At 43.0% G+C, this 72,089-nt stretch overlaps 2 protein-coding genes across 11 annotated transcripts in view; both read left to right on the top strand.

Moving 5' to 3' along the window:
• Positions 1-33,007, top strand: part of IL18R1 (interleukin 18 receptor 1) — a 37,813-nt gene extending 4,806 nt beyond the window's left edge. For 7 of the 10 annotated variants that reach the window (XM_084752112.1, XM_084752110.1, XM_084752111.1 and 4 more), the window contains 10 exons: positions 2,998-3,083; positions 5,709-5,955; positions 12,597-12,762; positions 15,310-15,454; positions 19,408-19,470; positions 22,342-22,462; positions 23,909-24,048; positions 25,678-25,836; positions 29,584-29,742; positions 30,665-33,007. In XM_084752112.1, the coding sequence (XP_084608238.1) occupies positions 3,026-3,083; positions 5,709-5,955; positions 12,597-12,762; positions 15,310-15,454; positions 19,408-19,470; positions 22,342-22,462; positions 23,909-24,048; positions 25,678-25,836; positions 29,584-29,742; positions 30,665-31,020 (1,614 nt within the window). In that variant the 5' untranslated portion in view covers positions 2,998-3,025 and the 3' untranslated portion in view covers positions 31,021-33,007. The remainder of the gene's footprint in view (positions 1-2,997; positions 3,084-5,708; positions 5,956-12,596; positions 12,763-15,309; positions 15,455-19,407; positions 19,471-22,341; positions 22,463-23,908; positions 24,049-25,677; positions 25,837-29,583; positions 29,743-30,664) is intronic. The other 3 variants (XM_084752115.1, XM_084752114.1, XM_084752107.1) reach the window with 2 other exon arrangements.
• A 6,141-nt stretch (positions 33,008-39,148) lies between these two features.
• On the top strand, positions 39,149-69,822 carry IL18RAP (interleukin 18 receptor accessory protein). Its single transcript, XM_084753626.1, has 13 exons — positions 39,149-39,186; positions 39,803-39,908; positions 40,870-40,948; positions 46,691-46,849; positions 47,285-47,600; positions 47,689-47,872; positions 55,484-55,631; positions 58,681-58,746; positions 60,783-60,906; positions 63,595-63,746; positions 64,725-64,862; positions 68,138-68,311; positions 69,220-69,822. Exons 4-13 carry the CDS (start codon positions 46,780-46,782, stop codon positions 69,669-69,671), a joined length of 1,824 nt encoding a protein of 607 aa, XP_084609752.1. The 5' UTR covers positions 39,149-39,186; positions 39,803-39,908; positions 40,870-40,948; positions 46,691-46,779; the 3' UTR covers positions 69,672-69,822.
• The last annotated feature ends 2,267 nt before the right edge of the window (positions 69,823-72,089 follow it).

The raw sequence follows: 72,089 nt of genomic DNA, 5'->3' as shown, positions 1-72,089 counted from the left end.
CTTTCCAAGAACAAATATCTTTTCTGTTCTTAGACTTCAGTATCATCTTTTGCCAGCTGCTGGGGGGTGTGGGTAGCTTTATTATAAGAACCTCTCCTGCGGTTGAGGAGTTGGATGGGAGGTGAGAGGCAGCTGAATATTGTTCTAGGTGACAAGGCTGCCATGCACCCGGAAGTCTTCATTTATTAACGTTGACACTGTGGTCCCTCCTCTATTCTGGAGGCAGCCGCCTCACGGCCTGTGTTTTGGCACTGTACTAACAGTTCTTGAGATATTTTATTTGTCCAAAGTCCTCAGTTCCCTGAGCTTTATCAAACTGAGATCCTAGTCAGCTTTATGTACCTCTGAAAGAAACCAGCCTCTCATGTCCTTCTGTGTTCTGTGGGACAGTGTTCTTTTGAGGCCATTGCACGGAAGCAGTAGGCTGGTCAGGAAACAGGAGATATAGGATCATTTGTTGAGTATGTAGGCTTAAAGCATGACTCCACCAGGGAAGAGCCTTCCTCCATTCTGCTCTTGCTGCTCATAAATAGAAAAGTAAACGGTGGGCTGTTCTAAAAGCCAAGTTGAGTGTATAAAGATTAATGACCTGGGTCACAGTCAGTGTAAAGATGACTGTAACTACAGAGACCTGCTGCTTACTTTCTCCATTTATATAACGTGAGTGCTCTGCAGCAGCCAGTGCTGACTCACTGCCCAGGTGTATACATATCCCAGGTGCACACATCTCCCAGGTGCACACATGTCCCAGGTGCACACATCATCTCCCAGGTGCACACATCATCTCCCAGGTGCACACATGTCCCAGGTGCACACATCATCTCCCAGGTGCACACATCATCTCCCAGGTGCACACATCTCCCAGGCACACACTTCTCCCAGGTGCACACATCATCTCCCAGGTGCACACATGTCCCAGGTGCACACATCATCTCCCAGGCGCACACATCATCTCCCAGGTGCACACATCTCCCAGGTGCACACATGTCCCAGGTGCACACATGTCCCAGGTGCACACATCATCTCCCAGGTGCACACATCATCTCCCAGGTGCACACATCATCTCCCAGGTGCACACATCATCTCCCAGGTGCACACATGTCCCAGGTGCACACATCATCTCCCAGGTGCACACATGTCCCAGGTGCACACATCATCTCCCAGGTGCACACATCATCTCCCAGGTGCACACATCATCTCCCAGGTGCACACATCATTTCCCAGGTGCACACATCTCCCAGGTGCACACATCATCTCCCAGGTGCACACATCATCTCCCAGGTGCACACATCTCCCAGGCACACACTTCTCCCAGGTGCACACATCATCTCCCAGGTGCACATATCATCTCCCAGGTGCACACATCATCTCCCAGGTGCACACATCATCTCCCAGGTGTACACATCTCCCAGGCGCACACATGTCCCAGGTGCACACATCATCTCCCAGGTGTACACATCTCCCAGGCACACACATGTCCCAGGCGCACACATCATCTCCCAGGTGTACACATCTCCCAGGTGCACACATCATCTCCCAGGCGCACACATGTCCCAGGTGCACACATGTCCCAGGCGCACACATCTTCCAGGCACACACATCTCCCAGGTGCACACATCATCTCCCAGGTGCACACATCTCCCAGGCACACACTTCTCCCAGGTGCACACATCATCTCCCAGGTGCACACATCTCCCAGGCGCACACATGTCCCAGGTGCACACATCATCTCCCAGGTGCACACATCATCTCCCAGGTGCACACATCATTTCCCAGGTGCACACATCATCTCCCAGGTGCACACATCATCTCCCAGGTGCACACATCATCTCCCAGGTGTACACATCATCTCCCAGGTGTACACATCATCTCCCAGGTGCACACATCATCTCCCAGGTGCACACATCATCTCCCAGGTGTACACATCATCTCCCAGGTGCACACATGTCCCAGGTGCACACATCATCTCCCAGGTGTACACATCATCTCCCAGGTGCACACATCTCCCAGGTGCACACATCATCTCCCAGGTGTACACATCATCTCCCAGGTGCACACATGTCCCAGGTGCACACATCATCTCCCAGGTGCACACATGTCCCAGGTGCACACATGTCACAGGTGCACACATCATCTCCCAGGTGCACACATCATCTCCCAGGCGCACACATCTCCCAGGCACACACTTCTCCCAGGTGTACACATCATCTCCCAGGTGCACACATCCCCCAGGTGCACACATCTCACTTAGTGGCAGTGGCTGCTGTGCTCCAGGCACTGTGAAAGCTCTGCTGATGAGCAGAACAATATAATTCTGAGAATTTTAAAGTTTCCTGAAGTCTCTGAAACTGTGAAATTGTGAGTCAAGTAAGCTTTTTCCCCCTCAACTCCCACCCTCTAACACACACAGACTTCCATGTGTGAGTGAACGCACACACTCACTTCTGTGCACACACCACACCTCTACATGCACACACATACACACACACACACACATACACACATAGTTCTGCATGAACATACACTTTTGTGCACACATACACTTCCACAAGTATACAAACTTCTGGGCACACACACACTTGTGCCTGCACACACACACACACACACACACACACACACACACACACACACAGACTTCTGCACAGGTGCGACTGCTGTTTATACCTCAATATGACATGATTATTTAACCTATAAAATCATAGATTTTTATATTTGACCCTGCAGGCAAGATTTAGTACATTAAGATGAAAGACATCAGGCTCTATTGTATTAAAAACTGTTAAGTAATTAGTGTTTTGTGGAAGCTAAAAATCTTTGCCTTGAGATTTCTTAATTCTCTGTGGCTAATAGTTTAGTGAATTCTTAATTATTTTATGAGATAGGAACCATTGCCGGACTGCTTTGTTTATGTGACATGAGTATTTTAAAATTTCCTTTGTAAGGTGGAATTGGTTTGTTTGAGGGTGTAAGCTTAACCTGATGTTATTCTTTGCCTAGAGAGACCATTTGAAGCAGAAGCCAAAACATGCATCATGAGGAATTGTTCTTGATACTCTGCATTCTTATTGTTAAAAGTGCCTCAAGTAAGTGTCTCACGATCAGACACAAACAGACTTTATTTTAGAAAGCCAGAGGGAAAGCATGGCGTTCTTTCTCTTTATAGCTGATGATGTCTAATCTATTTAACATTTAGTGACTTCAATGTTTGTGTTAGAAGGTTGAGAAACACTTGCTGTTCCCAGGATAGAGAATGGAAACGTGGCAGGAATGTTCCAGACAAGCATGTATGGAGCACTGCGTGGAGGGGTGGGGGCCTATACATTACACTTTTTATACTGGGTTTTAGACAATTATACAGCTTCTCTTTCCTGCGAGGAGAGCAAGAATGCATCCATTTAAAAATGGATATTCAAAGAGAATAAACAGAAAATCCTTTCCGAATCTTACAAATTACCAAGTGCTAGCAAATGTAAGGACGGGAAAGGCTGGACTAGACCTAAGGCAAGTGTGGGAGCAGGTCAGGTGTCTGCTGTAGTCCATTTGCTGTGGTAGTTTGGTGGCCTCCTGCCCAGGGAAAAGGATCTGAAATCCCTATTCTTTGGAGATAAGGTCCATTTGCGCAGCACCTGGAGGAGAAAGGGAGTGAGCCAGAGAACTTATGTCAGAATTCATACCCAAAAAACAGCACTTGGGCCCAAGTGCTTTACTTTGAGAATTGCTGTGAAAGGAGAGCAGAGGTCTGCTGTTACTGCTTTCATAGCACACACATCCAGCCAGGAGCTGTGACTGTGAGCAGGCCATGCTTTGCTGGGATGCTACCCACCTTACAGTGCAGTGACCCCCGAATCCTGAGTGCTAACTTCCCTTCTCGGTATGAGATGATCTGTCAGGAAGTGCTGGGCAAAACAGCAAAGTACAAGAAGATGTGGGCCATGTATCCTGTGTTCCACAGACAAACGTCAACCACCTGTTCCGGATGGCCAAGGAACACAGTCTTGGAACAAAAACAGCTCTATAGCCTGTTGGGTCTGGCACTGAGAGTCTAGCTCCCTGTTCCTGTAGGGGCTAAGAGAATGTCTTTCATGAGCAGGAATTGTAGCCATGTGTAGCAATATTCTGTATGTGGACTCGATGTAACTTGTTGGTACTGGCCTCTCATAGTTGTCTGCTTAGAACAATTGAAGCCACTGGCTTTATCCATGGAAGCCCTGGACTGACTGCTCACACACTCTGTGCACCTTGACCTCTGTTCATTTATATACCCAAGAGCATCATATTAATCAACAAATAAAAGTGTAAAAGTGTAAGAAAACGTATCTTAAAATATGAGGCTTCTCATAATTATGCATTCCCAGCTCCCTACTGCACGTTATTTTGTTTTAAATTGAGGCCATCTCCAAAAAGGAATTGATGCATCTATCAATCAAAGCAGAAGTACTTAACTCAAAAGCAGGTTTGTTTCATAAATGAACCAACACTTGGAAGTCTAGAATAACTTCAAATGTTCAGTAGATTCTTTTACAATAGTCCTAGTGCCCAGCATATATATATAATGAATTCTCAGAGCACAGCACAGCTGAGCACTACACAATAGTGGGGATAGAGCACACTGCTGCTGCATGTAGGAAAATGAAGGGCCGTCATAGACTTGATGCACAGAGGGACCGAGACACAGCAGCACACACGTCGTGTGTGAGCTGCAGCCCTGACTCTCTCAGGCCAGGAGAGTTATTGATGGGCTAAGCCTCGTGTCTTCCCTGTCAAGGAACAAGTGTGTTGGCTCCTGAAATGTAAGGTAGAGATTATGTTGCAACCCCCAGCGAGAAGCTGATGCTCAGGGTCGTTCTTGCACTTTGAGGTAGATTTGACATTTGAGCCACTTCCTCCTTCTGCTGTGGTTAGCGTCAAGTTAAAGCCAGAACTTTGCTCTGAGAAAAGGACCCTAACAACAGAGACAACATGTTGTATATGGTCTTAAGGAAATGTTGCATTTACTTAGGAGGTTGTAATCTTCTCAATGAGGACTAAGGACATTCTAGATCCAGAGGATATGAGGTTGAGAACCGTTCAACAATCCCAATTTAGTCCACTCTTTGTATATAAAACAAAACAAAACAAAACAATAAATTTACAAAACTAAAGAGTCTGGGCTGAGAAATGTGGAGACAGAAAGAGAAACAGAGCCTGTTTGGAGTGGTCTGTGTTAGTTACACGGGAGCAAGCCACAGGGCCTTAGCTACCCAAGAAGTTTGTTATCTCTTCCAAGCCTTCCCAGAGCTCAGCGGACAGACTGGTTGGGCACTAGGGACACGAGACTTGACATGATATAGGTGAAGAATGCACACACAGGTTTCCTTTCATTCCCAGGGAGAGTCCACGGTGGTGACATTTTGAGGCAACATGCTGACACTGTGATTTCTGTGTCTTAACAGTAAGTCATATATCATCATACTTTGAGCACAAGGCCAGGATGTCTTTGAGTGAGGGCTGGTTAAGTCCTTCAAGTTTCTGTCTAGGGAAAGCCATTGAATTTTATTTCCATCTTTGTTCATCTTCGGTATGTCTTCCCTTCAGACAGAAGCCAGCACAGGAATGCGATGATGTGATTTCTTGTAGCGTTCTCACTGACATTACTTTTTAAACAGGAGGGATGAAAAAAATCACCTTTGTCCTGTTGTGTCTCCCTTTTCTTTATTAATCTGCTGTAGAATATTGCACTAACCGCCCGCAAATTTACGTGTTAGAGGGGGAGCCTTTTTATCTGAAGCACTGTGACATGTCCTCATCCGTGCGCAAGAATGAGACAGCTGCTGTCAGATGGTTCAAAGGCCACGGCTCCCGTGAAGATGTGGAGCTGAACAATGCAAGTTTTCCCAGAATTACTCTTCATAGTAACGTTTTGGAATTCTGGCCAGTTGAGTTGGAGGATGAGGGAACATATTTTTCCCAAGTCAGGTGAGTAAAACATTTTGCTTTAAACATATTTCCTAGGACTCTTGGCCTTAGCTTAGCAACTCAAATATACATTTGTATGCTCAGATAATCCATGCGTCAGCCCATCTCTCCGTCATGAAAAAAGCATGTAGAGAAATTAAGCCAATCATTCTGTATTTCTTCTTCTTCTTCTTCTTCTTCTTCTTCTTCTTCTTCTTCTTCTTCTTCTTCTTCTTCTTCTTCTTCTTTCTGTGATTTTAAGGAAAGACTAATGAGATTTACTTTTAGGGTTCCCTTGTTAATGATAAGCTGAGATGAGGTTTAGGTGAGTTTTAAAGTTTTAAAGCTTAGTAGTGAGGATTTCAGAATGATCTGGCAGTGGAGGAAAGAGCAGGAAGGGCAGCCCACATGGTCTGTTCGGGCTTCAGAGAAAGGGGAGGACGGATGGGAACACATTGTAGTCTAGTTTTCAGAGGTTCCTGAAGCAAGAGGCAGGGTTATAGGGGAAAAGGCATAGTTGCTACCCAGCCCACACCCTAATAGCCAATGTCCATGAGAGAGGGGGCATGCACATGTTTATGCACACACAGGCACCCACACACAGGCATAGGTAAGCATTCTTTATAAAGATAGGACATTGACCTGTAGACAGTCTCTCAGGGCTAGCTGGCTGGTGTCACTGTGCTGGGAGATGTAGCAGCTTTCTTTTAGAAATCTCTCTTTATTCAAGAGTGAGTCCTGATCATTATCAGTGTGCCTTAGAGAGAGAAGTGAGATTTCACAAAGCTGCTTTTTTGCTCTTGTGGTTTTTTGCAAAATGAGGTCATACTTGTTTATTAGACACAGAAACTTCTGAGTATCAGAAATCAGCTGTAGAACTGTTTTTTAAACCACATAGTATATGTGACATTTTAAGAGAGAAAATTATAATAAATAGGATGAAACTGGATCTTTCTAGAACAAGTTAAAGATCAATGGAGAGCAGAAGCAACCCGAGTCTGCACTGTCCTAATCGCATAGACATGACATAAAGACCTGGGTATTGTGGCCAAGGTGGGAAGAGGCCTCTTTGGTCACCTTGAAGAGAAGATGGAGACAGAAGGGTTTGCTGACTATTTTTCTGATGTGGATGGCAGGTACCACAGCTGCATTAGGGAGCAAGAGGATGGCCATCAGCATGAGGGAGGCTGAGATAACAGCATGGAGACATAGGGAGGCAGGAACATAACAGGCCTCAAGAGAGCTCAGGGACAACCCCGAAGTATGTGGGAAGGTTATAGGTCATATAAGCCTGGGCTGAGGATAAGGAAGACACTTTGACAATGTCTTTGAATGGAAGCGAGCTTCCATATGGAAGCAGGTGTTTTGAACATCCTCAGAAAGAATTCAGATAGAAGAACCTCATGTCTACATATTATATTTATAAATTTATTTGTTTTTTCATTGTACACCCTGGTTGTAGCTTCTTCCATCCTCTCTTCTCAGTCTCACCCTCCCTCCTCTTTTCTCCTTCTCGTATTTCTCAGAGAAAGGGATGCTTCCCTGTCCCATTCATGCCAGCTCATCAGGTTGCATCAGGACTGAGCATGTCCCCTTCCCTTGAGGTCTGGCAAGGCAGTCCCACCAGAGGGAAGTAATTTTAAAAAAACTGGCAAGAGAGCCCATGTCCAAGACAACCCTCACTTCTCTTCCTAGAGGACCCACAAGAATCCTGAACTTCCCATGAGCTACATCTTTCTAGGGGACCTAGGTCCACTCTGTGCATGGTCTCTTATTGGGGCCTCAGTCTCAGCAGGCCTCTCTGGGCCCTGGTTAGTTGGCTCTGTTGGTCTTCTTGTGGAGATCTTGTCACCTCCAGGTCCCTTTCTCCTTCCTACACTTTTCCACAAGATTCTTTACTTATCACCCAATGTTTGACTATGAGTCTCAGCATTTGTTTGGAGGCATTGCTGGGTGCAGCCTCTCAGGACAGTTCTGCTAGGCTCTTGTCTCCAAAAATAGCAGAGTATCATTAATAGTGTCCAAGGTTGATGTAGGCTTTGACTTTTCCAAAATCTACTGTATATAGGGCTCTTAAACACTTCAACCTTATTTCTAACACACTGACCAGAGGAAGAGGAGAAAGAATATTAATAGGAAAAAGGGTTTGGGGACCTCTTTAGTATAGATCCTTGGGCCAGTTCTACTCTGCATTCTCAGGATACCATCAGTCCAGTACAATAACCAACACCAAACAGCAACAGTAATCCATAGCGGTGGCATGCTCCAGCAGAAACAGCAAGGCTACGCCCAATTGGCACAAGTTAATGGAAGTGACCAGAATCAGCTGGAGTATCAGAAGAAATCATCTGGAATGTTTCTCTTTGCCAAATGAAGACCAGCAAAGGGTTACACGGCTATCAGTGTGCAATGAAAATGTGTTTATAGTATTCTGTTTATACCTTCCAAACATCACACGCCCTCTCATGTGTCTGCTCCCAGCAAAACATCATGTGTCCTTTCACAAGACATCCTGCAGTAAAACATCATATGACACAACTGAGTCTTCAAAGAAACCTGAAACTTCCACTTTATGGGGTGGGTCTCAGGTTGGACCACATACTGGTTGGACATTCCCTCGATCTCTGCTCTGTCTGCTCTATCTTTATCCCTGCACATCTTATAGGCAAGGTGAATTTTGGCTCGGAATTTTTGTGGTTGAGTTGTTGTTCCTTTCCCTCTATTAGGAGATTTGTCTACTACAAGGTGTAGGAATCACTGCTAGAGTCCCTCTCATATCCTCCCAAAAGCCTATGTTGACTTAGGTCTCCAGTTTGTCACAGAGATGCCCCACCCAAAGTTTCTCTTTATAGGCCTTCTGTCCTCCCACCCCTGCTGTCTCCACCATCAAATCTCTCTGTACTGCCTTATGCTTTATCTTATGCTTTCTCTCCACCACTACCTCTGTCTATTCTATTTCCCCATTCTGGGTGAGATTTAAGCATCCTCCCTTGGATCTTCCTTGAGTCTGTGAATTATAGTATGTTTATCCTGTGCTATATGACTAAATTCCATTTACAAGTGAGTACACACCATGTGTTTCTTTTGGGTCTTGGTCACCTTATTGGGATGATCTTTTCTAGGTCCATCCATTTGCCTGCAAATTTCATGATTTCTTTGTTTTTAATAGCTGAGTAGTATTCCATAGTGTAAATGTATGACAGTTTCCTTATCCATTTTTCAGTTGAGGGACATCTAGGTTGTTTTCAGATATGGCCTATTATGAATAAAGCCGCTATGGCCATAGTTGAGCAAGTGTCCTTGTTGTATGGTGGAGCATCTTTCAGGCATATGTCCAGTAGTGGTATAGCTGAGGTAGAGCTATTCTCTGCAGCTCTGGAAACAGCGAAGAGGAGAGAAGAGAGGTGGATTTGTGATAGGGAGAATTGAGCAGTCAATGAACAGCTGGTTAAGGGAAACTAACCATTGGTTGAACAACTAGCTAGAGGAACGAGTTGTTGAGGAGAAGTTGAATAACGGAGGGAAAAGAAATACATAGAGACTCAGGCATATGTGGTAAAAGATGAAGTTCTTAAAGCCCAGAACTTTATTTTCTGGCTCTCTGTCTCTGTCTCTGTCTTGCTTGCTGTCTGACTCCTTGCTGTTCTCATTGGGAAAATCCCGGTATTTTATTAAAATGAAGTTCAATTTTTTTCATTAAAAATTAAATCATGATTTTTTTTATCTTTTAAAATCAAATGGGGCATTCAAAAATCAACAAAGTAAGAGAACAGGTTAACAAGAAAATACAAAAAGTTCTGTATAACCTACAATAAAGTATACAGCAAAAATCAATTACCAAGCAGTGGTCAACATAATTTGATTATTATTTCTTAAGCAATACTCAGGAAAGTTTGATCATAAATTTCCCTGGGCTAAAGCCATTTCATTTATAAGGTTGTCATAGCAACATAGCTTGAGCTAAATGTTCTCTAATAAGGAAAAATGTGACTTAATCCCAGTCCCAAACCAAGAGGTGTGCTAGGCTAACTATCAAGGGGTCCTTTATTGTAAAGTGTCTGTAAAGCATGATGTTCCAAGCCACCTTCTATTTTTCTCAAAGCAAATTCTATAGAAACATTTCTCCGCCTAACAATATCTAGCCAGGTACTTTTATGTTAAGGTTAACTTTCTTTCATGCAGTTTCTGTTGGGTGTTCACAGTCAGAGCAAAGAACTCTATCATCGTCCCAACCCTTAGGCCAGATGCCCTCTTTCAGCATTCTCTGTGGGAAAAAGTTTTTCCTGTATGAATTTCCTTGGGGCTGAGAAATAAAGAGAGAAAGACAGTTTTAGGAGAAAAAGCAGATTTCTAGACAAAATGACACCTGGACCATACATAATATTTAAGGCAGAGGCGATCAGCTGGAGATCTTTGGAACTTTGTCAAGCAAAGCCTCAACAGCTGTTCTGCATGTCTGGAGATCATGCTGGATAGTTGGAGGTCTCTGGAACTTATCCTCATGTCCGTGACAATTCTCAATATTGTCTGCATCATATTTTAAGAAGGAATTAAGTGCTAAAAAGATGGCCAGCTGCTTTTGAGGGCATTGGAGGCAGAAGATAGTTTAGTGGTAAGAAAATTCCCTGCTCTTGCAGAAGACATAAGTTCAGTCCAGCCCTTAAAACCACCTGTAGCTCCAGCTTTAGGCACGAGTGTCCTCCTCTGGGCTGCGCAGGCACCTGTACTTGCATTCATACTCACACATGTTTGCATGCACACAGAACTTTAAAAACTGAAATCTTTTAAAAAGTGAAGGAAACCAGCTAAGAAGGAAAGGCATAGGGAAGAGAGGCTTTTCTGTGGTGGAGACAGAGTGCAGAGGGCAGAAGCCTGAGGCTGGTGGACGGGAAGCTCAGCTAGCAGCCAGGGAGAAGAGACCAGCAGTCTTCACATCTTTACTTTCTCCATCCTCCTCTCCCTCCACTCCTCCATTTTTCTTTCTATTTCCTTTCTTATTAATTTCTCATTCTTTCTCCTTCCTTTTTCTTTTCTTCTTTCATCTTGTTTTATGTTGCTGCTGGTGGAACCCAAGATTATGTTCACACTAGGCAATAACACTACAACTGAGCAATCAGCTTTTAAGCTGGTTTTTTAAAAACAGTTTTAAACAGTTTTAAGAAGTAAAAACATTTTCAATTGTATGTTTACTTCCACGTGACAGCAAATGCTCAGTGTTGCTTGGTTTGGCATTCCTAAGGGATTCCCACACATGACAGGCACTCTGTCAAGATTTGCTGACTGTTAGGAACTGAGAACTGCAGATGTAGAAAATAATGTGATCTGAGAAGAGGAATCCTAAGAAGGAGGTGCTGCCAATGGGAATCAGAGGCCAAGTAACTCTGCTCTGCTCCGTGGCCACTTACTCCCTCCTGTTTATCATGTGACAGTCAGTTACTGTCTCCACTCCTAGCTGCTTTTCTCTACATTGAACTACAAGATAAAGAACATGGCTTCGTGGAGTGTAAAAATGTAGCATATGCCAGCCACTCCTGTCCCTTAGGGTCAAACCAATGTGCATTTACATCCTGGTCACATCCATTACACACGCATGCACGCATGCACGCGCGTGCACACACACACGTGGCCATGGCAGGTTGTTTGGTTACTCTAAGGCTTGGTTTTTTCACCTGAGCATGAGGGAAGTGGTCAAGCTCCCTTGCATACACACATTGGGAAATATCTGAGAGTCTGTGAACAATAGGGCACTTCACTCCTCTGTCTGTCTCATTGTACATGTAGAAAGGACCTGGGAAAACGCAGCTATACACACATTTTTCCTGGTCACAGGACAATTTAACAACATGTCTGCTACCTTTAGGATGTGGAATGATATGCTACATGTTAGGTGAAAGCAAACATGCAATTAAATATGTTTTTACTTTTTAAATTTTTTGATGTTTTTACCTTTTAAAACACTGTTGTTTAAAAACATGCCATTAAGCACCATCTTCAAGATGGCTGACTCCTAAGAACAGGAATCACAACCATAAGAGCTACTGAACTTCACCTTTGGCCAGTTGTGCAAGGGCTGTGCCAAACTCCACTTTATTCAACAGTAGGAAAAAGACCACAGAATTAAATACCTTGGGAAATAGAGCACACACTGCATATGCACACATATTCAGGAGACAGTGTCATCATCAGTTGTTTATAGATCTCTTGAAACTAAGTCTATCATTCCACCCTGGTCTGTGAATCTCTGAATTTATCCAGCACCAAAGATAACAATAAAAATAAAAATAAAAACATTTGCTGCTCTGCTGTCCATGCCATATGGCTGACTGTGTGCAGTGTATTTGGTATGTATGTGTGGTGTATGTATGTGGTATGTAAATGGTTTTGTGGATGTTGTGATGGTGTGATGGTGTATGTATATGTGTGTGTGTGTGTGTGTGTGTGTGTGTGTGTGTGTGTGTGTGTTAATGCAGACTGTTCTAGAGTGTAATCTCTTACCCCATAACAGTTGTTAACTTTCTGTTCCCAACTAAGAGGTGGCAGAGAAAGCTTATACATTATTGAATAACTTTCTTCATATAGAAATTAGGGTAAATTGGAAAATTGGAAGTAGTTGTAAAATCCCTTTAGTAATTATAAAATCCCTGTATACCTTTGTTTTTTAGAAATGATAGTCGAAAATGGACCTTAAATGTCACCAAAAGAGATGAGCACAGCTGTTTTTCTAAAAAAGTCATGAACAGTAAATTTATAGAAGTTGAGAAATTTTTGCACATAAAATGTGAAAATCCTAACTATAGTGAGCAGATCTACGACACATTACTGTATAAGGTAAGTGGAAAACATTTCACCTAAGACTTGATAGGAAAGATAACATTCCACATGAAGAAAAAGGCATAAAAAACAATAGATGTGGCTCCCCATGGCTTATGTGGCCTGTGTGAGGAAATGTTCCATTTGACTATGTAAAATATGCAATGTGTGTAGCATGGGAGCCACCTTCCACTGTCAGATGTGTTCCATACACAATCTTGGTGTCTTCTCTTCTGCTCTCCCTTTATTTTTCTTCTATTTCAATTAAACCAGTTTTGGGAATGCAAGTTTAGAATTTTTTTTCATTTTCTTTTTCTACATCCGTTTAAATGTTGAAACACAATTGCATCTGTTTTCTGAATGTTTTATAAAGCTGGAAGACAGAAAATGAAAAGTTACTTCTAATCCCACAGGTGTGTTTGTTTCACTTAGGTAAGCATCTGTCCTTAAAAATGACTTATTCTACTGCCTGTCTTTTTTTCCTAATTAAGAAAATGTGATTATTCATCCCTGTCTCTCTCTGAACATCTCTCTTTCAAACACAGGACTGCATTTGGTAGGGACTTAATTTAAACTAACTGATCTCCTTGTTATTAGACATGTGTGAGTTTCCTCCATCATACTGTCATTTACAGACTGTAATGGATGAGGCTTATATCAATATTTGTGTGCTTACATGATTAGTCACTCAAGACAATCCCTACATGTAAGGTGACCAGACCAGAGACAGGTTAATTGATTGGCTCTTGGTGCACATTAGACAACGCCTCACCCCTCTCCTTTACACGTCCCCAGCATGGGAAGCCATGCTTTCTGAAAGGTGAAAACATGACAGCAGACATTTCAGAAACTCAGTAAGACTGACAGTTGTTCTCTTAAAAAGTGTGAGTTCAGGGGGTTGGAGAGATGGCTCAGAGGTTAAGAGCACTGACTGTTCTTCCAGAGGTCCTGAGTTCAATTCCTAGCAACCATATGGTGGCTCACAACCATCTATAACATGATCTGATGCCCTCTTCTGGCCTGCAGGTGTACATGCAGGCAGAGCACTGTATACATAATAATAAATAAATTTTTTTTTTAAAAGTGCGAGTTCAATATGTGAGCTACATCCTAACAGAACTTCTGTGTATACCCAGTGTGGTTTCTATTTGCTTCATTGGTGAACCTTTTTCTCACTGGGTTATAAGAACTCTTTTAAAAGATGCTATGGATGAGCTGATCATGCTTGTGTCTCCTACTTAGCATGTGTAAAATAGTGTCCACATTCACATTCATGCACACGTGCATCATGGCCCATGTCGAACCTGTGGAAGAGCATCCCTGAGCTGCTGACCCCATGAAAAAGCTGAGCAGGGGTGCTAGGGGAAGAAGTTGAACCACAAGTGATTTCCTTGAAGGGTGTTTGTCATTCTTGCTCTAACAGTGTTTATGTGTGAGTGTCCAAGGGAGCGTCTTATCTGAAATGCTTTCTAAATATATGACTCAGACTTGAAATGGCCTGTCTTGTTTTTCTGTTAAATATAAACATTTTGCAGCACATGTAAATTAGGGAGTCTTGGTTGCTGGGTTTTAGGAAACCCCAGTAGACAGACACCTAAATTTAGAAAATGTATGTTCTTGGTCTGTTTATGCCTGAACAGCAGGCCAAAAGGCAAGAATGCTGAGACTGTGGGATGTCCATGATCTTCCTGAGGGGAGTGGTACCAGGCCACTGAATCAGAAAAGACCTTCTGGCATTTTGTGTATATTGGAAAGAATCCGCTTGGATTTACAAAATCCTACATTTACTCACAAACATTTTGCTACCATTAGGTATACACCGGCACCCTCCAGGGCATTTGGGTAACTGGACCTACCTCCAGAGACCTCAGCAGTGGCCAGCGTGAGGCAGTCTTCAGGCATTAGGGTCTCCTTGTTAGGAACGTCTGGAGTCTCATGGTCAGACTTAGTCATTCAGATATCCTTTCCTCATAGTCCATGCACCCCCAGGATCTATCAGTGGGTGACTGAGAGCAGGTTTGTGGACAGCGGCTTTGTTGTTGTTATTATTGATAAGTAGGGCCTTGGTGGAGAGAAAGATTGAAGCATGCCCATGGATTTAGCCATCCATGTGATTTGCTGCATCAGGAATCTGGGATGGGCAACTTCTGCTCAGTCCTCTGCACTGTCTTATCCGTATCCTCCCCCCCCCCCCCAAAGCGCCATTCAATAAAGCTGGGGCTCATCACAGTCTTCACATAAGCAGGGAGCTTTGTTATTTAAGTTTGCTGTCTCTGTTTGTATTTGTCTGTCTGCGTCTTTGCATGTGTGTGAAGGACAGGTTAAGATGAAGTGATAACGGTGGTGGGAAGGCCCCCTGTGGACACTCACGGCAATGGGGGCAACAGGACACTTTGCTGCTCTAGTAGAAGCGATGGAGACCAGCAGGGGCAAAAATGTGGGGATTGCTGGTCTCCTCTCCAGCTTCCCTTTACCTCTAAAGAGCTTTCGAAATGTGTATGACAGCAACAACACAGCTTTTACTGGCTTAAAGTATTTGAATTCTCTTTAAAAAAAAAAAAACAGAACTGTAAGGAGAAATGCAAAACACGAGAGGTCAAGAAGGACGCCAAGTTTGGAGATGAGGGTTATTACACCTGCGTGTTCTTTCTCAGCCGTTTCGGGCAACAGTTCAACATCACCAAGACCACCAAGGTAACAGTTGTTAAAGGTAAGACAAAGTTCTGGGAGGAAGCGTACGAGAAGCAGATACTTTTTTGTTTTTATTTTTTTAATAATTGTTTAATAATTAAGTTTCACGGGGATGGAAAGGGTACCTCTTTGCATTTTAGAATACACCCCTTCAAATCTTAGGATTAAAAGCTTTAGCTTAGGCGCCCATAAAACTGACCAAAACCCCATTTTTCTTAGCCGCAAATGAAAGTTTACATGGGTGAACCTCTCATAAACCAGCGTGTTCTTGTTTAGAATTTTAGTAAACTGTAGAAGCTTGTTATGCTTCCATTTTCACTTTGCAAATATTTATCGTGGTCACAGGTGTTTATTGGTGACCATATTCAATAAGCTGTATTTAGTATTGGGAGGCAAAGGACTCAAGTGCGTCCACTGAAGCGAGGAAGACACTGCACTCAAGGAAGTTTATACTGGTCTGGAGAGACATGGGGCCCCCAAGCTGTGACTATGAGGGAGGTTGGGAGAGCGGCTGAAGGATGTGATGGTCAGTTGAAACAAAGACAAGTGCTAAAGACGGTGCCGCATCTGCGTCTTGGGGGAACAGCACCATGAAGGGGAGAGCACACAGACAGAAAAGCTGGCAGAGTGAAAAAGCAAGGGCACAGCGTGCTACCCAGAGGGCAGCTTTGCAAGTAGCCTAATTCTTCCTGAGCCCAGAGGACAAATACATAGGGCTGTATTGTGGCAGACACCTGAGAGGCAATTTAACTGAACTGCACTGCACAGATATACTTCTGGTGGCAAAACCAAGACCTCGCCATCCAGTGCTTTCCTGGGAGCTTACAGGGAAATTGTCAAATCAATCACCAGACAGCAGAGTACAGATTTACCTCTCTGAGTGTGGATAACCTTGATGTTTTCCCTAGGTCCATTTTGCCTTCTTCAGCTTTTCCTGACTGCTTCTCATTGCTTCCATCAAGTTCACTGGTTGTCTGTTCTGTCCCACGTGCAAGCCCCTCTAGTTGTTCACAGATCCGTGGTGTGACTCTCACAATTATTATGAGCCTCTCAAGCATCATTCTAGTAAGCAAGAAAACCCGTGTGGACGCCACATCTAACCAAGTCCACAAACCCACAATCCTAGTGACATCTCCCTTTAGCACCTCACTGTATGCTTACATAACTGCCCTGTGTGCAGTCACAGCAAAGCACCCCAAGACTTAGTGTCCTGAACAACATACACACCTTGACTCAGAGTTCTGGAGGTCACATTCTGAGTAAGTTCACTGGGCTGAGGTTGGGGTTTCAGCAGCCTTGTTCAGTTTTGGAGAGTGTGGGGAAATAAACTTCTCTTCCATTTCTCACTATCCATAGGCTGTCTCTATTCTTTATCTCCACAGCCAACAGCACACTACACGGCAGTTTTCCCTGTTCTCCTTCCTCTCCTTTTCTCCTCCTTCCTCTCTTTCCCACCTTTTCCCCTGACACACATGCACACATATCCATCATAGATGTATTTCCCTGAGTCTGACCTTTCTGACTTTCTTATGAAGACACATTTATAGCCACTTGGATGATGTAGGATAACTTCCCTTTCCCCAGGTCCTTAATCAGTCACACCTACAAAATTCTTGGGGCTGTATTCTTCTGCTAGAACACAGTGCCAAGGATGGAGCCAATTATAAAGCAATGAAGTTTACTTGCCTAGAAGTGCTGGAAAAGTCCTTATCAAGGGACTACCCGTGAGTGTGTATCTATGGTGGGCTGTGTGGCTTGGGACATTGGATGTCTTTATCACTCTGCAGACTGCCAAGAGACAGGTCTCTTGCTAAGCCAGGAGCTTACTCATATGACTAGACTCACTGGCCAGGGAGCTTCCATGCTCTGTCTGTCTCTTCCCCTGCTGGGGTTTCAGGCCCATGCATTCCTGCTGAGCTTGTTCCATAGGTTTTGGGGATTCGAACTCCGGTCCCATCTTAGCACATCAGCTATTCCTGCCCACTGAGTCACCTCCCTAGCCCCAAGAATAAGGCCACCAGGCTGCATCATCGCTTGACTGCAGGGTAAATGGCTCTGTGTGAGACAGAAGAACTGGGATGTGCTCATCCTTTTAACCAGGAACCCACTCCCATAACACTTAACCATTTTGGCAATAATGACATTAATTGATTCTTGAATGAGGAACCTTCATGACTTAGCCACCCCTAAGTCGCTGTTCTCTTAACAGTGCTACCAGGACAACTATGCTTCCATAGGAATGTTAGAAGAAATAGGGCTACAATAACATCTGACAACACCATGCTTTCACAGGACTTGGGGATTAGGATGCCTTAAGGGTCTGTAGTGATGGCCATGCCCATAACTACAACCCAGAATCCCATACCTGAATTGCTCAGCTCAAAAACTCTGCAATCTACAATCACCTGTGCCAATTTATTCATCCTCAGTTTGCATAAATATACATACACATACATATACATGTACACATACATCATTTACATATATACATGTACACTATATATGTATATATATTTGTGTACATATCTTCTGGTTCTTTGGTACCCTCACACCTCTAGCCACCTTTGGCACTCTTCCCCTTCTTCCTTGAAAAAGTGATAAACATCTTTATCATTACCTTGCACGTTCTCCAGGGAAGACTCCTTCGGCTCCAGTTGGAGCACTTCACAGCTCCTCCTCATAGTTCCCCTGATGCTGTGACCTTGGTCAAATGACCCAATAGCTTGTTTCTGCCTTGGGCTCCCTCAGACCATGGGCCAATGGTGGCTCTTGGGGCTCTATGTTTATCAGCTGCCATAGGCTGTGCGCATTAACATAGTGTGGAGGCTTCTGGGAAAAGCTTTCCTTCCTAAGGAAGGCAGCCAAGGAGAAGCTTATGCGCTTTTGGTTAGGACCAGGAAACACTAGGAACAGCGATGGTGCTGGGTCTACAGGTTTGTACAGCAGGGATGGGCAGAGTCAGGTAAGACATCCAGGACATGGATAGGGCTGGAGACTATACATTCTCATGGAAAGGGCTGGTATCTGGCAGAGGTGTTCCACATGGCTCATCCTAGTCTTGGTCTATTCTGTTAAGTCCATCAGTGAGAGAACGAGGACAGATGGAGGAAAGTGGTGTAGACCAGGAAGGTTCTTCCCAGTGACTGTCCGTCTTCTCTGTCCTAAACCTGTGGTCCTCTCAGTACCAGGGAAGTCTTCCTAGATGAGCCATCTCTCTGACTTCAGGTTCATTGGGCAGAAGCCAATCTTTGACTTCAAAGGGCACTAGATGGAAGATGCGTTCAGCTCTGTGAGCATAGAACTAATGGAAAATGAAGCTTCAATCATATGAGCTGGATCAATAAAAAGTTAATAAAATCATGACAAAAGCAAACATGGAGCAATGATGGCACTCACCCTCAGAGAAATCTCAAGACCTAGTGGGTGCCCGGAACCATGGGTGGAACTGAATATTATATAAATATGTTTCTGTGTACATGCATGTCCGTAGTAATATTTAGTTTAGAAATTAGGCACAACCACATATTAACAATGAAAAATTAATAATAAAATGTAACAATATGCAAAAACAAAAGTGTGAAGTCACTGCTTTGTGGCCACGATTAAATAGAAAATCTTTATCTGAACTCCAGCAGCTGACACCATGATAACTGGACTGACAGAACACAAGTGCATGGATACAAGGGGACACTTCATCTTCTAGTTTGGGTGGAATGGAGGGAAAACTCAGGATGGCACACAATTTAAATTTTCCAAGTTGATTATTTTAAGGTTTTTTCTACTTAATGTTTTTGGGTCACAGCTGACCTACAGTAACCTAAACTGCAGAATATATAGTCATGGGTCATGCAGAGCTGCTATGTTGGAGCCTTTGTCACACAGAATGACGATGTCACAACAGGTGTGTGTCCAAGATAAGTGCAAGGCAATTCTACTGTTTTCACGCGTTTGTTTGCTTTGCTTTGTTTTTAGGGAACAATAAAATAACTCCAGCTATTTTGGGACCAAAGTTGGACACTATTGGAGTAGAAGTAGGTATGTTCTACAGTGTGTGTTTTCTGAATTTATAAATGGAGCCATCATTGAGTTTTCAAAGACTGAATCTGGCTCTCTGTTAATTGATATAGTTTATTTTGTATTTGTTGAAGAATATTACAAAATGAGTAAAAGCATGGTATTGTTTAACTATTGCACTTTTAGACAGCTAAATGACATTTCTTTTCAAAAGTTAATGGGGCTGTGTACAGTTTGTAGACCAGGCTCTCTGCCATTTTTTTCTCCTAATATTCTCCACTGACATTCAAAACATGAAAGTTTGGTGATAACACTCTGGAGGTATGATTCAGAGTTATCCTGTAGTCTGAATACTTGGCCATTGATGGAATTGCAGAGCTTTCAGGACCTGTCTAGCGGTTCTCAAGCTTCCTAATTCTGTGACTCCTTTAATACAGTTCCTCACCTGGTGGTGACCCCCAGCCATAGAATTATTTTGTTGCTACTTTATAACTGTGATTTTACTACTATTTCGAATCATAATGTAAACTATGATTTGTAGGATATCTGATATGTGACCACTGTGAAAGGGTCATTCAACATCCAAAGGGGTTGCAACTCACAAGCTGAGAACTGTTGCTCTGTGCAGATCTTAAGAATCAATGTGCACAACTGAGTAATTTCTCTAAAGAATAAAAGAAAGAAATAATGGAATAAATTTGCATATGCTAGACCAGTGAGCTCAGTGATTTGAGAATATTAAGATTCATTTTTCAACCTGGGTAGAGGAATATTGTCTCTAAGGTACAGACTGAAAAGCGGATACATAGGCCAAGCAACTCATAACTATTCAGTCTGCTCAGAACTCAGCTGGGGTGGGAGCAGATGTGCTGTATGCGGTCTGTCTTGCATTTAAGCAGCTGGGGCTTGAGAGCACACCACACTCATGGTGGTTGCAGACCTTTGCTGCCAGGACATAGCTTCTTAAGGTGTGAGTTTAGACCACAATGGGACTGTATAAGTGAATGTGGGAGCCATAAAAATTTTGGCAAAAGTAAAAGATTTCTGAATACACAATGACAGATGATTCCAAATCAAAACCACAAAGAAACTTTCAAAGAAACAAAGATGGTTCCAGGAGCAATCACAGGAGTTGTCTGGTACAAACTTCAATGCAGCCTCGGTTCCAAACACACATGCTTTGCACTGTGCATGTTTTCCTCCCATGTACTCCACAGAAGAGGACTGTGCATGCCTTCCTCCCATGGATGCCATGGAGGAAGAGGATTGTGCATCCTTCCTCCCATGAGCACCATGGAGGAAGAGGACTGTGCATGCCTTCCTCCCACAGAGGCCATGGAAGAGGCCTGAAACATGACTGAAACACCTTATCCAGGTTCAAGACTCATGTGTGTTTGGAGGTTCAGTTTTTTTTTACTGAGCATATCAAAGTTTCTGGCCTTATGGGCACAAAATGGTTTCTTTACAGAAAATAAAAGCCTTTAGTATTTCCCTCCTGTCATTCCTCAGCTTGTACCAAATTAGTGAAACCTTGGACAGTATTGTCTTAGAGTGTTTCATTTTGAAATTGGCTGTTTGAGTTGCAAACCTGAATTTTACTTAAAAACTGTTGGAGGACTTTTGGTTTGGGATCAGGATAGAATTTCTGCAATGACCCTAAATATTCGTCTACCATTTTGTACTATATATTTGTATAAAGTGGTCTCAACTTCCATCATTATACAACCAAAATTCGAACATTTCTAAATAACTTTTAAGATGCTCTGTGTCATGAATTGCCAATTACTCAGCCAATGTTTAATTCTTTACACAAAGAATACAAACAAGCATACCAGCACATTAGCATGCAGGTGTGCATTAGTCTTTAATAAAAATGGTACACTCAGAGGAAGGACAGTAGATTACCAAGAAGAGACTTGATACCCTATGAGCATATACAGGGGGAGGTAATTCCCCTCAGGAAACAGTCATAGGGGAGGGGAATAAGGGGAAAATGGGAGGGAGGGAAGAATGGGAGGATACAAGGGATGGGATAACCATTGAGATGTAACAAGAATAAATTAATAAAAAAAGGAAAAAAAACAAAAAAAAATGGTAAAATTGTGGGTATACCAAAGAATTCCTTTCAAATACATTTTCCTCATGTCTTATTTTCAGGCAGTGCTTAATTTGTTGACCCATTTAAAAGACTTACATACTCAAGTACATGACAGTTCTCTGTCTGGAAGGGAGTTGTGCATGGGATGTTTAGGACATCCTGCAGAGCAGCCCTTGCTCTCCTATGAGCCCACTGGATACATCTCCACGTCTCTGTAGCCTCATGCTGTCAAAACTCTGACTGATACTAACTGTGATCTGTGCAGCTGTCCCCAAACTCTGCAGAACTGGACTCTCTGCTTTATGAGACTCTTGCTTATTTCAGCTCTAAGATATTCCTTATAAATAAAATGGCTGCTCCTGTTTATTTACCTGGGAGAGGTCTTTACTAACCCCACTTTAATCTTACCATTTCTTGCTCTTTCCCTTTGTGCTATAATGCCTTGCTTGCTTTTTAAGTAATTGGTTTGTATGATATACCGATTTTGTTTTTCTAGTGGTTTAAGAGAGACATTGGCTTGTCACTGTCCACTAAATTGAAGATCAAAAAGTCCACTGACCATTGAATTTTAATAATTTATTTAAAATTGAACATTTAAATAGAAGTCAATTTATTCCTTGGTGATGACTAGTCATTGCTACATAAGTTTTGTCCTTTATTGTAATATTTAAAATGTAAAATGAAGCATCTCTTCCATTTTTTCTGGTGATGCTATTTTATATTCAGTTATCACACACTGATTGTATTCTACTAAGTTTCTAAATTCAAAAGTGAGATTGTCAATTTCTACATAGGAAAATATGCAGAACTGAACTGCACCGCTTTACTGAATGAAAAAGATCAGTTTCATTGGAACATAAGGAAAGAAGACAGATCTGACCCTAATGTGCAAGAAGACGCTAATGCGACAACTTGGTATGCATACGTGCTCTAAAGACTCACATGTGCATACAGGAGGAGAGGCTGGGCTCTTGGGGGTGGGGCTGGTAGATGTTTAAGTTAGCTTTAACTGTAATTTTAACTTACTTATCATTATCGTTACTGTGTTCCAAGGTGTTAGATCATACAGAAATTGACTATATATGTCTAAGCTTGAAAAAAGAAGGTTCCTGAGAAGGTTAATGAGGATTTTCAGCACCGTTTTATACAGGTACCAGTTAGCCAGGTTCTAGGGAGATGTCACCAAGCTCTTTATAAAAGAGCAATCAAATGGTGCCATTGTTTCTTGGATTTTGAAAACTGTGTCAAATGCTTCATTTTTATTAATGTGCCAAAAAAAAAAAAAGCAAAAGTAGCATAATAGTAAAACTCAGGTCATCCGCATAAGCCATCCATCCTCTTACCCACTGAGCGATATATGGCTGACATAGTTTTGATGTCATTTGCCATTTCCTGCACTCCAACAGCACTGTGACTCCCCATGTCTTTTGACTGTCTTGAGAATGAAAAAATAAACCGGGGGCCTTCAAAATGTGGTTTGACTGAATTGCATCGTTGTCTTGGTCATAGCTCTATTGCTGTGAAGAGACACCATGACCACAGGAACTCACTGGAAAAAATAGCATTAAATTGAGACTTTCTTACAGTTTCAAAGGTTTAGTCCACTCTCCTCTTGGCAGGGAGCATGGGGACACACTGGATTCATGGTGCCAGAGAAAGAACTGAGATTTCCACATCTGGATGGGCAGGCAACAGGAAGAGAGGGATTCTTGGCTTGGGAAGGGTTCTTGGAAATGTAAAAGCCCACCCCCCCAATGGCAGACTCCTCCCACAAGGCCACACCTTCTAATCCTTTCAAATAGTGCCACTCCCTGGTATCCAGTTATTCAAATCTATGAGCTTGTTGGGGCAATTTTTTCTCAAACCACCTCAACAGTGAGGTCTTTGCTGTGGTAGAACTCTGAGGCTTCATAGCATGGAAGAGAAAGACCATCCTTAAGGACAGAGATGCTGCCTCCATGATGTGTAGCTTGGGGCCCTGATAGAGCCCATGCCATGCCTTTTGACTGTCAGCTAAACAACCTCTTTTCTTCAAATACTCTAGCTGCTCAAGATTCACTTATAGCAGTAAAAGATGAAGACTACAAAACTGTCTGGCCATAGTTAGTAGGGGTGACAGTGTGGGATGGATTCCAAGTAATTAGGAGGGAAAAATAGAAAAAAAGAGAGAGAGAGAGGTGTGCCTTCCTGTGAGTTCTCCTGCTCCTTGAAGGGATCAGGAGGCTAATATTAATTTATACCAGAAACAGAGGACATAGCTGGTACTTCCTCTCAAATTTTAGGCATATAAATTCCCATCTCCTGAGTAGACTTGCTGGTCATGAACAAAGCCTATTGCTAAATTATCTTCTTACATTGCAGGATTTCTGAAGGCAAGTTGCATGCTTCAAAAACCCTGAGAATTTGGAAAGTTACTGAAAAAAATCTCAATGTTTCATATAATTGCACTGTATTCAATGAGGAAAGCATAGACACCAAAAGCTTTATCTTGGAGAGAAAAGGTACATGATATGTTGCTCTTCTTAGCATACTCCATGCTGGCTCTGTCTGTTGCTTCAGCCATCCCCACAAAAAGCTTTCAAAGGTGAAGAAACCCATTCATGGCCACAGAACAGATGGCAAAACTCCCAGTTAGGTCTAGATCCACACACTTCTTCCACCATCCTCTCACACCTCGTGAGCATCATCTGTGTGTTCTGTGTGTTTGTGAATCAGAGGCATTGCAACACACTGTTTTGGTTATTTGATGCTATATTTGTATTTCCTGGGCACTGTTCGATACTAGCCCAATACCTCTTGTATCGTCAGAGTTTCTACCTCTCAATGCTTCTCTCAATTCACATGTGCCACCTGGGTAGTAGGACCTTTCTGTCTCTTGGGCACCAGGAATTCATAGATATCTCTCAAAGATGTGGGGGTGCCAGAGTATGACTTTTAAGAGTTTGCTTATTAGAGATACATAGTGCTCACTTAATGGAATGACTGATTTTACTGGAAAGATTATCTCTTAAAAGTGGGCTACAGAGGAGGGCAAAAGCTTCGGGCAGGCTTACATTGTCTGGTGTGGAAATCCCCATACCATTATTATCTTTTCTTGGAAAACAAAAGAAAAGAAAAATGTAATGTATATATAGTCACTGCAGCATTGTGCAAACTTATAAGAATTAGAGTCATTATAGAGACAGGTGTATTGTAAAATGTTGCTGGTCTAATGAGGAAATAAAATGTGGTTAACATATAGCCCCAGTTAAATAAAAATTTCTTGGTCAAAAAAGATTTATTTATTTTTATGTATATGAGTGGTAAACATGTGTACTTTATGTGAGCCTGGTACCCTCAGAAGCCAAAAGAAGGAGTCAGACTGATGCCGCTGGAACTGGAGTTAGAGATGATTGAACCCAACCCAGTTCCTCTGCAAGAATACCAAGTAATCTTAACCACTGAGTCATCCTCTAGCCTTCCCAGAAGGTTTGGCACCATATGACCATCACCACTTCCTTGCTGAATACAAACTGAGTCAGCCTGGGGGATACAACTCCTTTTAAAGAGTATATTGTCTAAAACTTAGCTAAAGCCCAGAGTGCTGTGCTCCAGGCACTGTTAAAGTGCTCTGTGAAGTGTCTCGCTCATCAGCAACTGTAAATGAATCAGGAGGCTCACTTATTATTTTTACTTTGCATATGAAGAAACTAGGAACTAGGAGCCTCAAGGATTTTCCCTAAAATATAAACTAATTGATGGAGACAGGTTGGAAACCCAGGTTTTCTCAGTCCAGTGCGCCCCCTCTGCAGAGAGCAGTGGGTGTCAGTCCACTAACTGCAATTGTCGCTGGAGTCCCATCCTAGCATATTATTGCTTCAGAAATCTAAATTCCACAGACACAGACTTCCCGAGTGGCCATCCCACTCATGTCTGTGGATACCCTTGCGCACGTTCACAAGTTGAAGTAGAAAGATCCCCCACTGCAGACTCCAGCCCGAGTGTGGGGAGCCAGGGGAGTCGGGGAGACAGATACCCGAATCAGAGAGAAGGGCAAAAGCTGGCATCCACACTACGATGTGATTGATGTGGGGCTGTGGCCACATTTCTTTGAGTCTCATGATTTCCCCTTTCTCTATGTTTTTCTGCAGAAATGACTGATATCCCTGGCCATGTTTTCATGAGGGGAATAATCATGGCAGTTTTCATCTCCATGGCAGCAGTGTGTGTGGTGATTCTGTGTGTCATTTATAAAGTTGATTTGGTTCTATTCTATAGACGCTTAGTGGACAGAGATGAGACATTAACAGGTAACATTCTGTGATGGGGAGCATCCTAGCTTATGGTTTTGTGCCTACACCCAATAAAGGAAACACTGGTCTTCATCTTATTTCGATGCTGCTGCTAACAGCCTGTGAGATGGGATCCCAGGCCGAAGTCGGGGTTACTCTGAATGAGTTGTACTGTGACAGGTGCTCTGCAATCTCATACTTGTTTGTGACTTTCCAAATGTGTTTCTCTCAACGTTTCTTGTCTCTGCACTGTGTCCTCCTAAGCGCTCTATGTTATACACACCACTGCATACTTTATTCACCACATACACCCAATAAATTGTTTTCATTGAATTTTCTGTCTTTCTCGTTCATTATTTTAACTGGAAAAAAGAGGCCATATAATGTGCTTAGAAGAACTCTGTGCTAGAAAGAAAATAATCTCAGTTTTAAGCTCCTTGGCCATCAGCCATTTGCTAGCTGCTGCTGTGTGTGTATTGGCCTATGATAAAGTGACTAAAAATTCTTCATATTTCAAGAGTATTATGTTCTTAAAAAGTTAACCAATATCTGATGCTTGTGTGTGTCTGTGTTTGTATGTGCTGAGTTCTTATAGGAAAAAATACTTCAAAGAGATCAAATTCAAAATTTATAAATACACTCTAGGAGACCATCGCTGTCTTGCCCATGACCCTGATTCCCACATTTACCCCACTCCCCCTACCCCCACAAACACATCCAATAAGCTGTTGACTGGATTCTCTATGTTGCCCTTAAAAAGCAAATCTTGGCTTAGGTACTTTATTTTACTATTTTCAGTTTTGCTTTGTGATTTCTTATGTATCTGATCATGTTATTGAGGAAATCCCTCATCTTTCAAGGTTGCTCAGGTCCTTCCTGCCTATCTGTCTGCCTACTTTGAGATTAAGTCTTATGTTGCCCAGGCTAGCCTCTCTAGAACTATGGAGTTAGCCTAGTATCTGTATTGTGAAAGGTAATTACACCCATGCTGTTATTTGTCTTTGCTTGCTGTGGTGTGGCTCTGTGGAATTCCTAAATATATCTTTGCCTTTTTGGTATCCAATTTGGAGGTTATAAGTACCCCTTAACCTCATGATATGAAGTGATCCTCATATCCACTCTTCTAAGATTTTTAAAACTTATTTATTTTAGATTGTAATAGAACTACATCATCATTTTTATGTTTACAAGTTTAAATATCACAGCTAGCAGGCTCAGAGAATATGACTCTCAGCCTGCACATGTGTGATCTTGCTTTGAAAAGACATGAGACAGCAAAATGAGAAGTCTGTACATGGTATTTTCTCCATGGTCTCTGCTCAGAGAAACTAATATGTACATTTAAATGGGCATCCAATAACCTTTCTCCTTCTGGTTTTCCATATTTTCCCTTTGTCAATTTTTTTTATCCTATTCCATTTTGTTTGTTTTTTTTTTAATTGTTTAAAATCATTGATTTTATTTTAGATGTTTGTGTCTGGGTGTGTACATATGTACCACATGTGTGCAAGAGCTTGAGTGTGTGCATATGAACCACATGTGTGCAAGAGCCTGAGTGTGTACATATGTACCACATGTCGGCAAGAGCCTGGATGTGTGTATATGAATCACATGTGTGCAAGAGCCTGAGTGTGTACATATGTACCACATGTGGGCAAGAGCCTGCAGAAGTCAGAAGTGGGCATCAGGTTGGGAACTAAAGCTATAGACGGATAGATATGACCATGTGAGTGCATATAAACTATCATTTACATAATCATAGTGTTATTAATTAGGGATCAAAAATACTGTTTAATCATCAGTGTATTCCAGGCACAACAGGATTTATCCATATATGAACCCACAGAGACTGTGACAGCACACATAGACCAGACAGGTTCACACCAAGGGAAATCCCAGCACTGAGAAGAAGTGGACACAAAGCCCCGCCCCCAACCAGGAAGCTACTTCCAATTGATACCTGCTACGTAAGGGGAAATCAGTTTTTTCCACTGAGCCTCTCCCTATCCACATTTAAAAATAAATTGTAGGTATAAACTAGCTGATTTGTATCATAAAAGAGAATTATTTGAAGTAGGACATTTGAAATCAATAGTTGGGAACTAGTTTCTCACGAGTAAGAACAAAGGCATGTCACATGTCGCATGTATAGATACACATGTATAGATACCTTGCTTGTTTCTTATGATCCGTTAGATCTTGACTATGAGAAGAGTGTGATCCCTTACTTGATTTACCTCTTGGTGACTTGATGAAAACATTTACGAAAGCACTATGACATAGACATAGAACCTAGACAGTAGTTATGGGTCACGTCAGTCTAAAGAACCATCCAGAGGCAGTATGGCTGACTGAATTACCAACTCATTTTATTGTCACCTGCCTTTCCTACCTGTGATGGCCATACGATTCTGTAATCTTTATCAAAATTTTCTCATGCATGTTAAAACAATCGTTTTATATCAGCGATAGCCCCTAACAACTTGGTGGAGCAGAACACTGTGAGGAGAAAACTGAGCAAGCGTTGGTCAGGTAGCGACTGTTTTGCAAACCTGAAGGAGAGGAGATAGGGTTAGGCCATTGGGCATAACTGGCACGGCATACTTTATAAAAGGGACCCAGAGTTGTTCCACCCCATCTTATGTAATAAAAGACCCAGATATGTTTGCTTTCAATTTAGTACGTGAGGTTTAATGCATTGGCCATCTACTAAATGTTTGTGTGATAAAGATAATCTACTCTACTGCCACCATCCTTTTCCCCCATCTACACCAACTGCATTATTGAGGCCACTGAGGTGAGGACTTCCTTGTTTAGGTCCCTCCTCTTTCGCTGGCCAAACTATTTTGTTCATCTTTGTCTGTGTCACACACAGGATTTTTCATCTGCTAGTGTGTTTCTTTGAACTCAACTCAAGATGCACATGTCTCATCGACAGGTTACATGAAACTAAAAGGAGAATCACCCAGTGGGGAGAATGAATTGTCTTTGTTAGTTGGACAACATGTTTTCTTCTTTGCTGTTTTCTCTCACACATCTAAATACTGATTCATTGTCAAGAATTCGATGGGAGCACACTTGAGCATCATGGCCAAGATTTCAATGGATCACAGGTTTTCCTTGTGACATTTGATGCTCTAGGGTGTGGCGTGTGTCTCGTGTGTGTGTGTGTGTGTGTGTGTGTGTGTGTGTGTGTGTGTGTGTATGTGTGTGTGTGTGTGTATGTGTGTGTGTGTGTTAGATTATAATTACAGCTTCAACCCATATACTTCTCAGTGTTGCCCTTTAAATTCATGACTCCTCTTCTCGTTGTTGCTAGCATCTTGTTCTAAGCACCCTTATTATTTCTTCCGCTCTCTGGGGATATAGGCTCAGTTTTATGTGTGTTTCTTACTTTCTTTTGCTTTGCTTTGATCTTACTTTTTAAAGGCAGTTAGAGGATAAAACTTGGGGAGTGGCAGGGTAGAGTTGATTGAAATGGATGAGCTAAGGTGTGATTTCCTTCCCGATCCTGGAATGAGGGTCTTCTGGGCTCCCACTTTACTATCTTTATATGACTCAATGTCTTGATTATCATCCCCCATCCCTTGTCTCTCTCTCTGTTCATGGCGAGAGTATTAACAGTGTTTAGTTAATCAGTTGCTTGGTATGCATCTGAGATTTGACAACCAAGAATTCTATTCTCTTTATATATTACTTTCACACAAACTTTTACTTCAAAAATTTCCACAATCACAAATTAAATGAGTCCGTCTTATCTCCTAGATGGTAAAACATATGATGCATTTGTGTCTTACCTGAAAGAGTGTCACCCTGAAAATGGAGAAGAATACACTTTTGCTGTGGAGACATTACCCAGAGTCCTGGAGGACCAGTTTGGGTACAAGTTGTGCATATTTGAAAGAGATGTGGTACCTGGTAAAGGTAAGAAAGGACACCTTGGACAGACAGTTAATGAGATACATTTTAGTGAGATGATTGACCATGTTTTTTTTACCTTAAAACTATGCAGATGCCAAAGTCCTTTAAGCCAATAGAAACCAGGTCAGACAGTGGCTAGTAATTAGTTAGGCAGGTGAGTCTGATTAACCAATTTGTCATTATCACACAGTAATAAATATTGAGAAAATGACCCCAGCCTTTCCCCATGACTCTTTTCATTCTGCATCACAAGTCTGACATGAAGAAAAGGCACAAGTGGAAGGCAGCTGGGGAAGGCACTCAGTGTCAGGCTCTGACTTCCATGTGCACACACACACACACACACACACACACACACACACACACACACGTGCTCTCATGGCACATACGCATGCTAAAAAATTAACTAATGAGAAAAAGGAGGGGAAGGAGGAAGGAAAAAGGAGGAGAAAGAAGAAAAGGTTTACCCACCTGTGGTCTAAAATAACAGGTGGTTTTGCTTAGCTTGGGTCATTGTTTCTGCTTTGTTTTACATCTTTAGCCTTTCCACATGAATGAAGAACAAATTAGTATAGTGATTATAAAAATGTACTTCATCTGAGGTAAGTCGGCCTGTCACTCACCAGATGGATGAACGCAGGCAAGCTCCGCCTTGCTCTAGGCTTTGGCAAAATGGGGGCGGGGGGCGTGACAATACCTTTCCATAAGGTTGCGGTAATGGTAAAACAAATCAGTGTATACAAAACTTGAAAGAAGGCACAAGTGCTTTGTGGGTGCTCATGGTGGTGGCTATTTACATGATTATTTCGCTAGGCCAAAAGTTAAATACTGTAGAACAGGAGGATGAGGCATGAGAGGATGCGCTACTAACTCTCCTGCGCCCACCCTTTGGTTCTCTGAACTGACACACTCCTCGCCCTTCCAGCTGTCGTGGATGAGATCCATTCCCTGATAGAGAAAAGCCGGAGGCTAATCATCATCCTGAGCAGACGTTACCTGATGAAGGAGAGCAGGCTGGAGCTGGAGAGCGGCCTCCATGAAGCCTTGGTGGAGAGGAAGATAAAAGTCATCTTAATCGAGTTCACTCCAGCCAGCAACATCACCTTTCTGCCCCCATCGCTGAAACTCCTGAAACCCTACAGAGTTCTGAAATGGAAGGCTGACAAGTCACTCTCGCATAACTCACGGTTCTGGAAGAATCTTCTCTACCTGATGCCTGCAAAAGCCATCAAGCCATGGAGAGAAGGATCTGAGGTGATGCCTGTTCTTTCAGCACCGTGAGCTCCAGCAAAGCACAATGTCAAAAGAGACTGAAGCCTTTCTAGATGCCAGGTGTGTACATAGTCACAACAGGGGCTGCCGGTCAAAAGACTGAGTTCTGTGAACAGCGCTCCGGCTCCCAGTTAGAAGATGAAATTTGTTGTTAACTTGTCATCAATGAAACGGAAACTTGATCCATGATCCTAGCTCTGGGAAGACATTGGGATTCACAGGAAATCAGGAAGCCTGTGGGATTCCACCCCTTTGGAAAAGCTCTGTCTCCAAAAATACTTACATTATGATTCATAAGAGTAGCAAAATTACAGTTATAAAATAGCAATGAAAATAATTTTATGGTTGGGGGTCACCACTTCGTGGGGAAGTGTATTAAAGGGTGCAGCATTAGGAAGGTTGAGAACCAGTGGTAGCTATCTGCACACCAATCCATTCGGCAAGGGTGGAGCTAGGCAAAGAAACTGTCTTATGCCCCAGAACAAGGCGTCTCTTTGGGAGATTTCAACTAATAGTGCATTCCAACTGGAGGGTTTTATGGATTCAAAGAAGCATCTTCTATGAGCCCATCCTTGTTACATCTCAAGGGCGCATGGCTCTCTCCAAGGCTTGGGAGGGAAGGAGACAGTGGAAGAGCTGTCTGAAGAGCAGGGAAATGAAGTGAGAAAGGCCCAGGGACTTGGCTTCCGGATGAGCTTAGCGTTGCGAGACAGCTCTTGGCAACTCAGTCAGACATGAGGTAGGATCCGCTGACTTCTCAGACCTTCTCATGAGACTTTGTAAAGGGGACCCCCAAACACCTTTGTATCACTCACGACTAACAAAAGTGTAAATTCAGAGGACTCAGTGGCCCTTTCAACTTCAGCGGCCACAGCTTCCGTTGACTTTGTGTGCAGAACTACATGTAGGGTCATATTAGCTACTAAACTGCAACGAACAAACAATAATAATTTCTTGCTGATTTTGTCAGCCATTTCAAATGCCCTTGGTGTGGAGGCACTTCAGCACGGAGGCTGAGGGTACCGTCTGTGCAGCCAAATTTGAGTGACAGTCTTGGGTTTTCTGCTTCTTTTGTAAGCTCTGGAATTTTATCTTTTTTATACCTCAGTTGCCTCATGTTTAAAGCAAAGGTTTAAAGTAAGTATATCTACTTCACATGGGGACTACAGACTGCTCTGTAGATGCAGCTTTTACTGTGGTAACTGCTCTCACTCAGGCTTGCCTCAGGGATTTAACAGTGGAGCAAACGGGAGCCAGAGATCAGGCAGGAAAAACAGGTCTGGGAAGGAAAGCAGCTTTGAGTTGAGCAGCAAATTGTGAGGACACATGAGAAACAGCAAAAGAGGGGGAAACACACACACACACAGACAGACAGACAACACACACACACACACACACACACACACACACACACACACATCTGTTGTACTATAGACAACTCTGGGCTCTGGAAGACACTTTTGTCTCTCTAAAGGAAGTCTTCACCCTGCTGTCTTCTCCAGGGTTCAAAACAGTGGCTGTTGTGGGACTTGCTAGTGTGTGTGTGTGTGTGTGTGTGTGTGTGTGTGTGTGTGTGTGTGTCTGTGTGTCTGTGTGTCTGTGTGAATGCTGCATAGGAAAGAAGATTGGGGAAACCCAAAGCTGTCTGCAACCTTGCCTAGGTGCAGCAGGAATCTTCTAGGAACATCTAGAGCAGAGACTGTCTGCAACAGACATAGTGGATTTAGAAAGAAAGGAAGAAACAAGAAGAATTGACATTCTCAAGTGATTTTTTTTTAGCTCATGACTTCCTGTGATAGTTGACTGGCTTAAAAAAAGGTAAATTCAACAAGTGTTTTATGTCCTATGTGCAAAAATACAGAATCTGAAGAACTTGCGTTGCTTTGGGAGTTTCTAGTGGATACAATTACCTTGCTTAATTATTTTATTATGCTCTGACACATGAAGTTTATTTCATATGAAATATATTTTACATTAAATCTGCCAAATACATACATTAGGTTTGAAATGTCTCTTGATGTCATTTTCATTTATTTTAAGACTGTATTTCCTTATTCTCAGCATAGATCCCCATGTGTTCTAAAGGGATAAGGGAAAATAAGCATGGCCTCCTGCAGCTATCATTTTTTTATTTTTATTTTATTAATTTATTCAGATTACAACTCAACTGTTAGCCCATCACTTGTATCCTCTCATTCCTCCCTCCCTCCCACTTTCACCCTATTTCCCTTCCCTATGACTGTGACTGAGGGGGATCTCCTTCCCCACTTTTTGGTCATGGGCTATCAAGTCTCATCTTGGTAGCCTGCTTATTCCTTCTTTGAGTGCCACCAGGGCTCCCCACCAAGAGGAAGTCATCAAATATGGGGCACCAGAGTTCATGTCATAGTTAGTCCCCACTCTCTACATAACTGTGGAGAATATTCTTTCCATTGGCTAGATCAGAGTAGGGGTTCAATGTTTATTACTTTAAAGCCAGTATCCTGCATGTATCTTTTCGAAATTTTTATTCTTTGAGAATTTTTATATATGTATACAATGAAGTATATCCACATTCATTTTCTCTCTCCACCTCCTCCTATTCCCCACCACATTTCCATACAATTATTGTCCTCATATTAAAAGTAATCTACAAGTCCAATGCTGCCCATATTGTGCTGCCCACTAGGATGTGCACGTGATTATGCTGGCTAGTGGCCCACATGACTAAAGAAGACTAATTCTCTTCCCTCAGCAGCTATCAACTGCCAATAGCTAGAGCTGGATTCGCATGCCATGCTGGAATTTTGACATACAGCAAAGTAGCAATAGCTGACTCCATGGGCTTTTGACATGTTTATAATACCAGGTATGAACTCCCTCCTGTGAGCGATCCTTAAGTATAACCTGGAGGTGCGTGATTACTGCATACACACATGCCACTAATGCATCATTGGGTAGACTTTGCCTGGCATGTCAGTATTTTAGCATGCAGGTTCCAGTGCTGGGTAAGGCTATTTGTATCTTTTCTCCAGCAACAGCCTGCATAGCATCAGTCAGTAAGAAAGCTGGCCAGTAGGAAGAATAAGGCGATTCAAGCCTAGAAAGATAAATGTTCTATGTTTTTTCGCCTACATGGATCTTGGCTTCAAATCTTATAGCAGACTTTCACATGCCGGTTACTGATGCTTATATTAAAAAATTGGTTTTAAATGATGCTACCAACCACTATCAATAGTCTAGGTTTAGATATTAGAGTGTCTTTCTCTTATATGATTTCTGAATGTCCCTAGTCTGGGAAGTAAATTTCAGACTATCAGAATGACCTTCTCTGAAGGACACAGGAAACTCTGTTAAAAGTGTTTATTAAATCATAATTACAGTCACTCAAAAATCCTGAAGTACAGTGACCTACACAGTTCATGGGTTCCTCTATGAGAGCAGGACAGAAAAGGGTGTTTCCTCCTCAGCAGTGCCTGTTGGAAAGTGAGACTGTAGGTAAGTACTTTGAAGGCTTAGGACCCTTCTCTGGGAAGGCAGCGTATACCACAAATGCACAAATCAGGATTTACAAATAGAAAACTGTCTGCTTAGGAATGGCTCAGATGAGGGGGAGAGGAAGAGGGTGTTCAGGGCGCCTTCTGAGCCTTGCAGATTGGGGCAAAACAAAGCCAGATGAGAGCATACCCTAGGCGAGGCATGACCATCTATGGCATCTCCAAAATACAAGGAGGGAAAACTAGAGAGGTGCTGCCCTGGTGCAGCGAAGGTGCTCAGGAAAGTGTGAGAAGGGCGGGAACTGGCATGGTGGCAGAATGGGACAAAGACAGAGTCTCTGCCTCCTGAAGTATGGCTCTGAAGATGGGGAAGATGGGGAACGTCATATTTTCAAGAGGAAACTACCCTTCGTGTGAGATCTCTATTGCAGCAGGCCAGGGTTGGGGGAGGGGGATCTTCAGAGTGACCAAGCCACAGAGCTAACAGGAAATGGTATGTGTGTGCTCTGTGGGAAAGACAGGGGCCCATTCTGCTACATCTGCATGCCACAAAGATAACAATCAGAGCCCAGGGGAGGAGCAAACCTGGACGACCACCTGTTGGGTACCAGGGGCCTGGACAGGGAGCTAGCCTGAGATGACCACCAGTATGGCACCCCACAGGCCTGTTGGGGGCAGGCCATGCCCGAGATGAGCCCTGCTCAGTGCCATAATGTATGGGTAGGGTATAGCACTCCTGAGACTACTCCTGAGGTGACCTCAGATACTCAGAGATGCCAGGCACCACCAAGAGGAGCAAATTAGTGGTGGAGAAATGGAAGAGAAACAGAAACAGAGGATGTGGGAACAATGAAGAGAGGCAGAACTGGAAGCTTGAGGGTGGTGAGGAACAGCCTGATGTGAGAGATGGCGATGCCACCTGAGACCATGATGGGGTCTTGGCCTGTGCTGCCACTGGGAGCCACATCTGGGTCCTTGGTCCTGCAGCAGCAGGGGTTGCAGCCCAGGGACATTTTGATGTCTTAGAGATGTGGAGATCTGGGTCCATATCCGTTGCCTGGGCATTGTGAGAGAGCTGGCCCTGGAGACATGAGAACAAGGGAGCTGACCCCAACCCTAGCCAGTCCCCAAACAACCTCCAACCCCAAGCACATTTCTGGAATTGTGGGTAAGCCTGGCTAAGGGTATGAGGATGGGAGAGCTGGCATGGACAAGGGAGATACCTTCCTCCCTACTCACCCCTTGCGGCCTGGAGGCAGGCAGGAGACCTGGCCCTGGGTCATGAGAGCAGGAGAGCTGTCCCTACCCCTCACCAGCTGCAGCTCTTGGAGAGTGGACACTGCACCTCAACTGTGTAGCACAGTAGAGATTGTCCTTGATGTGAGGGTTGCAGGTGAGGCAGCCCCAAGGACATGAACATGGGAGAGCCAGGCCTGACTCTTGTGTGTTGTGCAGTGGCCTGGACTAGGGAGAGATGCCCTCTACCTGTCCTTCATCCCTCAACACCTATGGCAGGTGAGAGAGCTGGCCCTCAGGTCATGAGAGTAGAAGAACTAGCCCTGTTCCTCACCAGCTGTGACACTTGGGAGAGTGGCCCTGCACCTCACCTGGCAGCAGGGTAGAGCTGGCTCTGGTTTCTGGAGTTGCAGGTAAGACATTCCTGAGGATGTTTGTGAGAACAAGAGAGCTGGCCCAGCCCCTTGCCTGCTGAAACACTCAGAAGAGCTGGCCCAGATCTTCACCTGGGCAGCAGGGTAGAGCTGGCCCTGCCTGGGGGTGGAGGATTGCAGGTGAGCTGACCCAAAGGCAGGAGAGCTCTTGGGCTAACCAGCTCAGATACTTCTCAGGCCCAGACCCAGGGCTTTGAGTTGACCCATGTCAGCATCTACCCTATCAATGAACTCCTGGAGTGCATGAAGAGACCAGATCCAAAGCTGCAGGGTCTCCATGACACAGGACAACAGCAGGATAACTGACAGAAGTCCCAGTGAGGTTCCAGTATTTATAGTGTACAGAAGTTAAAGGCCTCATACCAGACCAAGGACTCATTGCAATGAATATTTGCAAGCAAATAAGTGTGAAAAGGGTATACTATGGGACATACTGTGACACACTACAGCTTCCACAACAAGATTTTTCCCCCTCTGTGGGGGGGGGTGGTTTGAAAGGATGAAGAACACGTATGAGGAGAGAGGGAGATGAGTGGGATTGGAGAAAATGATGTAAAATTCACAAAGAACCAATAAAAAGTTAAAAAAAAGAAACTGACTTTCATTTCCATATTTAATATAAATCATTATGCACAAATATCTACATCTCTCATCCCTCACAGATAAATGGTAGTAATTACAACCAGTTTTTCCAACTTAATTTTCTTGCAACTATTTGAGTAACTACTCCATAATTATATAAGGAACTAGTTCTCATTATTTCGTACAAATACTTGGAACATTCTTATGTTACAGTTTGCTCAACAAGTCCGGAGGGGTTCTGGAATTTCGCTCTTACATGTTACGTTATGAAAGACAATGTTATTTAAAGACATCTTCACATTTTTTTTGCTTGAATATTTTTGAGATTATGTCCAAGAGGCTGTGTCAGCAAACACACATATGTAATTTTCTCCCCACAGGGACTGTGTTGTCTTCCATTCCAGCAATGTACAGGAATATGTCATTTGCCTTCTGCCGACATTTTATGGAGAAGTTTAATCTTATTTCCATTACTGAAAAATCTTTCCACATTAGAGATGATAAGATTTTGTACTGTAAGATGCAAATGGTTCTCAGAGTTTATCATTTACCCCTTTACTATTTGTATCTTTACTATTTGTATCTTTATTTATTCCCAGATCATAGAGAATTAAACTCCATTTCTAATGGTTGTGCAGATTAACATTTTCACACTCTGAATCCCAGTCCATTTGGAACACACTGTTGAGTGGTGTGAGCAAAGGATTCCATGCGCAGGTTTCCATATGGCTGCTCAGCTACCACACTACACACCACACTTATCAAAGGTCATCTAAGTTGTGATGGGTTTTCCTATTTTATTGAATTTCCATAAGCCATTAGACCTGTTTCTGCTCCATCTATTGTGTTTCGTGGGCCAATTTCTATCCATGAGATTGCCTCACAATGTGTTTACTTGTACAAAGTGTTAAACCTGTTTGAATTTCCGGTGGTGACTGAGCCGCTCACCTCTTCCCAAATCTCCTCTTCCCCATGGTGTCCTGCTTTTCTCTCCCAAATGCAGTTTATATGTGACGTGATAAACTTTGGAGACAGAGCTGTTGGTAAATTGAGTTTAATAGACCACGGCTATAAGAACTTTGGACACAGTGTTCAGGTCTATGTCAGCATCTCAGATTTGGTGAGGACACTCTCAAATCACCGGGCATCTTGAATGTGCTTCAATGCTTATTAAGCACCTGTCACGAACACCGCCTACTTTTTTCTTTTTCCTCATCCTCATCATTCCTCACTCAAGCTCCTCTAGGTTCCGATCACCCTGAGCCTGAGCTCAGGTGCCCTCCCAGCTTTTCTGCTGAGCCTGTTACACACTGCAATAGGCTCTAAGAAAATCTCGCATCCTCCCAGAATTCTAGCTAGGTCCATGACTAACATGAACACATGTTGTTCTATGGCTTAGACCTGTCTTCAGTTGCTAGTTCCTCTAGAAGCTCAGGTAAACACTCACCTTGCCCCATTTGACATGAACTTGGTCTTTGTATTTTATGCTCTTTTCTAGTCTTGGGCTGAAATACGCCCAGTGCCTTGCTGTGCTCAGCTGCTTCAGCTTTATCTTTATGGGGAGAGTGAGGATGCTAACGGTAATTAAGTCGTTTTACAGAATATTCCTTATGAGGGCTGTGCTCTCACAGTGCTCCAGATTGTTTTAACAACACCACACTTCTCAGTTATGCATTCCAAGGTTTCCTTTTAATGCACAGGCACGTAAACAGCCTCAACGACTTTCAACTTTGAATCTATTTTACTTTCTTCATCAATGAAGTGTTGCTTCATATAAATGCCATTGGCGAGATGGAGACTTTAAAGTTCCTTAGAAGAAAGCCTTGGGGTTTGAAATTAGAGGCAATGACGGTGGTCCTAGTTTTATAAGAAGGAGAGAGAGAGAGAGAGAGAGAGAGAGAGAGAGAGAGAGAGAGAGAGAGAGAGAGAGAGAACTCCTCTGTTGAGAAATCGTGTTGAGTGTTAACATTCTTTACAGGAAATTTCTGTAAAGGAAGGAGGTGTACTCACCATTTCTACTAAAGCTAACCACAAACCCTTTCTTGTCAAGGAGGTTGGCCAGAGACAGCTTCAAGTGCTTCACTTCCGGGTTTTCTCCCATGGATAGAGATCGTTTACTTGATTAGCCTTTATTATGACCACACATTTTTTCCCCAGCCCCAGTGGTCCTTTATAAAATACCAAGGCTGTCCTTCTCTGTCCAGGCACAACTCATTATTTCCAAAGCGTATGAGCTGGATAATTCTTACATCTTCTCCGAGCAACTCTCTTGCTAAGAAAAAAATGTAGTAGAACCCTATGAAAATGAATGGTTTTCACACGTTTTCTTCAGATGCACAAGCCAGCAGTCACTGACATAAAGACTTGAAGTTCCTTATTTGTGTGTGTGTGTGTGTGTGTGTGTGTGTGTGTGTGTGTGTGTGTGTGTTTAAGAACAGGAAACAAAGGTAAGAGAACAGAATATTCTTTCTCTAGATTTCCTAATCCTAAATAATGTTTAAATGACTTTAAAAGTAAAAGGCTAAGGTTTATTTCTCATGGAATATTTTTAATAACAGATATGCTACTAGGCAGTAACATTTGTATTTCAGTGTAGTTTTTAATCTTCACTTGACTTACAAAGTAAACCATATTTACGGTGCTTCTTGCATTTTGCTGGAAGAGTTTAGGGAGAGGGATTCAAGTGCTTGTCAAGTTTGAATGGCCATATCACTTGTTTATCTTTGCAGATAAGCACTGAGCGAGCTACCATCGGACATGTGAGCATTGCCATGATATTCTTTAAATGCTGTAACTGTTAGACTCATCCCTTTTGCTTTTTATTTGTGTTTTAAGGACAGGAACAGGAGTGAAGGGGCTTCCTGAGGATTTACTCAGCATTTTCATCTGTCCCCTCACAACAATAGCTTTGTTCTTTGAAAGACTTAGTTCATTATTATTTTAACTATGGCATGTATCTTTGCATGACTGCAGGGTGGATTTTCCACTTTTGAGAAAAAGCCACAGAATTTTTTTGTACAAAGCTCTGGAAAATTTTATGAAAGAGACCTTGTGGATTTTCAGATCATCCCAACAGCTTTTTGCTTCCTTCAGTGGAGGATGATGACAAAGTGAGAAGCTTTGGGACCCTCTGCATCTAGATATGATTCTCCCACCTGCTGCTGAACAGGTATGTGATGCAAATTTTCATGATCCATTGGGAGAAAGAGAAAGCTAGCACACGTGTTTTCCAGGATGACAAATGTAAGTGAGTGATACATTTAGTGCTACCTGCCAGTCATTTTACTCCCACAAACAGAATCTACAGCCACGTTTGGTTTAAGTTGGACAATACTCAAGAAATAAGACAGTCTACATCTGAATGATCTCTTCAGAATCCCTGAAGTGTTTGGGTGGTGGTAGAATGAAATTGGGGGACAAGGGCTTGAAGTGTGTTGTTTAACGTAAATGGCCTCTTCAGAATGAGTTTGCTCTTGGTTCTTCTTGGTTGTTGGAGGACAATAACAATGACAGTAGCTGCTAGGACTGCTGAGAATATTGTATATTCTGAAGCTTTTATATGGAATATTGTATAGATGTCCATTAAGCCCATTTGATCTGTGGTGCACGTTAATGTCCAAGTTTGTTTGTTGGTGTTTTGTCTGAACTATCTGGTCCTGATAAGAATGGGATGTTCAAATAATTCTCTATTCTTGTAGCCTAGTGAATCTTCTTGTTTCCAGTGGTGTTTTTTTTAATGAAATTTGTACCCCAATGTTCAGCACCTTTACAGTAATTCTATTTTCTTGATGAATCACTTTCTTTATTAATATGTATTAACTTTATTTGTATTGCCTCATTTTGGCATAGAGTCTACTTTGATACACATATAATTACTCTCGTTTATTTTTCGCTATAATTTGCCTGGTATGTTGACTTTTATTGTTTCACCTTCAGTCTGTGTATATCTTTGCCAGCAAAGTGGCTTGACAGATGTCCTTATAGACTCTGACACTTGAATAGTTGTTCCGTAGTTGGTAGCACTGCTTGGATGAGTTTAGAAGATATGGCTCTATTGGAGAAAGAATGCCATTGAAAAGTTTAAAGATTTCTGCCACTCCCAGTTCACACTCTGTGCTTTGCGCTTATAGTTCAAGGTGTGAGCCCCCAGCTTCCTGCTCCTGTCACCATGACTCACTCTGCTGTTATGGACTCTAACCTTCTGTGACCGTAAGCTCAAATAGACTTCTATATGTGACGTTGGTCATAGTGTTTTATCATAACAATTTTTAAGTAGCTAATACAGGAGTGTTTCTTATGAACAACAAGCAATGGCTCTTACTCTTTACTCAGCCAGTTTGAGTGATTTAACCAGCAAATTAAAACCACTTGCATCGAGGGTTATTGTTGAAAAGAGTTTGTTGACTCCTATGCCTTTGTTGATTGTTTTCATGTTGATTTGTTTTCTTCTCCATTTATGTTAGAGGTTAGTTGGTTTACTGAGTAGGAATTTACTGAGTTACTTCAAATTCATATGATCAGTAATTATGATCTCTTTTTTTGTGGGGAAAAGGAAATATTTGTTCACTGTTGTTTGAGAGTACAAATTGGCGCAACCACTATAGAAATCAGAGTGGCAGTAACTTAAACGCCTACAAACAGATCTAACATTATCTAGCTACACCACTCGAAGGATTCTGTCCTGCTACAGAGACGCTTGCTTATCCATGTTCACTGATGCTCTGTCCATAGTACCCAGGTAATGGAAACATCCCACGTGTCTACCAGCTGACAAACGCATAATAAAAATATGGCACATATACACAAAAAGAGAGTACCTAATTGTGAAGGAAAAACATCTAAGGTAAATGGACAGAGCTGGAAACTATCATTTTGAGCAAGGAAACCCAGATCCAGAAAGGCAAATGTGAAAGGTCTCTCTCTCTCTCTCTCTCTCTCTCTCTCTCTCTCTCTCTCTCTCTCTCTCTCTCTCTCTCTCTCATTCTCTCTCTCTCTCTCTGTCTCTCTCTCTCTCTCTCTCTCTCTCTGAACTTTCAATCTCTTTAATATGTTTTTATTAATTTATTCAGATTATATCTCATTTTTATCTCCTTGCTTGTCTCCTCCCATTCCTCCCTATTCCCATTCCCTAGGTCTGTGACGGAAAGGGATCTCCTCCCCCACCATATGGTCACGGCCTATCAAGTCTCATCTTTGTAACCTTTCTATTCTTTCTCTGAGTGCTACTGGGCCTCCCCACAAAGGGGAAATGGTCAAATATGGGACATCAGAGTTCATGTCAGAGTCAGTCCCCGCTCTCCACATAACTGTGGAGAATGTGCTATCCATTGGCTAGATCTGAGTAGGGGTTAAATATTTACTGCATATATTGTTCTTGTTTGGTGCAGTAGTTTGAGCAGACCCCCCTGGGTCCAGATCTGCCCATCATGATGTTCTTCTTGTAGGTTTCTAGGACCCTCTGGGTCCTTTTATTTCCCCATTCTCCCATACTTCTGTCTCCTAGAGTCCCAATAGGAGGTCCTTGCATCTATCCCTGTTGGGCTAGTGTTCAATTATAAGTGAGTATATACCATGTGAGTCTTTCTGAGTCTGGGTTAACTCATTCATTATGATCATTTATAGTTCCATCCATTTGCCCACAAATTTCAGGATCTTTTTCCAGTCTGTAAGCTCTTGTTTTGTTCTGTTGACTGTTTCATTTGTCTTAAGAAGCTTTTCAATTTCACGAGGTCCAATTTATTAATAGTTGATCTGAGCTGTTGGTGTTTCTATTCAGGAAGTTGTCTTCAGTGCCAATGAGGTCAAGGCTCTTTCACACATTTTCTTCTAACAGATTCAATGTGTCTGGTTTTATGTTGAGGTCTTTAATCCACTTGGGCTTGAGTTTTGTGCAGGGTGATAATTAAGAGTCTCCTTGCATTTTTCTACATGCAGGCATCCATTTAGACTAGCACCGTTCTTTGAAGATGCTCTTTTTTTTCATTGTATAATTTTGGCTTTTTATTTGCAAATCAAGTATTCTTAGGTGTGTGGGTTTACTTCTTGGTCTTCAATTAGATTCCATTGATCAACCAGCCTATTTCTATGCCCATACCATGCAGTGTTTTTTTTTTTCATTTTTTTCCTTTATTAATTTATTCTTGTTACATCTCAATGGTTATCCCATCCCTTGTATCTTCCCATTCTTCCCTCCCTCCCATTTTCCCCTTATTCCCCTCCCCTATGACTGTTCCTGAAGGGGATTACCTCCCCCTGTATATGCTCATAGGGTATCAAGTCTCTTCTTGGTAACCTGCTGTCCTTCCTCTGAGTGCCACCAGGTCTCCTCCTCCAGGGGACATGGTCAAACGTGAGGCACCAGAGTATGTGAGAAAGTAATATCCCACTCTCCACTCTACTGTGGAGAATGTTCTGTCCATTGGCTAGATCTGAGTAGGGGTTTAAGGTTTACAACCTGTATTGTCCTTGGCTGGTGCCTTAGTTTGAGCGGGACCCCTGGGCCCAAATCTGCCTATCATAATGTTCTACTTGTAGGTTTCTAGGACCCTCTGGATCCTTCTACTTTGTCATTCTCCCATGCTTCTCTCATCTAGAGTCCCAATAGAATGTCCTCCCCTCTGTCTCAGTTTCCCGGTAAGTGAAGGCTTTCGTGGGACATGCCCCTTGGGTTAATTTGCAGATATAAGTGAGTATATACCCTTTGAGTCTTTCTGCTTCTGGGTTAACTCACTCATAATGATCATTTCTAGCTCAATCCATTTATCCACAAATTTCGGGAATTCCTTGTTTTTAATAGCTGAGTAGTATTCCATAGTGTATATGTACCACAGTTTCTTTATCCATTCTTCTATTGATGGACACTTAGGCTGTTTCCATGTTCTGGCTATTATGAATAAGGCTGCTATGAACATGGTTGAGCAAATTTTCTTGTTGTGTGCTGGAGCATCTTCTGGGTATATTCCAAGGAGTGGAATAGCTGGGTCTTGAGGAAGCCCTATTCCCATTTTTCTGAGATAGCACCAGATAGATTTCCAAAGTGGTTGTACTAGTTTGCATTCCCACCAGCAATGAAGGAGTGTTCCTCTCTCCCCACATCCTCGCCAGCATGTGGTGTTGCTTGAATTTTTGATCTTAGCCATTGTGATGGGTGTAAGATGGAATCTCAGAGTTGTTTTGATTTGTGTTTCCCTGATGATTAAGGAGGTTGAGCATTTCTTTAAGTGTTTCTCAGCCTTTTGATATTCCTCTGTTGAGAATTCTGTTTAGTTCCAAGCCCCATTTCTCAATTGGGTTATTTGGTTTGGTGGTGTTTAATTTCTTGAGTTCTTTATATATTTTGGATATTAGACTTTTGTCAGATGTAGGGTTGGTGAAGATCTTTTCCCAGTCTGTAGGCTGTTGCTTTCTTCTCTTGACAGTGCCTTACAGAAGCTTCTCAGCCTCATGAGGTCCCATATTGTTGACATTAATGCCTGGGCTGTTGGTGTTCTGTTCAGGAAGTTGTCTCCTGTGCCAATATGTTCCAGGCTCTTCCCCACTTTTTCTTCTAAGTGACTTAGTGTCTCTGGTTTTATGTTGAGGTCTTTAATCCACTTGGATTTGAGTTTTGTACAAGGTGACAAATATGGGTCCAGTTGCATTTTTTTACACATAGACACCCAGTTAGACCAGCACCATTTGTTGAAGATGCTATCTTTTTTCCATCAAATGGATTTGGCTTCTTTGTCGAAAATCAAGTGACCATATGTGTGTGGATTCATATCTGGGTCTTCGATTCGATTCCACTGATCAACCAGCCTGTTACTGTGCCAGTACCATGCTGTTTTAATTACTATTGCTTTATAGGACAGTTTGAGATCAGGTATGGAGACTCCTTTTAAAGACATTGAAAGTTCAATTCCGAACTTCATACGGAAAAACAAAAAACCTAGAATAGCTAAAATAATCTTGTACATTGTTTTTTTTAAATTACTGTTGCTCTATAGTACAGCTTTATACCTGGGATGGAGATTCCTCTGGAAGATCTTTTACTGTACAGGATTATTTTTACTATTCGGTTTTGTTTGTTTGTTTTGCTTTTCTATATGAAGTTGAGAATTGATCTTTCAAGGTCTGTAAAGAATTGTGTAGGTATTTTGATAGAGATTGTGTTGAATTTGTAGATTGCTTTTGGTAAGACGGTCATTTTTACTATGTTGATTCTCCTGATCCATGGACATGGGAGATCTTTCCATCTTTTGACCTATATAGTTTCTTTGAGGTGATGAGGTCATCTCCTAGAACAGAAAGCACGATCTCCAGTGCTCATTCCTTTTGCTGCCCAAGGCCAGGCTCCTGCCCCCTAACCTCCTCAGCAAGTCTCTGCACATTCATCATTCTCTTTGCAACTGCCTGGCATAGATATCTTCCATCCAGAGGAGGTGGCAAGTTGATCCAGGCTTCTCGAGTTGTGACTGTTCTTTGTGATCATGTTCCTTGGGTTGCTCAGCCTTAAACATTAAGTTTTCTTTCAAGATATATCCAGCCTCAGATTTCTGGTACCTAGTTGGGTAACAGCATTTACCTCCTTTCCACTGTTGATCTCTTCCTTGGGAGGAGTCACTGCCTCATGCAAATTCCCATGTACTGGAGGCTGTTCCAAGTCTTCAGCAGGGTTTTATGGATTTTGAATAAGGATTGTGCTGCCTTCCCTCCCTGGTGGGGCGCTGAAGTTACTGATTCCGTGTACCACTCCCTCTTTCATTGGCATTCTGTCTCTCAGCACTCTCCATGACCCCCTAACTTGTCCTCCCCTTTGAGCAGAGTCTGACACTTGATATCCTGGCTATTCTTATTCACCATGTCATAGGATAGCTGCTTCTTGTCTATCATTTTATCATGAGGTCCCCACTCTCTCTTCATCCTCTTCCTTCCTGAGATCTTCTCCATCCTCTTACTTAGTCATCCATCTCCTCATGGCCACAAGAAATGGATAATCACCTCAGTTCCTTGGCAGTCATTCACATAAAATCTATCCTCCAGTTTTGTCTATGTTTAATGGCAGAATAGACAATACTGCCACGAAACTAAACATTTTATTTTCTGCTCAAAATTAAGCACTTATCAAATTTGTACTTTCTGAGACCCTAGCTATCATTGTTTATAAGTTAAAGTTTCCCATGGTCACTTTCTCTACAGTGAAGACAAATATTGTGAACCCAGAGCAGGTCTGACTTTCAATTTTAAGGACACATGCTCACTCATTTTATAATTGAGAGGATCAAAAGGGATACCTTCAAGCTGGGCGTGGTGGCGCACGCCTTTAATCCCAGCACTCGGGAGGCAGAGGCAGGTGGATCGCTGTGAGTTCAAGGCCAGCCTGGTCTACAAAATGAGTCCAGGGCAGCCAAGGCTACACAGAGAAACCCTGCCTCAAAAACCATAAAAAACAAAACAAAAACAAAAGGAATACCTTCAAGTCACAAGTTTTTACCTTCATTTAGATTTTTTAAAACTATTGTTTAGTACCATATGGATACAGTCAGATTTTATATGTGGGAGCTTAATCACCAGCCTCCCTAATTGTGAAGAATCTGTCATTTTCATATAAACCAGACCATCTTTTCAGGAAAAATTTATTTCCAAAAAAAAAACTAATAGAAATATACACATAGATGAGAGCATTATAAGAAAAAAGAAAGAAAGAAAAATTCCATGAAGACAACTGGTATAAGAAGATAACTCCAGGGCCCATGTGATGTCCTTAGGGGATTCTGGGTATGAGTTGCTTATCCTTTGCATGTGTGAGAGATGACACATGGAGGAAGCTGCTTCATGGCACTGAAAATACCCACACAGACTCTGGGCTTCCCAGAGCTTGTTTGGGTGGGATGTGCTTTTTCAGAGTTTCCTGTGTGACTTGAAGCTTGGTCACAGGTTCTGATTTCTCCATTTCCTGTTTCATAAATGAAGAAGACACCAGAGAAGGAGCGTTGACCCTCCAAACACTCCACACTGGCTATGAGAAGTCACTGAAGCCATGACAGGAGCAAAAGAGGACCATGCTTTGTTTGGGCTGGATGTTTCTTTGGTTTGTTGCAGGAGAGCAGACTGCTGCATTTAACCATTCAGGTAAGGGTTTTGTTTTGCATTTTAACACCATGAGTCTTGTGGTTACGGTCTAGAGTGACAGATAATCTGACACATCAGCAGCCTTGTCTAGTAGTACACAGTATCCTTCTCACTGTTAAAAGGAAGAGAAGAGAGGTTCTGGTGAATCGTACTTTCAGCAGACACCACCTACAGCTGGGTGATCCCAGTGACCCCAGCTGGGTGTTCAGTGGGGACATTTAAAGAGGGGTGCATGGTTCTATCACACACAGCCAGTTAAGACACAAGCCCATTAGGAGGAAACCAGACTGGGAACCATTTTCATGTATGAAGTGGACGATGTACACATAGAATAGAGAGCTTCACCCTTTGTTACATCGACTCTACAGTACAAATGAGAATTCCACCTTCTAACTAACATGTTTCTCTTGTTTTGTTCACTGTAATCTTCTTCAGCTTGTGCCACCAAAATTCTGTGGATGTATTCTGTGGGAGATCCCAAGGGTTTTGTCCTCTTTTGTGATTTACAAGAGCTCCAGAAGCAAAATTTCTCCCACATAACCCGACTGTCACCAACACAAGGCCCTGCTCACACACCTTGCAGCGGGAGTCAGAACCTGTCTGATGTCCAGTGGTACAAGCAACGTCAGAGTGGAGAGCCATTAGAGGAGATCAGCAGAAGCTCCCTTCACACGGAGAACAACGGCATGCTGCATATAGTGGCCCCACAGGAGAACGATGTTCCAGCATATATTTGTAAACCCAGAATTAGGTATGTCCCCAAGGCATCGCAGTCTGAAAATACTCTCCAGTTTTCTGTTATCTAGACAAATGCTGACAGCACCTTCTCTGTCTCCTAGGAGCCCCCAGGACGTGGCTTGCTGTGTCAAGACAGTCTTAAAAGTTAAGCTCCAGAGCAATGAGTCCTGTGGGAACACAGCACAAGATGAGCAAATCCTGCTTCTCGGTAGCACTGGCTCCATTCATTGTCCCAGTCTCAGCTGCCAAGAGGATGTACAGAGTCCAGAGATGACCTGGTACCAGGTATGAAAGGATTTCCTAAATCCGCTGTGAGAGTCTTGTTCACGCACTGTCTCTATGGGTGCGTTATAGAAACATGAGTTAGAAAGCCTGAGGTCCAGTGCTTTCTACCCTGCTCTGTGCCTGGGCAAAAGACCTAACGTGGCTCCATCCTCTGTAGAGTACAGCATGCTATTCAGATCGATAGAGTCACCCTTTTGATCAATATCAGGAGAAAAGTCCAACTTGTGAGACTATCATACCAATTGCAGGGTATGAACAGGCATCTCTGTGTGCAGGACAGGTTAATTCATTTATACTGTCAAAGAGAACGGTGAGTATGGCTAAAGAAAAGGAAAGGAGCTCCCTTCAAGCAAGGCTTGGAGTAGTTTAAAAAGAAACAGAAGAGTGCAGTAGCTTCTAAAGAGGAAGATGGTGAGGAAAGCACAGCAAGTCACCAGGTGACAAGAGGCTTCTGCCAAGCTCTTGGGCTTGAGGGAGTGTAGAAGAAAAGAGCACAAGAGAAAGTGTATAATGGTGTTCAGGGAACTATAAGCAAATACTCACAATAAAAAATTAACATGTTTTCATTGTGCTATAGTTTTCCAAGTGCTTGCCGGCACATGGTTGCTCATCCAACAGAACCCCATCTGTGACACACCTCCTTCGCCAAGGCCACACCTCCTTCACCAAGGCCACACCTCTCAATCCTTCCCAAACAGTTCCACCAACTGGGGACCGAGCATTCTAATATATGACTAGCCTCTGGGGCCATTCTCATTTAAAGCACATAGTGACCTCTGATTACTTCATGTCCTCCTGACTTGTAGAATTCTGCTCATAGCTATATTTATATACCCTCTAATGTGATAAGTTTCCATTCCTGCTGTCTGTAGTATTTTTTTTTCCTTATATTTCACTTTGGGCGATTTATGATACATCTATTTCTCTTTGGGTTGAGTTCGGTTAGAAGTCTATGACCGAGGGGGACCTCCTCCCCCACTATATGGTCATCTTGGTCAAATATGGAGCACCAGAGTTGATGTCAGAGTCTCCATAACTGTGGAGAATGTCCTGTCCACTGGGTAGATCAGAGCATGTTTACTACTTGTATTGTCCTTGGTTAGTGCAATAGTTTGAGCAGACGCCCTGGACCCTGATCCACCCATCACGATGTTCTTCTTGTAGGTTTCTAAGATCCTCTGGGTCCTTCTATGTCCCCATCACCTACATTTCTCTTACCTAGAGTCTCAGTAGGATGTCCTCACATCTATCCCAATCTCCTGATAAATGAACACTTTCATGGGATACGTCTTTTGGGCTAGTGCCCAATTATAAGTGAGTATATACCATGTGAGTCTTTCTGGTGATTATATTCTTTATTTATGTATTTTTATTTAAACTCACTTATATCAAAACACTAGTCCAAGGGATACGTCCCATGAAAAACCTTACTTACCAAGAAAGTGGGTCAGAGGAGAGGACATCCTATTGAGACTTTAGACGAGAGTAGCATGGAAGAATGGGGAAATAACAGGACCCACAGGGTCCTGGAAACCTACAAGAAGAACTTTATGACAGGCAGATCTGGGTCCTGGGGTCCTCCTCAAACTAAGGCACCAGCCAAGGAGAAATAGGCAGTAAACTTCGAACCCCTACCAAGACCTAGCCGACGAACACGATATTCTCCACTGTTGAGTGGAGAGTGAGATCTGATTCTCACGTGAACTCTGGTGCCCCTTTTCTGACCATGTCCCCTGGATGGGGAGGCCTGGTGGCACTCAGAAGAAGGATAGCAAGTTACCAAGAAGAGACTCAATAATCTTAGAGCATACATAGGGGGAAGAAGTCTCCCTCAATCACAGACATAGGGGAGGGGAGAAGGGGGGAAGTGGGAGGGAGGGAGGAATGGGAGGAAACAGGGGAAGGGCTAACAATCAAGATGTAATATGAATAAATTAATTAAAAAAAAAAAGAGAAAAAAAAAAAAGAATAGAACACAAAGTTGATAGTAGGGTGTGTTGGAAATTTGGAGGAATTTAAGAAGGAGATTACATATGTATGAAATTCCAAAGAATAAAAGAATTAATAAAAAAAAAATAAAAAATAAAAAAAATAAATAAACTTATTTTATTTTTCAAACTTCTAATTTTTTGTTTAGGAATGGGCTACAAATTCTATTTTTCCCATCCATGTTATCATGCAGTTCTTCAAACTTAAAATTGCTATGAACTTTTGCCTGTGCTTATGCAAATAGATCTCTATGTTTCAAAACCCATTATTGGAACTTGATTCATTTCCTTTACATAGTCATATGCCCTAGTTTTTCATAATCTTTATGTCTTTGCGTTGGTGACTGCATACTTGAGATGTCACTGCACTGACTTTTATAGGTGCTCTTAGTTGGTGACGCTTCTTCAAGCTAGGCTTTCTGAACGTCTATGATCAGTTGTGGTACCCTTCCTGGATGGAATGGGATGTTGTTTGAAATCTGTATGGAACCGGAATCTATGATGGGGTGCAGGGTTTGGTGTTGTCCTTGGGTTGTCCTTCAGATACTCAAGGTGAGTAAAGGCAGTGATAGTTCTCCGCAAACAACAGTCCTGTGTTCCCCGGAAGCTTTGCACTTCCCCTTTCTGTTCCCATTGGCTTAGCTCTCTTAGAGACTGAAATCTTTAGGCACCTTGTATGCTGCCTCCCATGGAGAGTGGTGAGTGGGCTGAGACAGGCCAGACCCAAGGTTGATGTGGTTTTGAAGTAGGGAAGATAAATTATAATTTGGAAGCTGTTTCCACGGTTGACCTAATAGCCTGTTGGATTATTCTCACTGCAAATAGTTCCTGCTTTAACTGTGGTTACCCCTTGCTGTGCCATTGGTGCTGAATGAGGAGGAGCTCCTTACTTTCTTCTGCATTTTCTTCAGCTTCAGGACAGCCCGATGGTGTGGGTTGATCACTCTACGGTGGCAATGCCAGCCTTGTGTGTGAGAACTACAGCCAGACAATCTGAAGAGCGTTCTCAGTTGTCTTCCTAAGATGAGAGTCTGTGACCCATGTTCCTAACTCACTCTTGCTAGATTCAAATACATTGGTTTTAGCTCATCATTCTTTGTGTTAAGAACTGGAGCTCTGATTCTATAATTTTTTAATCCAGTGTACTGGGTATCATTCTCAGAGTTTTGAAGCTTATAGATTAAACATAGGCATATTATTTTTTCAGTGATTTTAATTTTTATTGAAAATAAATGTTTAATATACAATATGTTCTGATTATAGTTTCTCCTTTCCTGACTCCTCCCAGCCACCCAAGTCTACACCCTTGTTTTCTCCCTCAGTAGAAAGCAAACTGGCAACTATAAAACCAAACAATTAAACCAGAATAAGACAAAGAAACAGAAAAAAAGTGCCAAAGAAAAAGCATAAGAAACACTCAAAGATGCACACACACACACACACACACACAGAGAGAGAGAGAGAGAGAGAGAGAGAGAGAGAGAGAGAGAGAGAGAGAGAGAGAGAGGCACACTGGCACCCACAGAAGTCCTTTAAAATCACAAAATACTAATCTGTAATATACAAGCAAAATCTGTAAGATTAAAAAAAAGTGTGGAAAGGAGAGAGTACCACTGAGCCAGCCTGTATGCTAGAGTTCTCAGCTGTGGGTCCTGGAAGATCCTTCTAATTGCATCTTGTCATGTCTTGGGGAGGGGCATTATTGTTCAGTTATCTGAAAAGGCACCCACATGTCCTGTGATTCAGTTCAGAAGTATCTTTTTATTTAACAGGGAGATCAAGAAAGTATTTTCCAAACTGCACTCTAGAGTGATGATCGAATGTGCCTACTACAGCCCCTGCGCCTTTAATGTGGATTTTCAAATAGAGAGGAAAATTCGATGACTTTTATATGTTGGTAGTTAGTGAATACAAGCTGGCTGATTTTAATCATTATTTCCCTTCCAACAGCTCATAAACCATCTGTTTAATAATTTACCCAGTACTTGGGCTAGAAACTAATATTAGACTCATAATTTAAAATGTCTGGTTTCTTAACTTTCATAGGTTAGACTAAAATAAATATTATTTCCGGATTGAAGCATAAATTTGGCATTGTCAGGTGATGGGAGCAAGTGATTATTGCATGATGGTACTTACTAAAAAAGATTTAACATTGAATCAGAAATAGAAGAACAAGCAATCTATTCACTGAAAGATTAACACACTGCTCGGACAATAGAGACAGAGTTCTTGCATAGTATAAACTCCATGTGAGTGGAAATAAAAACTGTGGGTTGCCCTTGAAGCGTGGGGACTGGGGCTCTGCAGACATGTCTGAACTTGTGAACATGTGTGCATTCTGATCCACAGAACTAGGATTGGGGATCGAGTGAAGGGAAGGGACATTCTCTTGGAAGAAGAGGAGCTTTGACAGAGGCCCAGATAAAGAGGCAACCACAATGTTTTAGATTTTTCTGGCTCAAAATATATTCATGGTATTTATCAAGTCACAGAAAGTAAAAACCAATTCAATCATAGATAGCAAATATATGATGTGCTCAGATCCAGAAAAGACGATGGATGATTTAATGATGAGGAACCATTTGAAGTCCATCAAGGAAGATGGGCTAAAATATAGATTCAGGAAATCCTCCAGAGCAGGGGGAGGAAGCCCAGAGAACCCTACAGTTTTGGGGTGCTCCCCAGTGCTGTGGTGTCTGGTAAAGCTTCAGGATAGTGCATTAGAAAATCACAATTGCCTTCTTGCTAAGAACGATTTGGTGTTCTCCTTACATACGCCCTAAATGTCTGTTTTAGTGTCTTCAGGTTTTTCACTTGTTTCTTCCTAGGACTTTTTACTGTTCATACAGATCACACAGTGGACGCTTCTCCTCTGTGCTTTTGTTTTCTACTGCTCAACCTCTGAGCCCAACACAGTGCTTTGGGCAGATGTCTCTGCCTCTCTTTCCTGCTTGTGTGTGACTGAATACCCTGATGAACTCTGTATCTTTCCACATAAGGTTTTCCCCCCAATTTCTTTTTCCTTGACATTCCTTTTGAGTTCATGTCACAAAGTCTGTTAATGACACACACTAAGCCATGATCACCGTGTATAAAGTGAGGAGCGGGTCTATCTGGATCTCATCCTCCCTCCTCAGTGGGTTGACTAAGGTCTTTCTGAGGTGCATTCCATGCCTACTCTCCATCAGTTTCTCAAGAGATTTACTGCATGCCCGCAGTCTACGTTCTGCCCTTCGTATGCTCTGACTGGGTTCTCTAAAAGCTTTCTCCCTAGACTTTTCTTTTTTGTTCTTAGCCTTACTTCTGGAATGTTCTTCATCTTAGAGATTCCCCTGTCTGTCTGTCTCTGCCTCTTGCACTGGCTTTTCATACTGTCTGGCTACTCCCTATGACCGGTCTGGCACTCTTGGGCTCTTTGCCACCTCCGAGGGGAAGTTCTCTGTTGGGCCCCAGGAACTGCCTCAGACACTTGAAGGAGGGGAAATTCCTGCTCCTACCTGCGAGAAGGCTGGTGGAAGGGAAATCCCTCCAGCGGTAAGTGAACTGTTTAGTCAGAAAAAAACTGCATTTAGTATTCAGTTCTCTTGTTTACTAGATGGTCCCATGCTAGATTTTATTTAAACTCTAAAATATTTTGTCTTCTCGTTTGTAAAATGAAAGAGATAAAAATCCATGCAAATCCCAACTCAGAGACCTTTGGACAAGTGCTAGGTCACATGAGGAGAAAGCAGAGAGGTGGTTCAAGAGAGAGGCATGCTGAGAGCGAGCTAGTGAGAACACAGACGACACTGTATCATCAGTCACCTAAGACAACCTAAAGAAACCTAAAGATGTCTGGGGGAGGTAGTGCCCCCTGCACTGTGAGGCAGCAGGGATACTTGGCCCTTTGGGAGAGATGAGAGAAGAGAAAGAGGGAAGGTCACAGCAGGTGGCCTGCTGTGTGAGGGCAGTGGCATCCGGAAGGTTTGTGAGCTAATGCTAACCCTACGTAATCATATATAAGAGAGAATGTTTCAGTCTATGTAGGGACCAGATTCTCACCGATTTATTGTTTCTGTTATCTCCTTTTTTAAGATCATAATTGTAAGGGATCTGCTCTTGGTACTCATGGGAAAGTGGAGTAGAAACATCACATGTGGAGTTAGGCTGCAGCGGTTAGGACAGCAGCTTGCAGTCTTCCCATGGGTACTGACCGAGCCCCTACTCTGCCCTAAAGAACCTTGGTGATATGACCATGGTTCTAACAGTCTTTACTTCAGACTCCCAGAGCTCCATAGCCAGCTGCTAGGCACCTTTCTCCAAAAGCTCTATCGTGTGACTCTCCTGCTTGAGAACCTTTCTTGCCTTGCTCACTCCCAAATTCACATGTCCCAACCATGTTGTTGACTAGAGAAGCAAAGACCAAACCCATTCAGAGTCACTCTGGCCTTGTTAACACATACTTCTTTCACTTTGCGTCATCCTAAGATGGCACTTCTCTTTAGTGAGTTCCTTTGTATTCTTCACAGCTCTGCACGGGCTCCAGGAAGCAGGCCTGTCTTGTGTGAGCTGAGACACATTACCAAGTGCTCCCTGAGAGCTCTGCATGAGGTGACAGCAAAACCTGAGACTCAGGGCCTGGAGGCTCACAGTCTATTCCTGTGGCTGTACCCAGGCTTTACTAGCTACCTAGGATCAATGACTGCTTCCAAAAACTATAGACAAGGATGCACCATGTTGCACACTTACTGTAAAACTGTAGTGCTGGTAACAGCTGTCAGCCTCCAAGACTCTGGGTGTGTGAAGGGGCAGTTCTGCTGGGAACAAGTGATGACTTTGTCCCCCAAAGCTGAGTTCTGTTGGAACTGTGGCTGAAGCTGCAGCCCATGATCTGGGGAAAGCGGTGAAGGACTTGCAACTGCAAGGATCCCATAGAGCAGGACCCCTCAGGGAGAGAGCCCAGAATGATCCCAGGAACCATACGCATCATATGAAAGGCCAAATAGAGTTACCAAAGGAATTTAAGACACAGATTCTTGTTTCACTTTAAGTTCAGAGTCAAATAATAATTTCTTAGTATAAAGTTGTTCTCTGTAATTATTATGCAGTGTGATCTATTTCCTTAATGTATTTTATTTACTATTTATTCCTATATTTAAATTAAATTTACTGAATGAGAAATATTTTATATATTGCTTTTACTGAAAACCCACAAGTTTCGCAACACACACACACACACACACACACACACACACACACACGTATTGCCATTTTCAAGAACATGTGCATATAATTTATCTAAAATTAAGCTATGTATCCCTACTGAGAAGACTGAGTATTCTAGAATACTCTTGAGCCTCCCAAAGTTCTGCTCTAGGAAACACTGCCTCTGTATCTCCTTGTGAGCTGATCGGATTCTTTTCCCTGCAGTGTGCTGGAGTTAGGAAATGCCCCTTCTGTTACCTTAGACTTGTGCACTATAGTGTGGAGCATAGCATCTTCACCTTGGGGGATTCCCTTGTTTCGAACTGACCCACCTTCACCTGCTTCAAACTTGTGAGGCATTTTTCTGTGTGAAACGAATATTAATAACAACTCTGAGTTTACAGAAAGCCGTTTAATTTCTTATCTTTTGAATTAGGATGGAAGACTGCTTGAGAATAAGGAAAATCCCCTTGAGGTGGATGATTTTTATGATTTTGACCAGGGCTTGTATGTCTGTGACTACACTCAGTCTGATAATGTGAGTTCCTGGACAGTGAGAGCTGTGGTCCAAGTGAGAGCCATTGGTAAGTGGGACTCTTTCTGAACTCTCTTGGACAGTGCTTAAGTGAAGAAAAGAGACAGTTACTTGCTGGCAATCTTGCACTTTGGCAAAAAATCTTTCCATCAGCCGAGAGCCAGTCCCTCAGAGGCTCAGTTCTGGGTCATATCACTTGGATATCTATTCCCATCTCTCTTTTTCTTTTTTCTTTTTTCAATAAATTTAAGCATGCATTAGCTATTTAATACATGACACATTGACGGATATCCATGGATCTGTTTAAAATGAGTTAATATTTTTTTACACATGTTTAAAATCTTGTTACTTTTTTGACCTGTCTTTGACCTTGATTCTGCTTCTTTTTTAAACTTATTTTTGATTTTTTAACTTATTCACTTTATGTCCTGATTATAGCCCCCTCCCTGGTCTCTTCCTGGTCTCACCAGCCCTCTCTCTCTCATTCCTCCTTCCCCCCTCCCCTTGGGCGACCTTGCTAGGCCACAGAGGAAGAGGCTGCAAGCAGTCCAGATCAAAGTTGATAGGCTGGGGTCAGATAATAGGGGAGGAGGGCTCCCCCTACTCCCCTGCTTTTTTTTTTTTAAAGAAAAGGAACCTTACTGCTACACCTTGAGATCTGCACCCCATTCCCTTCCTAAGAAGTATCCAAAGATTATAGTACGTACAGGTCAGTGGTTCTCAACTTTCCTAATGCTGTGACCCTTTCATACAGTTCCTCATGTTGTGGTGACCCCCAACCATAAAATCATTTTGTTGCAACTTCATAACTGTAATTTTACTACTGTTATAAACCATGCTGTGCACTCTCTCTCGTCCCTGGGGTCATTGGCCACCAGTCCTTAGAAATAAGGGAGCAGAATGGAAACCACTTTCCAGGACCAGCTTAGGGGAGGCAGATCGGTTTTATTCAGGATGAACAAGCGTTCTATAGAACTTTGAGGAGGTGGTGGGGAAACCCAAGGTAGGCAAACGTCATTGGCTGAAGGTCTAAGGTACTAAGATTCCTCATTTACATAGGGAGGCATCCAGGAATCGCAGGTGCTTGCTGAACAGGCTCTACTGGGAGAAAGGGAGCTCCCCCTAAAATTTCCCTAAGGACTACAGACATTCCTCAGGTAGAAGGTGTGGGTTTGGAGATCCCCAGGTCAAGCAGGGAAGAGGGAGCCTCCCTAACAAAGCTCCATTTTGCAGAGCTGAAGGCATTCAGGTTATAAAAGGCTGCAGCCATAGAAGCAGTGGGGTCCAGCAATCATGTAAATACCTGTGTTTTCTGATAGTCTTAGGTGACCCCCATGGACAGGTCATTCAAACCCCAGAAGGGCTTGCGACCCACAGGTTGAGAATTGCTGGTCTAGATACTTTGCATTTATGCTTTTGTGCTTTCCTCCCACCCCACACACATGCATCTATTGGTAAAACACAACATTGCCTATTAATGATGAACACATTTTAAATTTTCATAAATAATTTTGAGGGGTATATGACTTTTTTTATTGGTATCAAGCAGTGGTATTGTTCCCTACCAATTTCTTCTCCCCTGACTAATGAGGAATCAAATGTTTCATCCCGTATTTGTTGCCTCTTTGGTTGGACTCTTCTCTGGTTCCTGCCTTGGGCCATTTTTTTTTACCAGATCTACAAATCACAGATCTACAAATAAATCATTCAGTCTTGGCTTCTGGGGTCAAACGTAACAAAATTGGTCATTAATGCTTCATTCCAAAGAACAGCAGTGTAGCTGGCTCAGTTCTCAGTGGAGACTTTCAGGAAACTTACTTCTGGTTTTATTACTGCTAGATACAGTCCAGATGTGGGGCATTAAGGCTGAGACACTCCAGCTTATTTCCAGGCTCTTGCCTTTCCATGGCTTTATTGTATAAGAGGGAGCTCCTTGGGAGAGAAACTCCATGTGTACATAGCACTTTTTCCGGCAAGTGATGTGTAAATATCCTTTTACACACACAGCCACAAGTCCCTAAGTTCTCAGTGATAGGATTTACTTTCCTCTTTCATTTGAAGGCATCTGTGCCAGTCATCCCTGTCTTGTCTGTCAAGATTTATCCCCCTCATTTGATGATTTCTCCCTGTTCCCACCGAACAGACACCAGGCTCTGTGTTAACTTTGGGTTAAGGTTGAGCTCCAAGACACCTCTTCTGACTTCTAAGGAATGACTGTTTTGTGTGTCAGGGAGATAGAAAACAAGAGGCCCCCACCCAGTCTGAAAGGAGAAGGAGAAGCAGAGGGCATATATTGGGTCTACCATTGGGTCCAACAATGGCGAAGCAAACACAACTGGGACCCTTAGGAAAAGAAACGTAAGCAATGGCATCCATTCCATTGGGAAGAGAAGAGCGAGTGCTGCCATTCATTCTTGTGTTGGGACAGAAGCATCATCAATGTCCAGGAGTCCTGAGAAAACAGGAGAGAGAAGACCAGAGAACCGGAGTGGAGACAGGGTTGGGCTCTGAGAGCAGGGGCCACACCATACTTTAAGCTAGTTCCAAGCTTTTGTTTCATTTTTCTTTGTTTGTTTGTTTTCTTTTTTGAGAAAAAGACTCTCTGTGTATACCAGGTTAGCCTATAATTCATAAGTAGCCTAAGCTGGCCTTAAACTTGTAATCTTTTGCCTCAGCCTCCTTAGTGCTAAGATCATAGACATGTGCGGTCATAGACAGGCCCCATATCTGACCACGTCCCCTGGATGGGGAGACCTGGTGGCACTCAGAGGAAGGATAGCAGGTTACCAAGAAGAGACTTGATACCCTATGAGCATATACAGGGGGAGGAGGTCCCACTCAGTCACAGTCATAGGGGAAGGGAGTAAGGGGAAAATGGGAGTGAGGGAGGAATGAGAGGATACAAGGGATGGGATAGCAATTAAGAAGTAATATGAATAAATGAATAAAATATATTTTTTAAAAAAGAAAGAAAAAAAAAAGAAGTAAAGAGAGCATCAAAAAACTTAAATTGGTGCTGGGGTACGACTCCCAAATCTTCAGCAAACACGTCTTCAGACTTCTCAATGCAAAGAGTGATTTTTGTTTTCATCTTTCAGGTAAGGACATGAACTGGAAACCTGACATTTTGGATCCCATCACAGACACACTGGAAGTGGAGCTTGGTAAGCTGCCCAGCATCACCATGCCCGGATGGCCTTGTCCTTCAGCAGATAGATTCAAGTGTGACATCATCAAGGGTGACTAGACTTCAAGTTAGAGTATCGGCTGTGAACCTTGACTTGGCCCTGACTAGATTTTGTTGCCACTCATGGTTTCTAAATCCTTCTAAGCCCCACTAAGTATGTTTGTCCCTCACTGACACATACTTATCCTTCATTAAGATAGCATGAAGGCGGGGTTGGGGATTTAGCTCAGTGGTAGAGTACTTGCATAGCAAGTGCAAGGCTCTGGGTTCAGTCCTCAGCTCTGGGGAAAAAAAGACAAAATAAAAAAGATATCAAAGATAGCATGAAGGAACATAATTCCAAGTGCCTGGTCAATTAAACAAGATTCTTTTCAGGAAAAGGCATGTGTACTTGAATATACATGCATATATTTCCATTTATGTTATGTGTATGAATTTACCAAGTTAGCCTTATCCTTTACAAATATGACCCTTGGGCTATTCCTTAAGACAATTATAGAAGAATATTTCAACTATTGCTCAAGTATATTCCAAAATGGTGCCTCCTTCTTGACTTTTTTCTGGTTGCCTTTTATTTTGTCAAGTTCAACAACATTTATTATTTTACACACAGTCAAGTAGAAATTGCTATATTTGAAAGCAAATGGTGGTGTTAAAGTACAATATTTATCATTTTAAATTCTAATGCAAGACTATGTGCAAAGAAATCGAAACAAATTATTATTGCAGTATAAGGTCAGTAGGTGGCAGCACTGGCACATTCTGAGGCTAGAAATAGTGGGGAAGAGGAAAAACATGAGAACGGGAAGAAGAAAACTAGTTCATTAAAAATATACAGCCAGGCTGTGCACAATATCGGGGAATTTAAAACATTGTTAGTGAAAAAAGAGTAAGATCCAAAGATGAGCTCTCAAATCGGTTTTCTACCCATCCATCCAGAAGTCAATCCAAGCGGAGGATAATCCGCACCGGGCATGGAGGAAGGAAGAAGGAGGGTGGTCCAATAATATGTCTGGACCATTCATCGTGCAGCATGCAGAAGAACATCTGAGAATCCAAATGATTCTCTAAACTCATTGGTGTAGTAATGACAGAGGGAAAGCACAGCTTTCACCTCAAAAGTGACAACAGGTAGCTTATTCTGGAACCAGATATAAGTGACAATGACCAAGAAGCACAGATTCTGTTACCCCAAATCCACTGTTATAACAATTTCATAAAGTTTTTTGGTAACAGGAAAAAAAAAGAAACTAACGAATTAAGACACTTTCCAAAAACACTGGGGGCGAGATGAAATACACAAGTTGCAGCCAGTGGGGACACCCCAGTGGTTAGACAACACTTTAGCATTTTGGTTGGCAGAAGCCAGCGGCCTATTAAAACTAATACGTCCTAAAAATCTAACATATCTTCATTGTCATAAGAACATTAAGTCAGCTATGGGGTATGCAGGGAATGGCTGCTAACGAGAGCAAAGAGGGCTCAAGATACATTGTCACGAGAGTGTAGGTCTGGGGCTTTGCACCCCTTCCACAGCCACTGAGGTCTGGACCATTAGCTGGCCTCCCAGAATGGTCAGTATAAGGTGTGTGGGGGGGGGGAATTCCCAGGAATTTCTATTTTTGGTAACCTCATGGCATTCATCCAGTGTGTAAGTATCCATTAGTAAAATGATCTTTTTGACTTGTCTTAAAGGTCATCAGCAATGCTTAAGACTAGGTTGAAAACTAAACTGTTCACAGAGATCTAACTTTCCCCTTGTGATATGATTGCGAATTTCCTCCTGTTAGGAACATAGATACACATTTGAGATACACAACTTAACCACAAGGGACAAACATAGCAGTAATCGGGTTGCTGTGTGGGATGTGTCAATGCTTGGCTATTTCTGGTGCCCACTGACTGACACCTGCCTACATCCTGGTGCAGCCTTCTGGTTTTTGACATGGACACATCACTCTTGTGATACATTTCCTTCCTGGATTTTTTTTTATTTTACTTCTGCATTTTCAGGAAAGTCTTTAACTCTACCCTGCAAAGTTCAATTTGGCTTCCAAAAAGATTTAAAGGCTGTAATAAAGTGGTATGCCAAAGACTCTACGGGGGAATGGGAACTCCCAGTACTTGGAAACAAAAGGTAAGAAAAAGACTATGAACTTTAATCATTGTGACTCAAAGCAGATGCTTTAAAACCTTTAGCAATTGCTAAAAGAGAGTTTATGGTGTTCAAGTAGCCACTGGAGCCAACCAGTGTTGAAAATAAAATGACAAAATGCTATCTATCTATCTATCTATCTATCTATCTATCTATCTAACTATCTATCTATCTATCTATCTAACATCTATCAACCTATCTATTGATCATCTACCCATCCATTCATTACCTATCCACTCATTTATCATCTCTTATCTCTTCCTAGTATATTAATTTAAAATCGGGAGACTCTCTATTTCTGATGGGTCCATAAAGTGAACTAGGCGTACACACCATTTAGCCAATGATATAACCATATACAACAGTGGTTCCCTAAGACTGGACCACTTAGCAATATTGGAGCCATATTGCCTGTATTAAGTACACTGTGATGTTTGTACAATGTTTTAAAATACCCTAGATCATGTTAGTCTTTTAAATTAAGTTTAATTTTTTTTGAGACAAGGTCTCATGTATTTCAAACTGGCTTCAAACTCTCTATGTAGGCCAAATAACCTGGAACTTCATAAGTGAGGAAACTACAGGCATGTATTGCCACACCCTCTATATGTGGTGTTTGGGATCAAACTCAGAACCTCATGCATCCTAGGCCAGCACTCTACCCACTGAGCCACATCCAAAGTTCTTTCTTTCTGCCTGGATACCAGGAACATCACCTGTGCAGAAGATGTGCTCTGTGACTTGGTCAGATCCTCATCTTACAAAGGGTTCAAAAACAAATGAGAGAGGGTGGATCCTGCCACTCTCAACCTTCAACTGTGCCTTCATTCTTGGGTTAAGGACATGGCACAGTAGTACAGATGCTGACAAAAGGGAATTGGTGAAGTAGTTCCCACTGGGGTGGGTGGAGCCTTGGAGAGGAATCATCTATCTTGGAATCCTAGCAGGCTGCAACATCTTAGAATAATTAGACTTCATGTATTGTTTTCTATTGACTATCATCAAACCCAGACTCATGTGAGAGAGCTTGATTAGTTGAAAGGAAAACGGTAGACCCGAAGAGCCAAGCCATCCAATGCCTAGGGAAGCAAGCTTCTAGTCCTAGAGTGAAGGAGCCAAGGAGCCACCATGGCTACTCAGACACATCACTAGGTGTGTTCTTGTAGTGTTCCACACTGAACCCAAAATAAGAATCCACAGAATGTTCCCTCTAGTTTTTAAAGCATTTCCCTGCACAAATATAGTATTTGAAAACCATAGATAAAGAGCAAAGGAATGGTTTAACTAGGGAAAAAGAAATTAGCAAGAAGTCCTAAGATCAAAGAAGCCATTGGATGTCAAATGCGGCTGGAGGAGAGTCCACGGAGGAGAAGCATGGCAGGGCACAAGCTCTCATGTCACCTGTGGATTTCATCTTCCTTTCCAGGAAGTGGAAAGGGACCCTGGCCCTATGTGAGACTCCATTACATGTATATGTTCTGTTGTGAAAGCTTCCATCTTGCATGGCCACCATAAGGGACAGGCGTAGCAGAAGCCACAGGCATATCACAGTGTGTGGCAAGCAGGAAGAACTCAGGGACCAATTGTCCGCTTGCAGCCGCATAGCCTAAAATGGCTAACTGAACAGTTTCTTAATGCGACAAATGAATGATGCAGCTTTAGAAAGTAGGAGCTGAGTTGATGTGGGGAACCACAATTTTCTGGGCAGGGTAGAATGTCAGAGATCCGGGAGCCAGGCTGCAGTCAGGACATAGCACCGGATGACGTCACTACTGTGAGCAAGCACTGCGCCTCCATCTTCTGAGCCTTGCCCCTGACACTACCAAGATAGGATGTGCATATCACGACTCCTTAGGGTCTGTGTGTGACGAGGGATTAGAGAATCCATAATTAGTGCTTAGCACAATATCTGACAACAAGCCTCAAGAGGAACTAGGTGTGTGTGTGTGTGTGTGTGTGCGCGCGCGCGCGCGCGCGCGCCCAAGCATGTCTGTGTGCAGGTATAATTGTGTGTGTGTTGGTGTGTATTGCAGGTGTGTGTGCATATATATGTTCATGTGTGTTGAGTGTGTGTGTATATGTGTGTGCAGGTGTGTACACGTATGCAGTTGCAGGTGTGTGAGTATGTGTGCATGTATGTGTATGTATGTGCCTTTGTACACATGTGTACTTGCATATTAAGGTTAGGAGTAAATCTCATGCTTCACTCCTCAAATGTCACTAACCTTTTTTTGAGGGAGGGGCAGAGTCTCCTGCTGACTAAACTAGGCTGGCCAGTGAGGCACGGAGATCCATAAAGCCTTCCCAGTGCTGGGATTCAAGTCCATGTCACCACGCCTAGCTTCTTACATGAGTTCGGGGATTAACCTTAGGTCTTTGTGCTTGGGAAGCAAACACTTTACAGACTGAGCTTATTCTTAAGTTATTGTTAGTCTCCATTTCCAAGGGGAGATGCATAGAGTAACATTCAGGGCAGGACCACAGAGACTTACGCCTTAGTGTGCATCCTTAGCGGAGACCGTCCTTCATCCAGAACGAGCGTTCTCTGCGGTTCTGATCTCCTGCTGTCTTTTTATGATAATCCCCACTGGCCGACTTGTCAGCCTTCCAAGCTGGATGGATGCAGTTGATGTTCTTGAGTGGGTATTGGATTTTTTCCTCCTCTTCCAGCATTAAACACACGTTCAAGGAGAAAGTCATTGAACACACGGCCTTCTTGAGAGAAGTCACCCAGAGAGATCTTAGCAGAACTTTTGTTTGCTTTGCTCAGAACTCCATTGGGAACACAACACGGATCCTCCAGCTGAGGCAGAAGGACAGAGGTAAGCCTAGAACCTTGTTCCTAAAAAGCCTGGCATCTGTTCTTCTTGAAAGGGAGAGGGGTGTTTTCCCAAAGGAGAGTGGCAGGCTTGCAATGCTCGCTTTCCAGATGCTGAAGTCTTTTGCTTCGTTAACACATTTAAGGCCTTGACCATGGTCCTACAACTGACTTTGACCTAGGCTTCTTACCTACTAATTTGTGCATGAGAGCACATCACTGAACGCACTCATCACTCATCTAGTCCGTTCATCCCACCACCCACTCATTTACCCTTTTCACTTAACCATTAACTCATTCGTTAACTCAATGGTTAACTCAAGCACTCAACCAACTCATTCGTGCCACTGGCACCTATGCGCCTCTCCAGCCGCACATCACCCTGTGGCAAGCCCAGTGATCAGCCATCATCGCTTTCTTTGCTGTATGCCTTGGCTGGCTTCCAGAAAATGTGAAAGCAGCTAGTAGAAATGCTCACCAAGGAACAGCCCAGAGATGAGGTTGGGGTCATGACTCACTCAGTGAGTTGATGACTGTAGCACCATCATGGAAGTGTAAATGTCCTGAAACCATAGCGTGACAGCATGAGCGTACTGTGACAGTGGCTTCTTTCTGTAGATTCCTTATTTATAAGATGACTCATGGGGTGTGCAGAGTGACGCTGATGTCATCCCTGGTCTGGGAGTAGACAGAGTTTGGCAGGGATGAGAGAGAATGCAAATATAATTTGTAACCAGCAACGGGAGAGGTATAAATGAGCTTGTGTAGACATTCATGGGTGTACAAGTAAGTAAGGTGGCTAAGTATTGTAGGTCCCCCCCATCACGAACTTCCCACGCCACTTGGTTCTCAAAAGTTAATTGCAGACAGTTCCACTGGGGCCTAAGATTGAAGATGAAGGCAGGTCGCAGCTGTGGGGTGGGTTACATGACAGGGTGCGTTGGTGTGGTTGTGTTCACTCACAGCTGTGTGTGTCCTTCAGCGGTGTTTGTATACATCCTCCCCGGCATGGCCATGCTGCTGGTTGGTGTTCTGGTGGCCGCCGCCTTGCTCTACTGCTACTGGATCGAAGTCGTCCTGCTGTGCCGAACCTACTCGAACAAGGATGAGACTCTGGGAGGTAAGGTCACCCAGGGTGCTGTTCTCTGACCGTAGGCCTTCTTTTCTTAGAGCTGTCTTAGGTACCGTTTCACACGTTTCCAGCGAGCTCTGGCCAGAGAGAGGAAGTCTGACAGATGGCCACTTGTCTCTCAAGTTTGACTTCTTCCAGATCTGGCTTCACACTAGGAAGACTGAAGAGCAATTCTAGTTCATTCTACTCATCAGGAACTTTGTAGAAGAAGAAGAAGAAGACACTTTTGTGAGGCCGGAAAACATTCTTGCCACTAGCTAATCTGAGGTCGTTCAGCAAGTGACAGATTCCTGTCCTGGTTTCCTCAGTCTCAGAACCAGGCTGTCACTGCAGCAAACAAATAGATAGTGAGCTCAGAGCTTGGGCATGGCATGCACTTAGACTGGTGCCTTAGGTATAGAGTGCACTATGGTCAGCAATAACTGTCCTTTCAGGGCTGGAGTGCATACATTGCCTGCGTATTGACTATTGCTGTTTCCACAGGCCCCTTAGAGAGAGAAAGATGAAGGCACAGCCTTTAGATTAGACCACCAGAGGCGGCTGTATCTCAGCCTTGAGGCTGTAGTCTGGCTTTAGGGAACCCATCACCTGCGTAATCTCCACATGAAAGTAAGATATTCCAGCCGGGTGTGGTGGCACACGTGCCTGTAATCCCAGCACTTGGGAGGCAGAGGCCGGTGGTTCGCTGTGAGTTCAAGGCCAGCCTGGTCTACAAAGTGAGTTTAGGATAGCCAAGACTACACAGAGAAACCCTGTCTCAAAAAAAAACAAAAAACAAAAAACAAAAACAAAAACAAAAACAACAAAATGAAAATAAGATATTCCAGTCCAGGGATTTGTCCCAAATGAGTAGCAAGTTGCACCGAATCCCAGTCCCGTTATTACTGAGGAAGATTCCTCCCATTTACCCACCAGACCTGATTATATAGCTATCAATGGCGTGTGGGGCTGGAATACTGCTTTAACGTTTGCTGGCCCCGGGAAACCTCAGGTTGGTATATTTACAGTTTCAGTGAACAACTGAAAGAGGCAGAGGCCTTCCTGCCAGGTAAGGACTCTCTCACTGGGAGGCTCCCCCTGAGGCCAGCAGCTTTTATAGGCTGTGTAAATCACCCAGGAAGGGAAATGTGCCGGGTCTGAGCTCAACCCCAACACCAGAAAACAGAAAGAATCACCCAGAACCAAGTTAAGAAAGCAGGAGGAGAGGTACACATATCTTCCTTTAATCATTGATGACATCCTTCGAAATCCTTACGCCAACAGTGTTTTCAGACTTTGGCTTCTTGCTTGTTGCTTCTTTATTTGAATAGAACAAACGCCTAATCTGTCTTCGCTAGCTGACATCACACGTCTTTCACTAAAATATTTTTTTTTACCTCAAGACTCCAGAGTTTACAAAGAGGAGTCACTGGATAGGAAACATTCAATTTTGTCGTTTTACTTTTTGACTGTGTGAGTTGCTCAGAATTGGGCTTTCAAGCACAGTGATTTAGCGCCCTCTGCTGGTCAAACTGATATTTGTCTGTAAAAATCAAAGCCAACCCGTTTGTTGTGAATATTTAAACTTTATTTAGAAAGAAATAACATCAGGAGGACATAAGTAGGCCAGCTAACACCACGCTCTGTAATTTCATTACTAAGAAACTTTATCGTTTGCATTATACAAAGCCCTGGGATTTTTATGAAACTATGAAAGCAATAGGGGCAGCAGTGTTGTACTTAAACACATCAACACTTAACCTGCAGTTCTCGCCCCAATTTCTGAGAACCTCACAAACCAGCTTCCGTGCCTCTGGCGGCTCTGTACCCCCTGTCTTGCTTGTGGTTGGAACCCAATCCCTGAAGCCTCTCCTTGGATCCACACTGGGCACGTGTACTATGGAACAGCCCGCGAGATGCTAGCTACCTGCACCGACACTGTGGAATGGGCTGGAATACAGACCCCGGCTGCTCCATCCCAAAGCCTGCCCTTTATTGTGTGGAGGTTTCTGTCTTTCCTGGCCCATTCTGTAGCATATGCCGTCATGGATCTGCCTGATAATGCCAACAGCCGAAACACAAGGGACCTGCACACATCCTAAGACAAGATCTATAAACGTAGCTTCTCAAATATTAGGAGAGGGCTCAGTGAGAGCCAGACACCCCAGCAGTTGCTACCTTATGCAACACATATGGCTTGACAGCCTGCCAGGGGTACTGATCTCCCCGTACACCCCATAGATCGAGGCACAGCTACTGTCAGGTGCCGCTTTGTGACAAGTATATGTTCTACACATATAGCCTTAGGCTACTCTTCTTTGTAGAAACAAAATGAAGTATGCTTGTATAAATCTAAATGATATTGCCTACTGCACACCAGGCTGTGAGCCTTATGGAGAGTGTATGCATGGAAGTCTATCACTACACACATGTACGTAAATACATAGATAGAGCCCTGGGTTCAGATGAGTAAAGCAACCAACATTCAGTGAAGCAGAAGAGAAATTTCACCCAATCAAGGGACTTGATTAATACCAGCTATGTGAGGCTGCTGGTGGTGGAGCAAACACTGTTCAGGAGTGGGAGTGTGTTCTACAGTATGACAAATGTAGGACAATAAATGTGTGGGGAAGTCACGTAGTTGTGTGTTGTCAAGCGTTATGCACCAGGCATGGTTGGTCGGCTATACTTACCCCCATATGGTGAGCACACAGCGGGCCACACCCTTTGACTGTGCATGGAAGGAGTACAGTGTTGCGATGGTTACTGGGTGATGAGGGTTACCTGGTGCTATTATCTGATGGGACCTCCACTGCACACGTGCCCACTATTGAACCGTCACTTGCTGATGTGTGCCGTCACCTCCCGATGGATATGGGGTTCAGGTCTTAACGGAACTTGCTTTCTGGTTATTATCACGCTTTAACAGAGCAGACTCCGCTTTGATGTGTAACTAATGAGCCAGAAACTGCAGATGCGAAGAAAGAGGCCCTCCCGAGCACACGGGATGCAATCACGGGAGGCTCCCGCTGTTTGATCTAGCCCTAGCGAGGACACAGCGGTGCTTCATAAATTAATCATTGGGTTTTATGTGGACAATCAAAACCACTCAGTGGTGTGATTATAAAATGGATGCATCTGCTGGCTTTGTTTTTAACTCCTTTTTGTAAGGATCTCAAATCTTGTTTCTTATCCACTTAGTGTATGCTCCAAGCATCTGTATATACCATGATAATTAAGAAAAAGGACATTGGTTACACTTATTTTTTTTTTCTCTTTCTCAGATAAGAAGGAATTTGATGCATTTGTTTCCTATGCAAATTGGAGTTCCCCTGAGAGTGAAGCCACCGGATCTCTGAGCGAGGAACACTTGGCCCTGAATCTATTCCCGGAAGTGCTGGAAAACAAATATGGGTACACCTTGTGTTTGCTTGAAAGAGATGTGACCCCTGGAGGAGGTAGGTCTCACCTGCAAAGAAACCAATTGTAACACAGAGAGTAACTAAAAACGCTTTCTATGATATCTTCTGTGCAGTATACATCCCAATTTTGTTTTTTATGAACTTAGATTGTCTTGGGCAAGAACACAGAAAAGTATGTTCCAGAGACTTGCTCTGTCTTCCAAAAATATCTATTTTCAGGAAAATAATAAGCAATTAGAGGGCCCTGGGAATGCATCCTGGACATGGGGCTTTTTCCTGGGTTCTCTGTGGGAAATAACCACTCTCATCTGGAACGGATGGCCTTTCTGGCTTCTAGAATTCTGCTCTTCAAATTCCCAGCATGGGGCGTGGCAGGCATCTCAGCTCACTGTCACCATGAAGCATCAGGCCTCCAATGGCCTACTAAACCTTCCCTGTCTCAAATACACCCACGAGTAGCCTGGGATACACAATATCCCTCAGCCATGTGACTTAAGATGTTTCGGTAGTGATTTAGGGAGGCAGAATACAGGGACGGTCACTGGGTGCTGTTGCATAAACTCAACAGTTCAGAGTGGTGACAGTAAGAGGGGCAGAGGGAACCTTTCTCCTCATCTCTTTTCCCAAGAGTTTCGAAACTAAAAGGAACCCGACAGACGTCTCTGGGAGTTTTAAAAAATGTTGTGACTCACGCTTATTTTAAAAACAAAATTTTAAATGATTTTTCTTTATCTTCTATGTGCATTGGTGTTTTGCCTGCATGCATGTCTGTGTGAGGGTGTTGGATCCCCTGCAACTGGGATTACAGACAGTTGTGAGCTGCCATGTGGGTGCCAGGAATTGAACCGGGGTCCTTCGGAAGAGCAGCCAGTGCTCTTACCCTCTGAGCCATCTGTCTAGCCCCTGGGACTCAAGTTTTAATAATATCATTTACTTGCTTCCAGTGTATGCAGATGACGTCGTGAACATCATTAAGAAAAGCCGAAGAGGAATATTTATCCTGAGTCCCAGCTATGTCAATGGATCTCGTGTCTTTGAACTACAAGCAGCAGTGAACCTTGCCTTGGTTGATCAGACACTGAAACTAATTTTAATTAAGTTCTGCTCCTTCCAAGAGCCAGAATCTCTACCTTATCTTGTCAAAAAGGCTCTGCGGGTTCTCCCCACAGTCACGTGGAAAGGCTTGAAGTCAGTGCAGCCCGGATCCAGATTCTGGACCCAAATATGTTACCGGATGCCAGTGAAGAGCTCCAACAGGTTTATGTTCAGAGGGCTCAGAATTATCCCGAGAGGTTTTCCCCCTGATAAGGACCTAGTGAGACAGAAGCCACTGAGAGGAGTGCCCAGCTCAGGGGACAGCCACGGAGCTCGGAACCCCCTCCTCTCCAGCCATTAGCAGAAGTGCTGAAGGACGGAACCTACTGTGTGATTCTGTCTCATAGAACATTGAGACTTCCGCCCTCCAGCACCAACGGAGTTCAATAGGCAGTGGAATAAAGCAGCAGCCATGGCTTTAGGGTCTGAGTTCCCAGGTTGGACACAGGGGGAGTGACAATGCAGGCCTCTGCACGCATTCAGCACACACCGAGGGAGTGACACTGCAGTGCTTGAGAGTTTCCAAGTAGCCAGAACAGAATCAACAGAAATAGCTCCATGGGCTGTCCAGTGTGCCTGCATGTCTGTCTTGTACTGTGTGCATGAATTTATCACATATGTGTGTGTGTGTGTGATCAGATCTGATAAATGTGATTTTATTTTATTAGATATGAGCGATTGGAATTCTATCTAAAGCTCTTCTGTAAAGAAATTTTTCTGCATGCTTATTTGTCAAGTTTATAGAGAGGAAACATAAAAGGTGAGACAAACAGAGCACAGAGTAGATAGGACCTCCTGGGTCCTTGTGGACAATGACCCCTTTGAAGGCATGAACTAGGTATGTGTTTCTAGACCTTCAGTTGGATAATGTGGGTGGAATGCATTGTTGCCAGGAAATATCACAACTCAGAGATGTACTCAGTGAGCTCATCCTGTATCTTAGCTTAGCACCACAGTACACTGCAGAATGAATGGTGGTTATTCCCTGGTGACCGGGGCCCTGCTCAGCACCTTAGAGATGGTCACATCCCAAGTCACTAGCTCCAGGAAAAAAACACAAGCTTAACCTTGAGTGAGCCAGAAGTTTGGCTCAACTTCTTCTATTGTGGATATCCAAGAAGACACAGCGGTCCAATTGGCTGGTGGAATCTTCATAGGACTTAGATTTAGGAACAGGGTGGAGCTGATCACAATTTTCCCCCTTGTGTCTGTTGCCAGAGGTATTTCAAATCAAAGTATAGTCTTACCTCAAGTCTCTGGAAGCAGAGACCAATTAGACCCAGATCATTAGTCCAATTAAGAGATAAGGAATGGATTAGCAATACCTACAAACTGGAGAGGCAGCAGTTGTCAAGCTGAGTCTGTGGCCCACGTGCACTCATAGGTTGCTAAGCAGCAAGAACAGAACGGATGTCATACCTTTGCAGGAACATTTGCCTGCTGAGGGTGGTACCCTGTATGCACACTGACTGCGTGGTTTTAGTGGAAGTCTTCCTTGGTAAGATGATGTGTTTAAGGGCCAGCTCATTGTCTTGATTAAAACTTGATTTTCATAAGTTGGTCTGCAGCTAAAATAGACTTCTAGTAGGATGTGGATGTTTATGACCTTTGAATGCCACCATTCCTGATGGAGTGGCATGGCTCATCACGTGGGCCGTGAAGGACAGCACCTCAAGAACTGATTCACATGCCATGAATCATATTCACTGGACTGAATGAGATCCACATGCAGAGTAGGCCAGCCATTGTCATCTGGCCACTCGGTGCCTGTGTGAAGCGCTCCTCTGATCCTCCTCACAGAAGAACCACATCATAAAAACCACCGCGGCTTTGGCACTAGGCAGCGTCCTGGCTGGAAGTCTCAGAGTTAAAGAGGAGCCAGAGGGTATAAATTATGCCCGGAGGATGCTTCTTGTGGGAAGGATGGCAGTGGGATCACAGTGGGGAGGAACCACTGCGGCCTGGGTATTTCCAGGTTTCCTGGCTTTCCTGCCAGCCCCTCTCTGAGATCGTAGAGTCAGGAATCTCTTGCAGCCAGCACAGCCAGGTTTACATTGTTCCAAGATAACTGACCGCTCAAGGATTCCAGCTTCCTGCCTTTGGCTTCACGGCATCTCAGGAAACAGAAGTTCTGAGTGCATGTACATAAAAAGCATCCTCGTTACCATGGCCAGATCTGCGTTTAGGACAAAATTATTACTGCTTATCCTATGCATACCAACCAAAGCAAAGAGAAATGATCAATACAAAGTTCTGATGTACTCGAGGCTGCAGCTGAGCAGCTAGACTCAGCAGAGTGACAGCAAAGCACTGTTTTCGGACTGCACCACCTAGATAAGGTGGTGATGCATTCTGCCTCTTGTTTTGTAGAGATTGAGCCAATATAATGGCAACGACATTTTATTTCACTAGGAAAAAAGCATCCCCAATCAAGTATGGATGCCGTCCCTCCAGGACACACTGCAGACCTGCCCTTTGGGACCCAATTTGGTCTATCAGACAGTTCTCAATAATATTCCTGTTATTCCCAGATTTGTACTTAAAGTAAAATAAAAGAAACACACAGTTCTGACTACTGGCTTGTTTTATAAAAATTTTTATTTACTCTAATTTATTCATATTACATCTCCATTTTTATCCCCTCTCTCCTATCTTCTTATTCCCACCCTCCCTCCCCCTTCTGCCCTATTCCCCTCCCCTAGACCTCAGACAGAGGTGT

This window comes from Acomys minous (assembly GCF_964271855.1).
Source record: "Acomys minous genome assembly, chromosome: 13".
NCBI classification, from domain to species: Eukaryota; Metazoa; Chordata; class Mammalia; order Rodentia; family Muridae; genus Acomys; species Acomys minous.
Note: the sequence above shows the minus strand (reverse complement) of the source record. Positions and strands in the feature narration are given on the sequence as shown.

Bases quoted from the DNA above. Each gene is read 5' to 3' on its own strand.
- IL18RAP (XM_084753626.1), top strand. From the start codon at position 46,780: ATGCTTTGTTTGGGCTGGATGTTTCTTTGGTTTGTTGCAGGAGAGCAG. The intron at 46,850-47,284 runs GTAAGGGTTTTG...AATCTTCTTCAG, and splicing joins TGCTGCATTTAACCATTCAG to CTTGTGCCACCAAAATTCTG. The intron at 60,907-63,594 runs GTAAGAAAAAGA...CTCCTCTTCCAG, and splicing joins CCAGTACTTGGAAACAAAAG to CATTAAACACACGTTCAAGG.